Source organism: Oxyura jamaicensis, chromosome 5 (assembly GCF_011077185.1).
Source record: "Oxyura jamaicensis isolate SHBP4307 breed ruddy duck chromosome 5, BPBGC_Ojam_1.0, whole genome shotgun sequence".
Lineage (NCBI taxonomy): Eukaryota > Metazoa > Chordata > Aves > Anseriformes > Anatidae > Oxyura > Oxyura jamaicensis.
In genome coordinates, this window is record NC_048897.1 from 29432295 (window position 1) to 29503575 (window position 71281).

Sequence of the window (71281 nt, forward strand, 5' to 3'; positions counted from 1 at the left end):
ACACCTCATGGCATACCATGAGGGTTTGGAGAGCCAAACTTCACCTTTCCAATTATATTGCAAAAGATCATGGCCTCACAGATAATGACGTATTTACTCCTGGTAAGAAGGCAAAAGAAAATCCTTCCTTTTCTTGGCATGAATTTGATATACAAAGTCAGAAACACCTTCAGTCATGTTTCACTTCTCATTCTCTTCCTTTTCAGTGAGATTTCAGATTTCATTTAAGGTGTCTGATATTCCCTGTGTGTTCAGTTCCCCGGAAAAAGCCTCTCCCGAGAGGTAGGTCAAGGATGAGTTCCCTACCAGTCACCAGTTTGCACCATCATAAATTCTAGGAGAAGTGGATGGTTATGAAGTCTCCTGAAGTCTTTTTTTTTTTCCTGAGTCTAAGGGTTGTGGGATGGGGGATGTCCTGGCCAAAGAGGAGTGCTGGCACTGTGGGGCTCCTCAGTGGCTGGTCCTGCACCTACCACAGCTGAGCAGTCCCACTAGTTGTCTGGGGATACTCCTTGGAGCTGTGTGCAACCCTGTTCCAAGGGGTCCATGAGGAGGGGCTGGCACAGGATTCAACATGGAGGAGGGCCTCCTTTCCATGGAAAGGATACTGGTCTTGAGAGCAAGAAGAAATTCAAGAGATCCTGGCCCTACTCTTTTGTTACCAGGAGTTCCCCGGTTACCTAAAAGCGTCCTTTTATTAATTTATTTATAGCAACAAATTTCTGTGGTATAAATAATTAACAACAGAGAAAGATCACAGGCAAGAGTGTTTTTTTGTTTTTTTTTTTTTTTTTTTTTTTTTTTTTTTTGTTTTTGTTTTTTTTTTTTTTCCTGTCTCTCTTCTTTCATTTTTCCTATTGGCTTTCCTTGTAGTAACCTCTTTTCTATCCCAAAACATGCATGATTTGGGATCCCAAGGGGTCTTTAACACCATTGCCAGGACAGAGCTTCTGGCATCTGCAGCAGCTGTCATTTCAGGGACTCTGCTCCTCTCCTTGCTATGGCAAGAGAGAATCCAGACCTGGGCATCATGAATTTTCCTTAGGAAAAAGCCCTATGAATGGCTTTTTTGAAGCAAAGGGAGACAGCTACATGGGGGCTCCTCCCACTTTTGCTGTCATTGCTTACCCCTAGGACAGTGGGACTTTTAGCAAAGTGGAGATGCTAAAATCCAGCTTTAAATGCAAAAGAAAGGCAGATAGTGACCATTCCCAGTCCCAGTAACCAGCCTGTGCCTTGCCTCTAATCATAGACTTTACTAATCATAGACTTATTTCACTAATCGTAGAATATCTCGAGCTGGAAGGGACCCATGTGGATCATCAAGTCCAACTCTGCAGAGACAAATAATAGAAGAGACAGCAAAAGTCCCACATGCACCACTTTTCCCCATTATTTAACAAGAGAGGGGTGAAATGATTCATCCATCTATATTTTTGTTTCATTAATTCATAATATACAGGATAAAATGCTACCATGTCATATCATCTTCTATAACTCAAACACCATTAATCAGGGACACAACATTAAATGACCCCAATTAAATTGTGCTATTATGGATTTGTTAGATGTGCTGGGAACTAAACTTGAACAGTACCATCCCTTGTCTCTCCAGGCTGGTTTGTACAGCTGTTTGGCAAAGTACAATAGTGTAGACAACCTCGCAAAGATTTCCAGGACTTTCCACGGAAAGGATTACCTCTATACTGGGCATCACAGCAGTAATCCTACCCACGTGAAACGGGTTTCTGGTCCACAAATTGGAAATAAAACAAAAATTCTCTCAGGAATAATAAATTCCATTAGAGGAAAAACATAATAATATCAGTTTTGTGTGGATATAAAATGTTAATACATTTCAAATACATCTCTAAGATGAATCTTTCAAACATATACATTTGACAGATTCAGTTAAACCATTTTTTTTCTTTTGCTTTTCTACCTCTAGCATCAGTAAATACAGCCACAGTATTTATTATTTCAGGGTTATGCTTGTATCCATTCAAATTAAGTTATATTTTGTAAATATTATGTCTATGGTAATGTTTTTTGTTGTTGGTGGGAGAGCTAATAAAACTTGGCAGCAGGCAGCGCTCAGCATCTGTGAGTTATTGCCTGTCAGAGTCTCCACATCCTATATTCTTTTCTCTTGTCTTGGGCCTGCCCTGACAGAATTTTTGGTTTAAGTAAATTATTGGAACTGGATGAAAAAATAGAAATGACTCTGAAAAATGGTAAACAAAGCTCTTTGTTTTTATTATACTTCTATTGTTTTACATCTACTTTTGATTTTGTTAACTTTATTTTATTTTATTTTATTTTATTAAGTTGAAATCCATCTCAGGTTACAATGAGCTTTGTTGGATTTCTTGTTTGTTTGTTTATTTTGGGAAGGTTAACTAACTTTTTTTTTTTGCAGTACTGTAGAAGAAACTTTCATTTATAAATATTTGCATGAGAAATAGAAATATGCTTAGTTACAGAAATGTTCTTCTATTTTATTCAGACCAGTCATAAGCCTTTTGATAAAATAAAGTACCCAAACTGTTTCAATAAGCTTCTAAACAAATGTCATAGGCTCACATACAAGTATTATGAGGAGCACTATATAAAGTATAACATTTCCTGAGGCAGGCAGGCACTGGTTTCTGCATTGACCCTTTTCTGTCCAGGATTGAGAAGTATATGTGTTTATTCCGAAGTAGTTTTTGATCACAAATAAGCATCTAAATACCTTTAAAATCTCATCTTTAAACCCCAAAGCCATTCAAATCTTTTTCAAAGTTTAACCCTACAGGTTGATTTATGAATTTCACCCCAACCCCATCTTTCACCCCATTCACAGTGGGGTGAAATTTATCTCCATACCTGCTGATATAAACATTTGTTTAATATTTGTAGTACACATATCTGTAAAAAGCCAACTCTGGACTTGGACTTTGGCTTTGGAAATGGCTGCTTTTCTCTACTGATTATTTTATTTGTTTTACTGATGCAAAAATCAGGTAGGACAATCTCTCTGATAAATACAAACCACTAAGGAACAAAATACACAGAACTAAGAACCTTCTATACTTCTCTGCTGGAGTTAAAAACAAAACAAAACAAAACAAAAGCCACCAAGTTCTGATCAGTTAACTACAGTCCTTTTTCTATATGTTCAAAATACTGTCTTGCAAATTTACATTAATATTAGCTAAAGGACACATAAATAGAAATACTGTCATACAGCTTTCTTTATGAAAAGAAGCATTAATTTAAGGATCTGGATTCTCTAAATGAGTATCAGACTTAAAGCATACTAACATACTGTATATAACGTGGGAATATGGCTCAGATACGTTTTTTTTTTTTTTTCTTTTTTTTTTTTTCTTCTTCTTCTGAAGTTATGCCATTTCTAAGATCTTTGAAAAATGTATTGAGATACAAGATGTGCAACTATTTCCAGATTTCTTTTCAGTGCAACAGCCTTGAGTAATACTTTATGATCCAAGGTGAATGACCATGAATGCAGCAATTCTAAGAAATTTTCTCTAGCACTAGTATAACCTTGGCTTGCAGGGTAAGAAGATATATTCACAGTTACCAGGAAACAACCAAGGGGAAAACATTTGTTTCAGTGTTACAGTGGTAGATCTGGATTTGAGTTTACAGGTGGAGACGGAAATGCATTGCAGAAATGACCCAGGGAGAGGAGACATTTCTGAGCTTTGAGCACCCTCTTCTGGAGTAACATGCACCTAAGAAGTGGCCAATTCATTTTTCTCAGCCTACGAAGAGAAAAGAGGAAACATCCCTTCTTGGCTGTCAGGGAAAACTGTAAACCTAAATTGAAACAACAGGTACAGGCAGGGAATTTGAAAAATCAAGAAGTAAAATACAGGCATTTTACCTTCAGGAAGTAGCAGAAACCAGCAAACAAACAAACAAACAAAAAATAGGTATCCAGAAATGAATTTATACTAGCCCAAATTCTGTCTCTGTTTAGAACTGAATGATGTCACAAATTTGAAATGGATTTGGAACTGTCATTAAAACTGAGGCTGCAGAAGTTACCTGTGAAGAGCAGAGACCCTGTAGTAATAATGTGATACAAATTGTGTTTAGGAAGGTACCGTCCTATCATTTGCTCCTAAAAGAAGGAATGATTCAAAAGGTGGTGTTTACAGCTATGAAGGTAGTGGCTGAATCAGAGTGAAAACCAGCACAAAGATCTGGGGGAGGATTTGTATTCTTCTATAGAAATTGCCTCTTCTCCATATGTTCAAGAAGTATTCCTCCTAAAAGCCTTTTTCCTTTGTCTGTGGTTCAACACAGCCAAATTTTACAGTACAGTATCAGGCGCCAGCAGTGTGCTCAGGTGGCCAAGAGGGCCAACATCATCCTGGCTTGTATGAGTACTAGTGTGACCAGCAGGGCAAGGGAAGTGATTGTTCCTCTGTACTCAGCTCTGGTGAGTCCACACCTCGAACAAGTCTTATGAGGCGCTACTGATGGAGCTCAGGTTGTTTAGCTTGGAGAAAAGAAGGCTCAGAGGAGGCCTCATTGCACTTTACAATGACCTTGTAAAGTAGGGTACAGGAGGCTATAGCAAGCTGGGCATTGGGCTCTCCCAAGCACCAAGTGATAAGACAAAGAGAAATAGTCTCAAATTGCACCAGGGGAGGTTTAGTTTGGTTATTAGGAGAAATTTCTTTACTGAGAGGGTTGTGCAGCATTGGAATAGGCTTCCCAGGGAAGTGATTGAGTCACCATCCCTGAAGGTCTTCAAGAAATGTCTAGATGTAGAACTTAGTGACATGGTTTAGTGGTGGTCTTGTCAGTGCCGGGTTAAGGGTTGGACTAGATGTTCTTAGAGGTCTTTTCTAACCTGTATGATTCTATGATTCAAATATTTCCTTCACAACCACTTGATATGAACGACCACCACAACAAAACCACTTTGATTAAACTCAAACTTGGAGGACTGTCCTCCATGACAGCACTGTTGTAAAAAGTCATATTTTTTTACTTGTATAATTTTCAATTTACTTTATAAGAAATATTTTTAGTTATCACAATTACAATAAGAGCAGGCAGCTAATCTACATTACTCATTGGGTAATACTCATTCATGTGTAAGGTATTTTTTTTAGCTGCCTCATATATATATATATATTTTCCAAATATAAAACACAGAAGGGAGCAATACAGGAGTACACTTTGGGCCCTGTTCCCTGAAACTACTGGCTTTTATTATGATCTCAGCTGTCACTTAAAGGGAGGTAAACATTTAGCCCTAATTCATTTTTGTGTCTTTTTAGTTATTTTTAGTACCTAAAGAAGGCCTACAAGAAAGCAGGAGAGGGACTCGGGGGCTTTGGGCAACCTGGTCTACTGGAAGATGACCATTCCCCTTGCCAGAGGGGTTGGAACTGGATGGTCTTTAAGGTCCCTTCCAACCCAAGCCTTTCTATGATTCTACGATTTCGGTTAGTCTGCAGGAACACAAGAACAGCTTGAAACTATTGTGGGGAGCTGTAAAGCACTTCAGCCACCTTATTACATGGCTAACTCTTAGGACATGCCTATGCCATGTAAATAAGGGCTGACCAGGAAAACATGATCTCTCACTGCGTATTACTCTCCGGCACTGGAAGCAGGATATCAATATTATTGCAGTATTATTGCAGCCCATTGGGTTAATTGTTTCTACGTTGCAATGCTTTAGGAGAGAAGGTAATTAAAGGGCTGAACATCACATTAACACAGCAATGCTGCTTCTACAGCCTGAGCAAGTACAGTCTTTTGTTCTGACAGGAGATGTTATGTGGAGCCAGCCTGGGAAGATCAAAACCCTGCATTGTGTTTGTCAGGGACACCACAAAAGGAAGTGTTTTTTTTGTGACAACAAAGCCCATCGAACGGCTGGCTGCATGCTGAAAGGAATTATTTTCCATTTTTATGATAGAGAATTGAGCAAATTCAGTAGAGGCAGCCAGGTCAGCGACAGATCTGAGCAAAGGAAGTTCCAGGAATACGCGGGAGCTGGAAAAGGAGAGCGCAGGACTGCTCCCTGTGGTTGCAGTTGCCTTTTAGGTGAGATTAATTGTGAAGCTTTCAATTACAGGATTCATCAGCCATTTCTCTCCTGGGAGTCTTGCAAACTACAACTCCCATGAGGCACCGGGGCGGCAAGACCAGCTCAGGGCCTTAACCAATCAGGCGGGGCGCGGCGAGCGGGGCGGCCAATGGGCGAGGAGGCCGGCGGCGGTTGGGGGTTTGAATTTGAAGGGGGCCGGGGCCGGTGTGGACGTTACGGTGTGGTGCTTGAGGTGCGTCGCCATCGTCCCTCAGGTCTCGGCCGCTGCCGTGAGGGAACCTCCGTCGCGGCTCCTCGGGGGGCTGCCCCAGCCGGAGGTCGCTGCCGCAGGGAGGGTGGTGATGTTGGGAGGGTGAGGGGAGTATGGGGCGGAATGGGGGCGGGGGCGGAAGCACCTTGATCTCAGTGTTTTTCCCTCTGAGATCACCTGGCTGGGGTCCTTGATTGTAAAGGAGGGCTTAGCTCTAGTTTCGTGTGATCCCTGTGACGGGGAATGAAGTTCATAATGTCTAAAGTGTGAGGTCTGTGCGATGTGTGTAAGGCTATGCCGAGTGTGTGCTGGATAGGCTGATGAAAGCCAGATCTGTCAGGTTTCAGGGTACTATACTACCTAATGTATCAATTTTTTTATTGTTTTTGCGCTTAATGCAGAACTTAAAGGAGAGGCTGTCATGTCGCAAGACTGCAACGATGAGTGGGAGTTGAGCAAAGAGAATGTGCAGCCCCTCAAGCAGGGCCGGGTCATGTCCACCTTGCAGGAAGCACTGGCTCAGCAGGAGGCTTCCACTCACACTGCTGTTCAGCTCAAAAAACAGTGAGCAAGATTTTAGACACTTTGTTTTCCCTTACCTTTCTGCCTTCTTGTCAACTTTTCTACACCTTCTTTATGTGTACCAGTGTTTAAAAAGTATAGAAAAACAGAAGCTCAGAGAGAGATCTGTGCTAGTGCTGTGCTACGGGTACTTAGGGCTTAGGTACTTGTGGGTGCTGCACAGCACAGATGGTTATTTTTAGGTTTGCAATGAAGTATTGTACTGGTTTCAGCTAGGACAGAGTTAGTTTTCCTCCTAGTAGCTGGTAGGGTGCTATGTTTTGGTTTTAGGATGAGAAGAATCTTGATAACACACTGATGTTTTAGTTGTTGCAGAGCAGTGCTTACACTAATCCAAGGACTCTTCAGCTCCTCGCTCTGTCCTGCCAGCGGGCAGGCTGGGGGTGCAGCAAGAGCTGGGAGGAGACAGACCCAGGACAGCTGACCCAGACTGGCCAAGGGGTGTTCTATACCATCTGACCTTATGCTAAACAATATATGGGGGGGGCTGGCCAGTGGGGGGGGGCCGGGGGGTAGGGGGTTCAGGGATAGGCTGGGCATTGGTCAGTGGGTGGTGAGAAATTGCGTTGTGCATGACTTATGCATCAGTACCCTGAACAAGGGACTGCCTGGGGAGTTCTATAGGGCAAACTGAGAGCCACTAAGCACAAGCCATTGTTTTTATCTGACTCACGCTGCTAAGTGGCTTTCTTTCTTGACTTTTCTTTTGCTGCCTGAGCAAAGCCATTGTGTTGTAGGAATTGAATGATGCCTGGGATTTGAAGAACAAGGCAAGGTAGTGACTGTCAGTGTAGCCATTTAGATGTCTTCACTGTGCTCTGTGGTGTGGTTCTGTAGTTGTCTGATCATCATCACTTTCCATTGTCTTCTGTAATCCAACCCAAATAATATACTTCAATAATATATTTAGGTAAAGGATGATTCATGCAAAAATTAGATTTTTAATATTTCTAATAAGAGATCAAGTGTTGTATTGGTCTCTCACATGGGAGACCATTTGGGCTTTGGGGTAGTAGTTGTTCTTGGAAGTATACTTCAAAAAGGTTGTTTCAATGTATTTCTGTTCTTTTTAAATAAATGTTTCCTTATGCATTAATTCTGAAGAAGAGTGCAAAAGGGATGTTTATTTTAGCTTATCCTGGTCTCAGTAAAAGATCAAGTCTTAATATATGCAAAATACCTTTCTTCGTTTACACTTGGAAAAAAAAAGGTATGAGTGAGAGCGAAGGCCTTAGTTTACAGAGTAGAAAACATGCAATTTATTGGATGGATTTTATATTTATTTATTTATTATTATTTTTCTAGAGAATTTGAATCAGAGATCCGTTTTTATTCTGGTGACGATCCTTTGGATGTCTGGGACCGGTAAGCTTCTTTCTGCTACAGAAGAAATAATGAAATTGTTAGATCTTTGTCACTGAAATGTTACATACTCTTGTAAAAGCTTAGAGAAATATTATTATAATCTAATAATAAATTAATTTAAAGAGAAACTCCATAATAATTTTTATTAATGATCTGTAGCTTCTGTTTCAATACTATGCTTAATGTTTATTCTAACTTTTGTTGTGTTTATTGAAACGGAAGCTGTGTATGTTATGCAGAACTGAATTCCTATGAATATATTCCATTTTTAGGTACATCAGGTGGACAGAGCAAACCTTCCCCCAGGGTGGAAAGGAGAGTAATCTCTCAGCAATATTAGAAAGGGCAGTGAGAGCGCTCAATGAAGAGAAGAGATACTACAAAGATGCCCGCTATCTTAATCTCTGGCTCAAGTTTGTAAGTGTCCTTAGAAAATCCATTGGACGTTAGTTTTTCTTGTATTTGTCCTGTCATTTGCAGTGTTAACTTGATTTCTCTTTGTAACTGAGTCAAAAAGCATGTTGTACAACAAGTGCAATATTAGAAGTTTTCTCTGAAAACGTATTGCTTATTCTGGAATTCCATTTCACACTCTGAATAGGAACTTCAGATGTTTTTCAAGATCATTCAGTTTGGACAGTGGTGTATTCAATATGTCTTGTTTTGGAAAAGCTAGTTTGAATGAGTGGAGCTTGATTCTTTATGTATATTGGGAGAACATAAAAATGATGTAAAGATACATTTTAGGTGTAGTATCTGTCCTATCAGTCATTAGGTTGTAAGTGTCTTGTATCCATATCCTATGCTTAAAAAAACCTTGAAAATGTTCTGGTCTTGGCTTGTCTCTGCTTTGCTATAACTCTTGTTGTTGCTGTTCTTGTCGTCTTAATGGGACTTCCTCCAAATCTAGCTTCCTCAGCTGATTTACGAGTCCCTGGACCAATAACAAATTTTCCTTTATGTAAAGATGAAGTAAAATATTCTCAGGAGTATTAAATGACATATTTCAGTCAATGAATTAGCCAAAAAACTTGAATTTGAGACTCTAAACATGTAAGCTAGACTTATGGGGCTGCTAATATTGACAAATAAATACAAGGAGCCAGAGGTATTCCTCCTCCTCCTATTGAGTTTCTTTCCTTTTTTGTGCACCATGACATGATACCATCATATATCCTGGCCTAACAGCTGCTTCTGTAGGACTTTTATCGAAATAAATACGGTGTTGGGATATTACAAAAAGCAGACATTGACTTGGAATCCTTTGTAATTACTTAAATACTTTGTTTCAGGGAAACTGTTGTAACGAGCCCTTGGATCTATACAGTTACCTGCATAGCCAGGAAATTGGTACAACGTTAGCACTGTTCTACATCACGTGGGCAGAAGAACTCGAAGCTAGAGGAAGCTTTAAAAAAGCTGATTTAATATTTCAGGAAGGCCTTAACCGCAAGGCTGAGCCTTTGGACAAACTCCAGTCCCATCACAGGTAAGTTTCTAGCTAAGAGAAGAGCTTAGAGTTTTATGGGCTTTAGTGACTTTTTGCCGACTTCTCCGATATTTTTCTCAGGCAGTTTCAGACCCGTGTTTCTCGGCAGACACTACTGGGGCTTGAGGAATCTACAGATGAAAAAGACACCAGTCTTCTGGGAACTGAAGAACCTCAGAGAAGCTCGCTGGCAGATCTAAAAGGCAGGGGGAAGAAAAAAGTGAGAGCTCCAATTAGTCGTGTAGGAGATGCACTTAAAGGTACATTCAGTTGCTAAAGTCACATACGAATGGAAAATTTATACCCTCGCAATGTGGAATTTGCATTTGAGTACAGTAGGCTAAAGGTTAATTTGCATAAATCTCTTACAGCCACAAACCAAAACAGAAGTCTCCAGACTCTAAGTTCTCAGCAGCTTTCAAAGAATCCAGGTTTTGCTGTGTTTGATGAAAATGCAGCTTTGGATTCTGGACCTGAAATTCCTGTACTTATGCCACAGTCATGGGCAGCACCTCCAGTTCCGAGGGCCAAGGAGAATGAACAAAGTGCAGGACCTTGGACTTCTGGAAGGGTAAGGAGTCAAAGTAGACTGGCAAAAAAAAAAAAAAGAGGAAGCTGGATGTAAGCTGGTATCTTCTGATAACTGAGACAAAGGTCATGTTCTCTCTCACTTTCCTGGGATTTGTTTCTATAGGTAGCAACCAAACTTTCTAGTTTGTTCCTGAAGACTCTCTGTCACTGTGTAACCTAGTCAGGTTTAACAAGCTGATCTTGATAAAATAATTTCTAAAAACTTTATTTCCTAAGCCAAACTTATAATTCTTGCTAACCAGAAAAATAGGTAGTTTTCCTGCCCTCCAAAGACATTGCCAGGCTAAGAATATGAGGTAAAACTACATTCTGCAAAAAAAGGGAGAGAAGCCAGACACTATTTTTTTCTATAGAAAATTTAACTTTTACTCACTTGACATCATAGAATGGTTTGGACTGGAAGGGACCTTAAAGGCCATCTGGTTCCTGCCTCCCTGCCATGGGCAGGGCCACTTTCTGCTAGACCAGGTTGCCCAGAGCCCCATCCCAGCTGATATTGAAGACCACTAGGAATGGGGCATCCACAAATTCTGTCCATTCTCTGCCCAGCTTCTATTTGTGCTCGGGATTGCCCTGGCCCAGGAGCAGGACCTTGCAGTTGGCCTTGTTGAACCTCACAAAGTCTGCACAGGCTCACCTCTCAGGCCTGTCTGGGTGCCTCTAGAGGAGACCATAAAACACCTACCCAAATATCATATGATACATACATGAAGGAAGAACTCATTGCCTGGCATATGAAAATAAGGCATGTACAGCATTCTGCAAGTCTGTTTGGAGTGTTAGTGATGAAAACAGAAGAGTCAAGATCAAAGGAACTGGAGAACTGTACCAATTAAATATTAATCTTAACAATATAAAGAAGCTTGCCAGTAGATGAAAAAGGGGATGACAGAAGGCTTGTTCCAATAGTGTAAACTAATTGGAAACCGGTTTGAAATATCCCTACCATGTAACACTTTCTTGGGAATCTAGGGGAATTTCAAGTAGGTAGATGATATCAGACTTGATGCCATCTTTATTCTCTTCAAATAACTTGCTCCAAAAGCAGCTAAGGGATTTCTGTGTTGTAGGAATGGTCCCTGAGAAGAAAATGGAGAAGTCTGGAGGTTTTTGGGCAGCAGAAACAATGCTACCTGACTGAGACAGTCTTGGCTGAAAAATGTCTATAGCATTTCTGGAAAACAAACAAGGAGAAAATGGAATAATACCCTGCTAGACCAATGTTCCCTCAGAATAATAAAGAACATAGATACTGATGAGGACATGCAAGAGTCATGTCTTGTTTTTTTAGGTGCCAGTGCCCAACTGACTGGTCTGTAACTACCTGCTTATCAGAAGGGAGGTAGTCTTTTATATGTCTTGGGAAAAGTATCAAGTTTAATTCTTAGTAATGAAACCACCAAATATCCTGCACTGGGGGAAAAAGGAGATTCAGTTATCGGCAGAAAAGAGAAGCTAACAATGAATCTTTAGGCTGCTAACATTGACTCTTCTTTTTCAGCGTCCTCGCAGCAGTGCAAATTCTGGCATAGAAATGTCCTGTCCGCTGCCCAGTTTCACCCCATACGTGGAAGAATCAGCTCAGCAGCAAGTCATGTGAGTCTTCAGTTTGAAATGAGAACTGCATTTGAAATTATCAAAGCTGCTTTGTAATATTCTGACTTAGCCAGGTAATTGAGCTTCTAGATCTAAGAAAATTTAAAAATCTGTCAGTCTGGAAGCTCTTAGTATTTCAGCTTGATGGCAGAGGCTTCAGTGGAGGATGCAAAAGGGTATGGGAAATATTTGGCTGTGTTCATTTTGAGGGAGCCTGTATCACACTTGTACATGTTAAATAGTTTAATGGCTTGACTAAGCATATAGAAACAAAACCACAGTTACCTCTCTTAGGATGCTGCTTGCTATGAAAGCAGCCCCAAATTGACACAGGCTTACTGCTGTTTTCCTCTATCTTCCTCTGTGCTCAATCTATCTAGAGTTTTATACTGAAACAAGCTGTCAGTTTCCATGACAACAGTGTTGCATAGGTTATGGAGGAGTATGCAGTTTTGCCTGAAATAACCTTCCTGCTTGTACAGCACTCACTGTTTTGCTACAGCAGAGGAAAATGTAGTATTTTGCAAAGCTGTTTAACTTTCTTTTTCTGCTGGCTGATGATGGCCACAGAAAGCACAGTTTCTCCCTAAGAGAAGGGTGGAGAAAAGAATGTTTGATATGGCTGCTTCCTTGGTTTTGAATTATGTGTAATCAAAGAATGCTGAAAAGTGTTTGGCAGTGTAGATCTTTCCAATGGGTTTTGTATGTTGCATGTGGACTACAAAGTAGCTCTGGCCAAGGGCATACCATGATTTAAGAATGCTAAATAAATAAAAACTGTTTTAGCTATAAGGCTTTCTCCTGGAAATCAGTGGTGGCATAAAATTAGATTTGACATGCTGCTCTCTTGGCTTCTTTCACTGCACAGACATATTAACTTTTGTAACAGGGAGCTTTTTTCTGTCACTTAATATGCAGAATATTTTCCTTGAGCAAACTACCTGCTTATTGTGTCTTAAATCTTTTTTTATCCCCTGAATCTAAAATGCCAAACACAATCTAGCCCAAGACCTTTCATTTTTAAGTCCTTCTGTTTCTCTTTGTTTTGTTTTTTTGTCAGGTAAACTCTATTTTGTAGGTTGAATGGGGACTTGTCATCTGTATGGTCATGCAGACTGATGGAACTAAAGTAAAAAACAAATCACACTTCAGAATGCACAACAATTAGAGTATCATAAGACCTTTATTTGCTCTTGACTGTGTCTTATTAACACTTTTTTCTGACTTGATATTCTGACTTGACATTCTTCCCTTTTATGTACTATTTATGTACTCCACTTTCTTGTGTCTGTCAACACAACAGAATGTCTGTGGACTTTATTCTGCAGCTGGTTTCTCAAATTTCCTGTTTTCATGCTTATCTCTTTACAGTGTTTTGGTGAAGCACATGTAATCCAAGTAATAATTGCTTGTGTTTTTAGGACTCCCTGCAAGATTGAACCCAGCATAAACAGTGTTTTAAGTGCTCGCAAGCCTCAGAAGGAGGAGGATCCACTACGGCGGGTGCAAAATCATCATCTGGATACTCAAGAAAAAAAGGAGACGGTGATGTACTGTAAAGAGAAAGTTTATGCAGGAGTGGAAGAGTTCTCATTGGAAGAGATTCGTGCTGAAGTCTACAGAAAGAAAGCAAAAAAGAAAGCTGAAGGTACGTTCCAGAATGGGATGACAAGTCTTTCTGAGATAGAATCATAAAACTGGACTTCCTGTCAGTATAAATAAGTCTCTATTATTGCAGCTGCTTTTTTCTACTGGATTGATTATTTAACTGGTCTGAAGTATAGAGAAAGCAATATAGATAAAAGCTTATTGTGTAACTAAGGAAATGGGGAAAGACCACCAGAGGTTTTAGCCCCTTGAAAAAGAATTCAGGCTTGATCATGTGTGAAATACATATTGTGCCATGTAAGCTTTTTGTCCTTAGAGGAGTTGCAGGCCATAATGCAGAAGAAGGAAGAAATACAAAGGAAAATCGAGGTGCTGGAGAAGAAATTAAAGGAGAAAGAAGATGACAAGCAGCAGCAACAATCATGTGAACAGGTATTGTCCTCCTTGTTTACCTGAACTCCTACAAATAGCTACTATTTACAAGTACCAGAGGAACAATATCTTATGTTTGGCTTCATTTTTTTTTGAAAGGATACTACAGTCTGCTGTATCATGTATGTTAAGTGTCACCCAGTAAAAGGAAGTTCAGAAATATTTCTTAAATGTCCTTCCAGTATAAGGGTATAATCAAAGACTTCAAGTCTTGTGGTCTAACTTAATTTTACAAGTATTGCTGCTATGTAAAATCTGACAAGATGCCTTATGTTCAGGTATAAGCTTTCTTCTTTCCTTTTTTATAGAGTAAAGTTATACTAAATACTTGAGATTGAATTGCTCTTTCAGGCTATTTACATGAGGTTTCCTTTTATATAGGGAAGTTGTAGTGCAAAAGAAAACAGAAGAAACTGGAACTAGGGAAAGGAGTGAAAAGGTGGCAAAGTGTTGTGTTAAAACCCTGTAGGCAGCACAGCCACTTTCTCGCTCCCCACAGTGGGATTGGAGAAAAAATCACAAGGTTAAAATTGGGGAAAACTTGTGGGTTGAGATATAAACAACTTAGTAGGCAAAAGCAAAATAAGGAGTTCACTACTTCCCACCAGAAGATGGGAAGTATTACCTAATTTCACAGGTCCAAAACATAACACCACAAATCTGCTATGACTAAAATTAACTCTATCCCAGCTAGAATCAGTACACAAGCCATATCTAAGATTTGTCTCCAAGTCTTACAGATAGTATGCTCTATCACGTATTAGATTTTTTTTATATGCAGAGCAGTCTTGATCGAAGTATCTTTGAAGCAAATATAGTTTGTTCTCTTGGTAGTGTTTAATTAGAGTTGTGTTTTTGTTTTTAAGCAAAAAAAAATATATCACCCAACCTGTTCTTATGGTTGCACAAGTACTTAAACCCCAATTTTCCTACAGGTTGTAGGTAACAAGTAAAACCTAATTACTTTAATGCTTTTCCTTTTCTCTGCTATATCCATTGGACTAATAGAGTATTTTTATTTTCTCTTACTCACTGCCCCCAATGCCCCCAGTATCCCCAGTCCTCATTTCCAGAGCAAAGATTTAGGGATAATTTTTTTAAATGATGAAATACACTGTTTACATCAAATTCAGAGCACTTTGCAACTTTTTAACAACATATCTTTAATAGTTGCAATGTATTTAAAAGTTCCTATGAAAATTACATGGTTGCAAAGAGTAAAATCTATACACTTTAGCTGGACTAAGCATAAGAATGGACTCTCTCAGGGTTCTCATGACCCGCATGGGATTATCATACTGTTCCTGGAATCTTCTTGTATGGTTTGTGATTCTATTCCTGTAGAACCAAAATTTGTCTTTGTTCCTACAGCCAACAGAGATAACAAAGCCTTTTCCATCTCTGGAACAACAAGAACTTACTTTTTCGAGTGCAACAGAACTTGGGGTGAAAGAGCCTCATGTGGAAAGGTAATAAAGGATTTTCTTTTCCAGCAATGAGAACCTGTGGGTACAATTACTTAAACAGCATTCCACATTACTTAGGTTTTCACAGAAAGAATGGAGGTAACCCTAGGCATCAGTCTAACCAGAATCTGAACAGAAATCACATGAAGATAAATTTCTGTTTGAGAATAATAATCTTAATTTTTTTATGGATAGCATAGGTCAACTTGGCTTGACCTTTTTATGAAGTTTATTTTATACACTCACAAAATATAAGTATAAGCTTGTATCTTGTTTACAGTGAATACCAGCCCTCAGAAGATATTAAGCTGCACAAACCATCTTGTTCCGAAGGTAAGGATTTAAATTTTTTAGTGGTAATAAGAAGGCTGCATTGATGGAAAGTGTTCTCTTACATGAATAGCAATAGCCTATATGGGTTAGAGGAAAGAAAATGAGAAATTGTGGTAGTGTCCAGCATGTTTAAGTATATTAAACAAAAGACTGAGCACCTGAGTTTCTGAGAACTTTCATCATTTCAAGAGTCTTTCAGGAAGAAGATATTTTTTCTCTTTTAACAGCGGAAGACTTTCTTCTGCTTTTATACTCTTTTGCAGATTCTAGTAAGACTGCCGACATAAAACTCATGTTAAGTTTGATAATGTCTTAAGTAATTTCCTTTTTTCCTCTGAGGATTTGGTAGAAGGATATGATTATAAATTACATACTAAGTTTTGTTGGTATGGATATCGCAGAAGGAAACTTAAATGTAATTGACTACTGTTGCTTAGCAGAGGTTATCCAGTCTCTTGATGTATGCCCAGATACACAAAGAGGAAGTGTGTTTTTGGACTCTGAGGATGAACAGGAGGAGCAGAGGGGTAAGGCCAGCCTTGGGAAAAGAGGAAAATTTGAAGGTGTGTTCTAGAAAACAAGTTGGCTAATGTGGTAAAAGTGTGGTTGTTTAACATGACAAAACCAAGTTTGTTTTCTAAAGTTTCTTTAATTGTCAGCCCTAACTTCCTGTCAGGACTAGTATTTTTAAGTATTAAATGTTGTAAGTAGCATTGATATGTTGCAGGAAAAACTGTTGATATAATAGAGCCTCTTGTTTTTTCTCTCTAGATATGGTTTTCCTTCCATCAGTGGTTCCGTCTGTGCCTTTCACCATATTTGATGAATCATCTACTTCAACAAACCAGAATATAAGGTAGAATTACTCTAGATTTTAGAGGAAGAAAGGAAAACCAAAATTTCAAACTGCTTTATCAGCTGAATTAGTCTTCTCCTTGAACAGATGTGGGTTTTTATATTTGTATTTTTTTCCTTTCATTACTCTGTTTGGGATGTCCATGGTGACAAGAAATTGTGCTGTTCCTCCTAGGTTTAGAGCTATTCAGGGTGTTATGTAAGCTTTCCTTTTTCAGGAGAGCAGTATATTTTGCAGTCTGCTGGTAGTTCTGTAGTAGAAAATGGTAGATTGAAGTGTTCAGTGGATTAAACTCTTGAGAGGAAGTTGCTGAAGATTGGAAGCTACTGTAATAAATATTTAATGACATATAACTCTTATCTTAGTTGTTCTACAGATCATACAAAGAAAAGTGCCCGCCGCCCTCTCGCAGTTCGTAAACCTTCAGAATCTGCTACTGCAAAGGAAAACATACCACCAGAAGCCTGTGTAAGGAAACAGTTTAAAGGAATATCCTAGTGTTGAACTGAGTGAGATTGGCTGAACTGATGTGAGATCTAAGCTTCTGTCTGGCATGCTAATCCTTGAATTATGTGATGATTATAGAATCAGTTAATATTGCACTGGAATTAATGTTTTTATTAGGCTTTAACCTGACTAATATGGAGATAATGGTAAAGAGTCTTCCGCATTGTAAGTAATGGATTAGTGGTCAGGATTCTTCACTCCAAAATTTGAAAAAGCTTGTGTGATTGAGCGCAACTCTTAAACACTGCATCCTGTTCCATCCACTTTCTTGCCACACATTCAAGCAAACATCTCAGCTCCTGTTACCTAACGAGCCACGTATCAGACTCCTAAATCTCTGCACTGGCTTCCTAAGCTGTCTTGATCTGATGTCTCTGTATGGGAGTCTTGCAGATACTTGTAAAGCTTTCAGTAGAGGTGTTAGCTGTTGTCTCAAAGGATTCAGTTACTGCATGCTGCAGTAGACCTTTAGGCTGGTGCTTTAAAGAGTTAGAGGACTTTATTCTGAGCTGAGAAGGATTTTTTTTGTACAGCTACAATATGAAATAGTTAGGGTTAAATAATTCATGGTAAGCATTGTACTGAGTTTGGTTCCAGAGTCAGTCTGGATATCTGCAGGGTGCAGCTTTTACTTCAGTGCCTAACACTTCTGTCACCTATATGACTCCTTTAAATCTCTGCACGCATTTCCTAAGCTGTCTTGTTCTCTGTGTAGGAGTCCTGACTAATCAACACTTGAATAATGCAATTATAACTGAACTGAGAGAGGTTCTTCTAGGGCATTAGATACCAAGTAGTCTTTGGCAATGCCTGACAGCTCTGCAACACTCTAGAATGTAAACAATGATAGGCTCTTCTGAGGGAAGAAAAATGCAATTATGTTATGGTTAGGGTTCAGTTTCTCAATTGGAATGAGTGATGTAAGTGGAGTATACAAAGACTGGATGTCAGAGCCAAGTTAGAAGGTGATGGGTTTAAAGAAATGGAAGGAAGAAGTGTTCTTCATACTGATTAGGTGATGGATACCTATGGGACTGGAATGACTAAAAGTCACATGAAGTATAACAGGGTTGAAGACAGAGAGAACATCATTACGGGAGATAGTTATTCCAGTTTAAAAACCTCAGTAACTAAATTTTATTGTTATACTTGCAGATAAACTTAAGTCATTTTCAATTATTATTTCTTTAATATGACGTAGTAATTGCTTGTATGACATGTTATACATACTTCTTGTTTGTGGAAGGAAGCTATGTTTGAAGCACATCTTGGCAGAACTTTTGAATCCCCTAACAGGAGAGAGGGGAGAGGTATGATAGCTTTTCGGTTAAAAATAAGTAGTTTGACACAATCTACAGCCTTTTCATTGTCTCTTCCTACCTGTTCCAGGATGAGCTGAATGGAATTGAGCCTTTGTCTGAAGATGCAATTGTGACAGGCTCCTACAAGAACAAAACCCTTTGTGCCAACCCAGAAGACACGTGTGACTTTGTTAGGGCTGCCCATCTTGCGTCAACTCCCTTTCACGGGGTGGTAGCTCAGAGAATCCCAGATCCTGCTTATTCACAGAGTGTTCTGAAGGAAGACTGTCCAGAATCGAAGAGTGCACCTCCAAATCAAAAAACACCAGTTTGTGAGGGGACATACAATGAAGCTCTTTGTGTAAATAAACTGAGGTAATTAACAGCACTGCATTTTAAGCCCATTTTCACGTCTCTTTGGTTGTGGTTTTACTACTGTTTCTGAAAAAAAAATAGTTTTGAAGAGATCAGAGTATAACGAATGCTTTCTCTAGCTCAGGATCCATTTTGCCTTGTGCAGGTTTAAGAAGTAATAGCAAGCTCAATCATCTCTTCATTTCTGTTGCAAGACTTAATTGGTAGAAAAAGCATGAAGTTAATTTGTAAAGAAATTCATAAGCATATTCTGACTTTGATTCTGCTTTTATTCTCTTGTCACAGATTTTTATACTTGTTTCTGTAGTCATTTCAGTATATAAAATGGATCTGATGATTATGGCTTAGACTTCTACAGAGGAGAAATGCTAGAGAGAAGGAAAAAAATGGCAAAAAACTGTTTCTTACCATTGTAAAGAAAAAAAGTAACTACTGTATAGTATTTAATTCAGAACTGAGTTTGATTTGCTAGCTGTTAGTGTGTAAACATGTGCAACAACCTAAAGGAGTGTGTTTAGTAAGTTCCCTGGGAAGACGTGTTGATTATAGTTAAGAAGGAAAATCAAGAGTGATTTTTCTTTCCCCCCACCTCTCTTCACTGCTTTAAAAGCATTGTTGGTCTGAATTTTGTTGCAGCTACCAGAATAAGGTAGTAGTAAATGTTTGGCATTCTCTTCCGCTGTAGCAGTTGTATTTAATGGAAGAGAAGTCATCTGTCGATTAAGATTCCGAGTGTAAACTCATTAAAACTAACATGAGGTTGCAACACAGTTGTCTGCTTTCCAGAAAGGATAGGAAAGGACTTTTTGTTTTTTTTAAAAAAAAGTCTAGGAGTGCACAGTATCCTTCCACTGGTCATACCCTGCATTTTCTGAACGTCTGAATAGATGATGTCTTTATTCACAGTCCAATCATGGAAGCAAGCCTGGAAGATACTCGTTCATCAGGTTCTTCTGTCTCCTCGGGATCTTCTCTTTCTTCTGTTACACAAATATCCACAATTAAATACCTGCACATCCCTGAAAAACTGGAACTTGCTCAGACTTTGCCTGCTGAAACAATTACTGATTCTGGAGGTATCAGTGAAAACATAACTGGTTAGTACTAAACTGAATTTCACTTTCAACAAATAACTCGCAGCTGCTGTTGTTACTCTGTAGTGTTTCTGTGTATCTTATGTTTTACTCTATTTTCTGTGTATTTCCCACTGCATTGTCTTGTGACTGAACTTGTAATTTTTCTGTACTATATAGCACTACCACTTAAGGTATGTAGTATAAGGTGCTTGTCAGTATCCAGAAGACAAAAATTTAATGTAATGGGTGGTTTCTTTAAGGTAATAGAGAAGTTTTTTTTAGGTATTATTGCAGAGAATATGTGGGAGTTGAGGTTAAATTCAGAAGTGAAGAATTGTCTGGATAGTAGGGAGAATACTTAAGACAGCTTTGTTTTGACTTTTTTTTATCATCACACTGTTCTCTTGATAGGCTAGTAATTGTCACATTAAAAAAGGCCAATGAATTTGATGTTTAGAGAGAATTTCATACCTGTAGTTTCAAACTTACACTCTAAATTTCCTGTGAACGTTAGCATGTCTTTGCAGTATTTTTTCCTATTGAAGAAAAAGAAAACAGATACCTTCATAGTTAATTTCTTTTTTCTAGAGAAAGACCTTTGTTTCTCTGTTACAGATCTTTGTTACAATTAATACAGGAATGGTCACCACCTTCAAAACCTAGCCAGTACAATTAAGTTTGTATTGAATGAGTTTTCAGTGTTTAACCTCTTGCCTCTTGATTTCAGTTTATGACATTTTAATCAGACTTGTGTACCTGAAAATTCTCAGTGTGTCTACTTTAGGGAACAATACATTGTTGTGTGGCTCTAGACTACATTATTTAAGAAGTCTGTTGTACCACTCATGTTTTATGATGAAGCATGATCAGAAGCTCAGGAACTGGAATCAAAGTAAAATTGGGAGAAAATTATGAGAAGAGTGCTGTAAATATAGCTGGCACTTCAACTAGATCTTATACTTTTTCATATTCGCTACTGTTTGGAGAAGGATGCAGGATCTTTCCTTATTCTTTCAGAAGAGAAAACATTTGTTCAGTTGCTCTAATGGTCCTTTTTTCTATCATTTATTGCCTCTTATTACTCTTCCTTCCTTTCTGCACATCTCCCTTGAAGTTCAGTTATCAACCTGGATGTAGTAATAAGTAATACTTAATGTTACATAGCAAGAAAAATTACTTCAGGCATCTGACAGTTTATTACTCTTAAATTTCACAGAACTATGAAATTTAGTGATATATTGGAACATCCACTGAATGGTGTCTTCTGTTATGCAGAAAAACTCCCCGGACCTACATGTAATTTTCTTGTATGTTTTCATGAGGTGAAAGCCATCAAATCCTTATTGTAGAGAGCAGTAGAGTTGGAGTCTAATTTGTTCTTCCCTAAATAAAAAACCCTGCTGTATTCAAATAAGTTAATTTCAATTAAACCCATCACTTCAAAAACCACAAGCTGATCACTTACTCCAGATACAGATTTCAAAAAAGGAAAGCTAATTCACAAAATAATGGTTTTGGATTCTGCTGTTGCTGAGCAGATAAATGTACATCATCTAATTCATAGCCTTTTCTCTTGTTAAAGGCACATCTTACAATACACTACAGTAGTGTCACAAATCTCATGATGTGAGATGCACTCGCTTTTGAAACTGCCTTATAGAGTTATGTTCACTTCATAGAACAAGAAGCTATTGGGAAGAGACTAATGGACTTGCTGAAAGGTGATGCATTGAGTCTGTATGCAGATGGAAAGCTAAATTAAAGGCTTCCAATATCTAGGTTACTTTCTTCTTGACAGATGCAATCATTTCAGAGACTCAACACCTATATTGAGCTCATCTGTCTCTATTACTTGTCTTCCTAGGTGATGTAACTCTGCTCTTGTGGAGTGCTGAACAGCATAAAAAGCTTTTAGATCCCATGCCAGAATCTTTGACTGCTTCTCCAGATTTTCATTTGGAGACTGGCTCTGTGCCTGTCATTGAGTTCAAGAAAGACATTGAGCTAGGTAGGTATTCCAGACACCCTGGGGAGTGCAAGTGATCTACTGATGTTCTAATTTGTTTGAAATATACTTTGTATTCATGCATACCAGTTTTATGTGGTGTAGAGGGGGAATAACGTGAATGGTTTTGGACGCACATTTGCTGTGACAGCTCATGAATGTAAACTTTCATAACAGGAGATGAGACTTACTCTATCAAATGGGAATATTGGACCAATGAAGAATACAAGATGTGTTTTGCTATTCTAGCTAACTTTACCCAGTTGGATGCAAAGGGATTTGTAATAAAGGTAACATAGATGATGATTTAACATTTCATAGTTCATGTATAAAGTTCCTATGAGATATAACTTACATTGTAAGTGAACTTAACCATGAATTCTGGAATTCCATGCATGAAGTTTGCTATTCCATGTCCTTATTCTAATTGCTGATATAGATTAAAATTTTGTGACTGCGGCAAATGTTCCTTGCTAAACTGGGAATTAGAAAAGATGAGAAGAATGTGAAGATGAGCAATTCTTGCTTTATACCAAAAATAAATGTTCTTATGTATTCTCTTGTAGGTGTATTTTCAGCCTGTGCCTTGGGACTTTTATATCACACTTCAATTACAGGAGCGTTTGAATACTGACTTTGACCAAAGCTTCAGTGAAAAATGCAGCTGTTTCTTCTACCAGGATGGCTGTGTGATTCTGCATAGGGATGTAAATCGCTATACGCTTGGGGTCAGTAGAGATAAACAAAGTAAAATTGCAAAAGACATGAACTCTTCCATACGTACTTAATAGTGAGTTTTGGTCATTGTTGAAGATAGCTTCACGTGTTTATTCGTGCAATCTAAATCCTCTTTTTTTGTTTTACCTACATACAAATTAAGGCCATCTGTTACAGCCTTAGTTAGAGCTGGTTTCTCATTTATAGATCATGTGCTTCTCTGAAACAAACCAATTTTTTTTTAACTTTGTTCATGAGTGATAAACACCCTGAGCCCAGAACCACAGATTATTTCACAATAAGGCTCGCATCTAAAACTCTGCGTTGTTTAACTTGGCATCTTTCAATGAGTTCTGTCTGCTATAGAAAGGTCATAGCACTCAGTAACTTGTTGAAGGATTTATGTTTAAAATAAAATCTGCTAAGCGCATTTTGGGTTGTTGCGTATAAATTAAGTAGGGTATAAATCAAATAGTCGTTTCAGTCTTAAGTTCAATTTTTCCTCCTGTTTTTGTCCATTTCTGAATAATGGTTATTTTAATTCTGACTGGATGTTTGCGGGCAAAATCTGATTACAATAAATTTAGGGTAGGACTGTATCTCTGTACAGTTAAGTGGGGGTGGAAGAAAAGGTGAGCTATAAATATTGCACTTAAACTGGCATAAAGATGCATGTTTATTCCTTGTTTTCAGGATCTTATTCATCACTGCAAGTCTATCACAAAGGAAGTTATCCTGCTGGTTGTTCATGATCTCCTGAGCATGGTTGAGAAGCTCCACAAAGCAGAAATTGTCCATGGAGATCTCAGACCAGAGGTGCTCTTTCTGGGAGACAGGTTAGTTTCTTTGTATGCATCTGAGAGGATATGTAATACTTGGTTTCAGCTATAACTTCTTGTAATTTATCCCTTTTAGATAGGGAACTAATATAATAGTTCAGGTTTCTTAGGCTGCAAAATTCCCAAAACAGTGAAAACACATAGTTTAGGAGTCAACCTTCTGCCCACGCACTCCCCTCCCAGTAATATATATTACTATCTTATATATTACTTATTATATTATTACTATCTTACATATGACTACTATATTACAATTAACTGGATACTGGTGAGTAACTTGTCTTTGCTCTTGCATGTCTGGAAAACACAACATTAGGAAACAAAGGACAGATGGGAATACCCAGGCACTTAAATGGGTTGCTTAGCTTCCGCTGTAGTCCAGCTTGTAGCTTAATGTACGCAGAGATCTAGCTTTCTGCTTTAAACTTATTCCTATATTAAGTTTAAAAAGTCACACATCCCTTGGAGTATGATCTATGAATGGAGTGTGGGAAGATAGTAACTTAGAGAATATATAATGATTCAAATATAATTACATTAGAATAAATTAACTGAAGCAGTTCTTAGTCATTGCTGATAAATTAAAAATAGCTATTGACTTTAAACTAACGTTCAACCTCCAGGCATCTAACACGGTAGTCTCTAAACTTGCTTGTGCAACCCTATCAGGGGAAAAAAAGGGGGAAAGCATTTCCAATATATGTATACTTTTTAAAGTTATTTGTATGTTAGTAGTACGTGTACATGTTCTTCACATACCCCAATGGATTGTCTTGCACGCTTTCTGGGTTGCCTGCACCCCATTTTGAAAATCACTGATCAAACAGTGGTGTGATGGACTTGGTTATCTGCTTAGGTTTATTATGATTTCTCTCTAGAAAATGCAAACCCAGTCTTAGCTGCCAAAAAGTAGGGATGACAATAGGTTTTGGTGTTATGGAAAGAAATTATTCTAGGACAGGTGTATAACATAAATGAAGTCAAAATTATGAAGTATGCTTATAGCATGCAAATATTAAGAATAGTAGTGAGAAGTGTGATCAGTTTATATTGTTGACTTGGCAGCTGTCATCTATAGAAGTGCTCACTTCTACCATTTAGGTTTGTCCTTGCTGGTGTGTAGACTAGGGAAGGTTTAATGAAGTACGATTAATTCTTAATTATTTCTTTTATTTTGATATCTTGAAAGAGAGGGAGAAGTACTAGACTTCATATTGTTTTCCTGTTCCACTAACTGTGTTTCAGATAACTGATGAATATCAAAACAATGTCTCTAACCATTTAGTGTTTCTTATTGCTATTCTGGAGATGCAGGTGTCATCTGTAAGCTTCAAGCTGCCAGCTGGTTCCCCTTTCAGGGGAAGACCTTTCAGTAGTAGTTCTTAAGCTAGCCATCAGAGGGGAGCATTGATGTAGCTAAGACTTGCTTCTTGATTTTTTTTTTTTTTTTTAAGTATGTGTTGGTCTGCTTTATGCTTCATTTGTTTTCTCTACTCAGTATCTGTGACCCATTTGGTTATGATAAGATGACAAGAGCTCTGAAGGTAGTGGATTTCTCTCACAGTGTGGATTTGAGATTGCAGTCTCAAGTAAGCTTGCCCAATAGTTTTCCAATTTATCAGACTCCTCATGGACAACAACTTCTGGCAAAAAGTTCCCTTCCTTATCAGGTAAGTCTGTTTGGCAGGATACCTTAGTTTCTGTTTCCTTTTCAAAATCTTGGTTTAAGTTATATTTTATAGAATCTATGGAAAATACTGAGAATTTCTCATCTGCTTTACATCTTTGGCATTAACTGAAGGGGTTAGCAGCATTGTTCTGGAATTGCTGGGTACCTGTGACTACTGCATTTATTTAGGAGTGTAGAGGAAGACTAGAATTCTAATTTGAAGTTGTTTTGCTTAGCATCTTCTGAAGATCCTGATGCAAAGACCGATACAGACTTAAATATGTAAAAGCACCAACATTAGAAATCTGTGGTGGACTGTAGAAATCAACAGAAATTGAACTTTCTAATGTTTCTTATGATTGCAGGCCGACTTGGTTGGCGTTGCAGATATCATCCATTTGATGCTGTTTGGTGATCACATCCAGGTCTATCAAGAGAATTCCATCTGGAAAATCAGCCAAAATGTATCAGAGTAAGTCCTTTTTCAGAGGAGGCTACTGGGAAGTAACATATTTCTTCCAATTTCTATGAGCTTTTGCTTTAGAAGTGGTGATTACTTGGATTTTCTGCTTTTTTTTTTTTGATTCCAGGATCTATTGAAGGGTTACTAAGACGCTGACACTAGGGTTCTGTTTATAACAGTTGTGGAAGCAGTATAATTTTTAATTATTTTTCCTCGTGCGTTGATAATTTAAGCTGCACAGGGAACTGCTCCTTTGGAAGCTGATGTTCTCAATTATTAATTTATAGGGTTCCCATTTAGCCACATGCTAGGGCTGGGGCTATAACACTATTCCGCCTTCATCTACGCTCTTTTCTTAAACTAAAAGCTTGTTCATTTCATTAGTCATATCCTATAGAATTTTTCTGCCTTAGCATTTCATAAAGATTTTCTAGAGCTCTGCTCATAGCAGAAGTTGCTTGACAGCTATCTGTATTCAGGGTCATGGTATATTAGCTATACTTGGTGTGTAGATGTACTTCTGTAACTATTGCTTTAAGAAAACATACTACAGATTTGGGATTTGTCCAGTTCCCTAGCAACCTGCGTTACTTATACATCTTTGTGTTCAATCATTAGAAAAAAAAATCATCTTAAGCTGGTTTATATGGAGGGGGAAAGATTCAGTCTTCCTCCTACTCTACATGTATCTGTTTTTTCCATATTGTTATAGAATGATACCAGTAGTCATTCTACAGCTACAGCAGGCTTCTGCTGGGTACTGACTATACGCTTCATATTGTACCCAGTTGCTTCTTCTTTTTTCTTAAGAGGATCAACTTACAGGACTAGGTGAAAAGAACAAAATCACCAAGAGCAATTCACCTCTCAGGAGATGATTATCAGTTATATGTAGGTTGGCAGTAAATTTGTGCTTTATATCACCTTAGTTTCAGGATTACTGGAACATTCCTTTCCTTTCAACCTCTCCCCATCAGCTAAATAACTGATGGAAACTCACTTCATCTTTCTACTGACAGATATTCTGACGCTTCATATCTTTAAGTAAATCTGACCTGTTCTGAAAAATAGGACTCCTGTACATTCATTTCTATCAGCACATAATCAATTTTTTGCAATATTTTGTTGGGATAGTGGGATACATTTCTGACAAGTGTTGCTTTTTATTTTTCTTTTTTATTCTACAAGAGTTGAAATTGAGCAACAACAGATGAAGCCAATCAAGGCCTGAACTGAGAAAGGGTGTTAGGGACCTCATCAGGATGTGGTCAGGATGTGAGAAAAATAACAGTAACTTTAGATAACTGGGCCATGAGGATGTAAGTATCAGGTATAGAAAGTCTGAGTTTGGAAGGATAGGGCTGACCATTATGGGGAATTTGGAGAGGAGGAGTCAGTTAGAAAGGTATTTGGGTCAAAGCTGGGGCCATTGGATTGAAGGAAGGGCTCTAAGTAGAGGTAGAATTCAGAGGGAGACTTGTGTAGAAGGGCACTGATTGCTGAGAGCTGTGAGGAGTTAGAGGAGACTTAAGGAAGAAGGTGAAGCCTGGCCATGTGTTTTGTATTGCTGAACCCAGGCTGTAAGAGCTTTTTTCACACTTGGATACATTGGTTTATGACTTTTCTATGGAGCTGTAAATACAAATAAAGAACTTATTTTCAGTCCTGTTTATTATTTTGCTGCTGAAAATGTGATTATGCATATCATTTATCTTCTTTACTAACTTTTTCAATATCAAAAACTACAATAAATGTGTAACTAAAACACCTATACAAATGTTATCCTCAAGCATTCTACCAACAGTGTAAATGGTGTACTTCATTATGCAGGAATTAGGAATCTGCAATTAACTTTTTTTTGCTTGGCAGAGCTCTGCATTCACACTTAAATCTTTTGGTGTGTCTCGTTCTTACTAACAGCTAATGACTCTTCCTCCAGTCAATTTGGAGCTTTCAATATGTTCTCAAGAAATCTTTGACAAACTGGTTTACTGCTGCAGGGAGCCTTCATCCACCAGAAGGGTCTGCCCAGTTAAAGTACTTCACATTTGATAAATATTACTTGATCTTGTACTCTATCCTTGCAAGTTCAGAATTGCAAGGCAGAGCACAAAAATGGCCTTGGAGACCCAGTGGCACTCAATGGCACCTTAAGAGCTGACAGAATGAATGCAAAGCACTTGAGTTGAACAGTATAGTGAAGACTTCTGGAAAGGAAAGGTAGAATGTGAATTTTGATCAAGTTTCTATTTTGATCTTTGAGCCTTACTATAAGGTTGAATGTAATCATTTTTTTTAGGTGGGGAGTTTTAGCATGTTACTGACAGAAACTGTTCAGCTCCAGAAGTATTTATTTTTTTCAGTTTTTCTATTTTCACCATGTTATTTTAGGAAACTTCATCTGTGCAGGCTGATAAGGGCTATCATACAGAAACTGTGTTTAAAATTTTAGGACTATTTTTGTCAATCATTAACTCCTTAGACATCCTTACCAATGTGTAACATCCTCTGCTATTCCCCCTTACTTGCTGTGAGGAAGGGGTCTCATGTCTTTTTTATTGGGTTCTGTATGGCTTAATTATCTTAGAAAATGTAAGAGTTATTACTGTAATAGTACAGGTCAGATTCTGAGATGAAACTGGCTGCTGCTGTTTTGTGAGTCACTTACATAAAGCAGAGGTAGATAATTTGTTCAAAAGACAGCATAACTCCTGGCTTAAAGGGGAAAAGTACTTCAGTAATCAGAAACAGCACGGTCTATGGTCTTTAGTGCAAGACTGAAGAACAAAGTATTAGCTCTGATACTAGTTTTCTTAGATTTTGAGTCACCCTTTTATTCATGTTGTGTGGGTACATCTGTGAGATGGGATTTATCACTATTAATTGTCTTTGAAATGCTTTCTGTATGAGAACTGACAGATGGAAGGTGGAGGTTAAAAAACAGAACTCCAAAGGGAGTTTAAAAACTGTCTGTAAACTACCCATTTTTTTTTTTCTTGGAACTTTCCTTTAATATTGACTAGAAAATTTAGCCTGTAAATGGGGGTTTTAAAGTTATATCCGTCCCTTATTCATGAAAGGAATCTGTCAGCCTTGTTGGTGCAAAAAATCTTTTTGCTAACTCATTTAGAAGTGCCGTGTCTCTGTGAGTGGTAATAGTGGTCAAGTACACTAGGAGAGTTAACTGTAAAAACATTGCTTTTGATAGAACTGAAACAGCATGTTTAGTTATGCAGAAGCCTACTGGAGAAAGAAAGAGGCCCATGCATAAACCTAACAACATTCCTTGTTTTCCTTTATATATGGATGAAAATGTTACTGGTCTTCCCAAGGCATTTAGTGCTGGATATAAGTGGAAATATTGACAAACATATTATGTGTGCCTACTGTTTCACTGAAAATTACTCTTTGTTTTAGGACTGTTGGTGGTGATTTCTGGCATAAGCTTTTTGAGCGATTTTTGAATGCAGATGGTAAATCCACAGTGCCTCTGCTGAGGGAGTTCAGAGAGGAAATAAGTGACAAGTTTGACAGCGGTTTCCAAAAACATCTTTATGAATTCTTAGCAGCACTGGGAGAAACCTTCGGCTTGGACAACTTTCTCTGATTTCATAGAGGACAAATCTCATGTGTATTATAGAGGGGAATTTAACTTATTTTTTTCAAATGTAAGCATGAGCAACGATCGTAGACATTTCTACGGGACTTGCTAAAGAATGTTGCATCAGTGCATAGGTATCCTAAAACTGTTAGGTGAACTAGTCTGTGTCTGAGAAGTTTGCTGGAGAAAATAAGCTGTTGTAACTGCCCACTCCCCTTTCTGTATAGCTTCTCATAAATGAATTTAATATCTAGATTACCCTCTAGTCTTTGAAGTGTCTTTGCCCTACATTTAGTTGTTCCATAGTACTGCTTTTAATTGCTGTTTCATCAATAAAGTTGTTTTTTGATAGTATCTTGGTTGTATTAAACATTATTGTCAGATGGTTTTGAAACGCTTGATTTATTATCCATACTGGAGTGCTTCTGCCTGACTGGGAATTGCCTTTGACTGCAAGATATGAAAGCACCTCATCTTGTGGCAGCTTTCATAACCACACAGGACTTCTGAGGCACTTAACACAACTTGAATGTTCCTATTTGGAATATGTTCTCATGGATGATTGTTGTAGGAAAAGTAGAAGGAGTCACAAGCAAAAAAGATGCATATTTATGTTTTTGTTTCTCTAAGCAAGGGCTAGAGTTTCTGTCTGGAACAAACACTTCAATCACTTTGAAGACTCTACTTGCTGTATGTGCTAAAGCATTTCCAGGTTTGTATGAAAGCTTTTGGAGATGTATGTCTGTTAACTTTTTACAAACTGCATTATTAAAATCAATACAAAGGCCTGTACTTACTTTATTTAAGACTGAACAGAACTTATAGGATTTCATACCAAGATGCTATGTACCTTAAGTGCAGAGAAACTTCACAGATGTGTGGTTTACTTCCTTACAGCCTCTCCCTTGTATGAAAGAAAGCAGAACACTGCATCACTACTACTCCTCCTGATTAACAGACAAGCTGGCTTAGTGTCTTTTTTATTTGGTCAGATTTTCTGGTCATGGTTCTGTTTGATTCTCACCTAATTGAACTTAACTCCATACTTTCTACGTTGTTACAAGCCACTTTATTTCCTGTTCTTTCTGTTTCTCTGTCACTAATCCTTATCCTTTGACATGTGTTCTTGCTCTTCCAGATCCCTAATGTCTTCCTCATAGTTCCTTTTATGAAGGTTATATCCTCTTGTAATTCAGGAATAAGACTACATGTGTTGATAGACAAGCTTTACTATGTCCTAGTGTAAACTGCTTATGAAGAATTTTGTCCATTAATGCCTCAGATAATGCTTCCTGTAATACAAGTTGTTAGTTAGCTAGCTACTGAGCAAGTAAATAATAAAATATAATAATCTTTTTTCTAGCTAGAGGCTGAAGCAAAGATCGCCACTAAAAGATCACCAGTAAAATGTCTGGGAGCTATGCATTGGACTAACTGCTCTCAGCTGTAAAGGGAGTTACATGCATGTCAGCACTTTTCATTTAGATGAAATTTTATTTTTTAGCTTTTTTTTCCAACTTGATTTTAAACAAGTTGTTGGTGATCTCAATCCTTGTCCTTTCATTTTTAGCCTTCTCTGTTTAGAGCCTGCAACACAGCTAGGAAAACCAAGCAGCTTATAAGAAAACGCTCATAACGCTATCTGGTCATCCCAAGGACCATAGAAGAACTTTGATAATATTTCATCTATGTCATTAATCTTATTTAGACAAAGCTTTTGATAAGTCTGCACAGAGTTTCAGTAAAGGAAGTTTGCTCCTGATGTCTTCAAAATATGTAACTGAAACTCTTTGCCTTTATTCTAAATTGAATTCTACTTTAAAGCTGAAACACCATTATTGTGTTTTCTCGACTATTGTTTTCTCTGAGCAAAAAGTGTTCTGATTCTTTTACTTCAACTAAGACTCTATCCTAGAATAGTAGTACAAGAGCATGTCTTGTTACTGTTCAGTTGGGGATTGTGGATTCAAGTCCCAGCAGCCTGTACAGCAGCTATTTTATAGCCCTGCACTACTTTCAGCATATAGGGGTATTCTGGCCTCTCCTCCCAGGTGTAGGTTTGGAGTCCATGGCAGGGGGAGCTTAGAGCTAGAGGATCTTTAAGGTGCCTTCCAACCCAAACCATTCTGTTGTTCTATATACGTTCCAGACAACACATGTGCCTCAGTGTATTGTAACCAGTGAATTATTAAAGCTAATGTTATTAGCAGTGTAATTTAGCAATGACATTACAGACTTTGAGATAAGGAAAAAAAAGAAAAATGAAGAGGAACTTTTTACCAAAAAAAAAAAAGTGCAGACATCTCTATCTCATTCTCAGTTTAACTCAGCTGGAACGCTGCAGCTCTACTGCCTGGGTTAGTCTCTGCCTCTCTTATATTGGTGCAATCAACTCACATAAAGGTCTACTTCTTTTTCCCCAGACATCCCTGTTATCTGTACAACATTTGTTTGCCAAGCAATTGGGTACAACCATGATCTATGACATTCCTTTAACTTATTTTTATTCATCTAATAAGCACTGTATTTGAATTTGTAGCTCTTCCAATTGTCATCATAGTTGTTACTAACAACCTCCCTGGGACTTCTAAGCCTGGACATCAGCTGTAATTTTGCCCTACCCTTTATTGTTGTCAGTTCTTGTCATCTTGGTGTCTTTTAAAGCTGCCTCTTTTACCTGGGTAGATGTTAGGACTATTTTGATCTCCTCGCATCTTGAGGGCAAGGCTGGTCTCTACTCTAGTTCATAACTGGCTTATTACAGTCATGGCATCTGAGGTGTCAGCATGCCTGTGTCTTACAATTCAAAATGAGATGCTTAGGGCAAACTTGTCTGAGGCTAGAGACAGACACTTACCTGGAGGGCTGGTGGAAACCAACCCAAACATTCTACCCCCAAAACACACCATTGCTTCAGACCTGGTTGGAGGGTAAATCTGAGAGGTCTTTTCCAACCTGAATGATTCTAAGATCATCTAGTCCAAATTTTAACTTGTACTGAAGTCCACCACTAACCCATGCCACTGAGTTCTAAATCTACATGTTTCTTGAAGACTTCCTGGGTGGTCACTCAACCACTTCCCTGGGCAGTCTATTCCAATATTTCTCCTAATATCCAAACTAAACCTCCCCTGGTGCATCTCAAGGCTATTTCCCTGTGTCTTAGCACTTGCTGCCTGGGAGAAGAGCCCAGTGCCCACCTTGCTATATCTTCCTTTAAGGTAATTGTAGAGAGCGAAAAGGTTACCCCTGAATTTCCTTTTCTCTAGGCTAAACAATCCCAGTTCCCTCAGCAGCTCCTCATAAGACTTGCTCTCTAGACCCTTCAACAGCTTCGTCGCCCTTCTTTGGACATGTTTAGGCACCTGCCTGTCCTTCTGGAAGTGAGGGGCCCAAAACTGAACACAGTACTTCAGGTGTGGCCTCAACAGGGCCAAGTACAGGGGGACAATCACTTCCCTCGCCCTGCTGGCCACACCAGATCTGATACAAGCCCGGATGCTGTTGGCCCTCTTGGCCACCTGAGCACACGGCTGGCTCCTGTTCAGCCACCTGCCGACCAATCCCCCCAGCTCCCTTCCCTCCGGGCAGCTTTCCAGCCACTCTGCCCCCAGCCTGCAGCCTTGCATGGGGTTGTTGTGCCCCAAGTGCAGGACGCGGCTCTTGGCCTTGTAGAACCTCGTCCAGTTGGCCTCGGCCCATCGGTCCAGGCTCTCCAGGTCCCCGCAGAGCCTTCCTGCCCTCAGGCACATCAACACTCCTGCCCACCTTGGTGTCCTCTGCCACCTTGCTGAGGGTGCACTTAATCCCCTCATGCAGATTATTGGGGAAGATATTACAGAGAACTGGACCCAGCACTGAGCCCTGGGGACACACCACTTGTGACCGGCCTCCAACTGGATTTAGCTCCATTCTTTGGTTTCTCTCTTCTGTAACTAATGTAAAAACATCAAACTTGAAGATAAAATAAAGGTTACCTTGCTTAAGTAAATGGTTCTACATTTTCATCAGAATAACATAACATTTCCTTAATTGTATAGTTGGGGGATATAACACAAAGTGTGTGATGTTCAACAATATGAATGCTAGTTGAATCAAAGTGCCTACCACATTTGAATTCAGCAAATCAGTGGTTACATTTCAGAGTTTGAAAATCTTTATTTTAAATATAGGAGAGAGAAACAATTGTAGAAGCAGGTATACTAGAAAATCAATTACTCCTAAAACCAAACAAGAAATACCTTTTTTAATAGATGAAATGTATTTTATTTTACTATCTGAAAGAAAATAATGAAAAAAAACACCTGTATGATCTCTGAGATGTTGCTATTCCTCTTTAGCCTGCTTTTCATTTGTACACAAAGTTGTTTTTGCATGTATTGTACTAACTAGAGATACAGCAAAAATCCTAGCTACTGGTTCAGTAGTAAATTTTCACTGAAATCACTAATTAGATGCAAGTATGAAGCTATACTTAGAATAATATTATAGTCCAGATGATACTTTTTCTCCTGCCTGGGTAACCTGCAGTAGGGAAGCTAATCTTCTATGCACAGCTTTATTTCTTGTTTCTAAAATGTTTCTGTACATACAAGTGTTGAATGAGAAAGGTTAGGAGAAGAGAAGTGATTTATGATTTTGGACATTGCTGGAAAGTAAATATGGATCCTCCTAAATAAAGCCTGAGAATCTTATTTGTTTTATTTCTCTTGTGACCTATATATCAGCAGCAGTACTTTAAATTTTTGATGTCTCCCTAGATTTCTGACTGGCCAGAGAATGGGAAGAGAACAGTAAACAAACCTTATCCAGATTTCTTTCTTAGTCCTTGCTAGGGTATAGGGCTACAGGGAAAGATTCTGCACCTATAGAAAAGGGCAAGGGTACAGAAGAGCTTTCTTCAGAGATTAAAAGTAACTTGACTGAAGCTCTGGGTGTCCTTGAATGTGCAATTTGCAGAACATCTCCATATGTGGTAACCTACCCAAACATCAGATATTTTCATCTGAGACTGCAGAATACTTGGTCTGCTTGTCTGTTGAGAAAATTGTATATATTGTTGTATATATTCCTACCTCTTTCTACAGTATTGATGTATCTTCTTTTTCTGCCAGAACTATTTACTGGTCTCTGTAGCTTTCCACCTAGGTGTAGGAACATCTACATTATAACCCTGGCCAAGTGGCTTTTCAGCAGTTCAAGAAACTGATTTTTTTTCCATATGCAAAAGTCATCATTCTGTTTTGAAATTCCTGGCAGGACTAGTTTGAATCTATCTTCTCATTCAAGGCCATCTATGTCCTGAAGCCTTTCTGTAATTCTTATGTTCTTTAAGAAATTCTTTCCAAACCATTTTCTACGTGTAGTCTCTTCATTATCCTACCTACCCCTAGAACTTTTAAACCAGAGTAGTTGCTTCTGCCAGGATTGTTAATTGTATGCAGCAATTAATGCCTCTTCTTCTATATTGTCGTGTATTGTTGTAAGATACTGGTAATTCGTATAATGTAGCAGTAACCAAGAAGGACTCCTGGACTGTCTTGCTGTCCAGCTAGGACTATATAGCTGCTCAACAGAAGATTCACATGGACAAAGACTTGAAGAAGTGATAGTTGTTTGTTCTTTGAAACAATTTGTTGCTATTCATAGGAAGCCCCTTCCCTCCATGTTCACATACACTTTGTGCTTTAATTCATAAATAGTAAAAGAATTATGTCCATAATGTTGTCCACTGTGTTATATTTAGTGAAAATGGGTCTAGAAATTATGGCAGAAAGTCACTGAGCCCCTCAACAGATGCTATATATAAAAAGAATCTAGGCTAATAAAATGTGCATTAGATGTGTATATATACTGTGAAATGTGTATATGCACTTGGGGTAAAAAACACAGATCTGAGTCACTAACTGCTCAGTAGGCCCTTCCAGCTCTATCTGGGTTTAAAGGAGTTGCTTCTAGCATTTGTAAGGCTCATCAAGATAATTGTCTTTACTTACAGATAATACAGGTTACCTCATCGGTATTTATGAACTGTAACGACTAGCAACGTTACATGACTTTATTGCTTCTACATGATTATGTCAGTGCAAATGATAAGAAAAAGCAGAGTTTGATAGTTAAAAGCAGAAAAGTGATTAAAAGAAGCTGTAGAAGCCAACAATAAGAATCAGAGTGCCAAACCATTAACACCAAAGCAGAACTCACTTTGAAAAATGCATCTACAAATATTTACAAAAAATGTGTTGCAAGCTCTAAAGCTAACTTGCTAAGGGTTTGCCTCTTAAAAGATTATTTTAAGGAAATGTCAGCTATAGAATTCATCACCTGCTCTCCTAAAAAGGTATTTAATTTGTATAAGATGGAAAATTTTTAAACTGAGATAGTTGATGTATATTTATTTGAACTGATAAGTAAATGTTCTATATGTCCTCATATCTGAGACTTCTCATAGCCTAGGGCCTGCGTTAAGTACAAAGGCTATGAAAATCACTCAGTTGAACTAGTCACCTGTTTGATCGATACATTATCAGAGCTGTGTGTGCTTGTGCTAGCAGAAATTACTTGACAAAAAATTTCCAGAGTGAACTAGAAACAGTAGCTTGCAATTTACCTTAATATGTGCCCCCTGTAACACTTAAATTAGGTGTGTCTATAAATTCAATTGATGAATAAGGAGAATGCATTTCATGTGGCTGGTGTGTGAGAACCCACATTTGTATTTACAGCCTTTGATATAGAATTATAACACTATTTGATATTCTTATTTATGGCCTATGTTATGTATTCATGTAACTTCAGGAATGTTTAACAAAAATTCAGCACTGTATAAAGGTAATTATGTTGGATTATATCAGTAACCTTAAATTTTCCTGGGACAATAGTTAGGTAATTCTAAACCAAGCAAAACTCTCACTACTACATTTATGACTCTTGTCAGGCTTTCATTCTGCAAAATAGTTAAGAAATTGCCAAACTTTAGACAAATACAGGATCCAAATCTTGAGGGCTACATCTCTCCTGTACAGCAACATTTGTCGCCTAGTGCTACAGACTAGCAAATCTCAGAGCTCTTCTTTCACCTGGTAGAGGGCAAGGCATAAAAAGTAGACATAAAGACCGAGATGTCCTCAGCCTCCCCTCACAGGTCCTGACTTCAGGCCCTTTTACCAGCTTTGTTGCCCTGAGGATACCATGAACAGCTGACAGGATGTGAATCTGAATGTTTGGAAGTTTTTGAACTATTTCAATAAGATGAATTTTTCCGGTTCTAATATCTTTATATTAATTTGCTAATTGGCTTCCATTGTTTTCTACGTAGTGGTTGTGTCACTATCCTCATTACATTGCAAAATAATCTTACATAATAAAATAAATTAAATCTACTCATCAACCTCATTGAAATTTTGCTGTCTGACTTGAGAAGAGACAGTGAAATCATGTTTTAAAAGAAAATTTTAAAAGGACTTAAGTGAGCCATTTGTTCTATCTGTAGTCTAAAACTGAAAAAATTATAGAAGCAAAAAATCCTAATTATTTTTTATGAAGTACACTGTTGCTTCACTTTTTGTGTCATTCTGACTGACCTACCAGATTGTGTATTCCATGCACTAATTAATTCTGCTCTGGTTCTGCAAAATCTACTATGAATCATATCCAACTGTTTTTTAGTTCATACAATTTATGAATATTTTAAAATGTAGACAAATTACACCTCCTGCATGTGCATCAGCGAATAATTCCAAGTCTTTCCTCTGTGCTGCTGCTGATTTCCCAAATAATAAATATTCCAAAGTGGCTTTGGGCTAAACTGTAACTTCTGAGGTATTGCACTCTGTGCTGTGCACTGGTGAATTCCCAGTCATGCTTCGGTGTACAAAAGCTCAGTGTTCTTATTCTAAGTGAGTTATATGACCGTGGTCTTGAGAATTGGTGGTTAGAGTCTCTCATTTAGCCTTGGGCTATGGGCACTGCAGTAACATTAATGTGCATGTGCTTAAAAAGATTGCCCTTAAAGATTGTTGAAGGAAGACTGAAGCTCCTTTTGCAGTTTCATTCTCTCAATTCTTACTATTTTACACTCACTGCCCCTCTCTGCTTGATTAATCCAACAGAATGCCATGTCTTGAAAACTCTGAAATAAGGAGGTTTCACTGTCTTCATTTTTTATATGATAGAATATTTTAAATTACTAAACTACCATGTGATCACTGAGGTCACTCAGGAAGACCTGGGAAGAACCCAGTCCCTTTTGTTGCTTCTATAACTATGTATTGTTCCCTACTTTCCTTTTTTCATAAATTCCATCCAAAGCTATTTAATTATTGATCCTGTGGCTCCTGATTGATATGGAAGTGTGGTTCACTAAGCAGGAGCAGTAACTAAATGACACAATTCCAACAAAAGACAAACATTAGTCTTCTGCTCAGTTTCTGTGCTTGAGCTTACGTTTGTTTTTCTGGTGCTTTGCATTCTTTAGATACACAGTTCTTCAGTATCTCTTGAATTGTATAGCTCCTTTCTTGAAGCTGGAATAATAATGTAGTTAAATGTAGTGTAATTCTTCAAATAATCATTCATTCGGGAATCATTTAATTGGGAAGAAAAGTGTTGAAATATTGCAGGATTTAGTGGTGGCTGGATATGACTTACTGATAATTTCCTAAATGACCAGTAAAAATAGATCCAGTAAAGGCATTTTGGACCATTCTGCCACACCACTAGATTTTCATTTACTCCCTAAAGAATCAACCTTGCTTAGTTTTTTACCTCTACCATGAACTGAACAGTCTGCAACTTATCCCTTCATTAGTCCGTTCCCATGGCTTCATAGTCCAGATCTGCTGATATAATTTCTTAAAAGATAAGTATTTGGGCGACTAAATCTAACATCCTTTAAACTGTAAGCAGACACCTATTGTTTCAGTGGCACATCAACTGTTCGTGCTGTGTGTGCAGGCAAACCATGCAAAACTTCATTCATAGAGCTTTAATAGGGTCGGCCATATTCTTGTATCTTGGAAACTATTGCTTAGATCCTGTGCAACTAAAAGCAGCAGTTTTTATATCAAGATGTAAAACATGAGTGTCAGCTGAAAGTAGTCTCGCCTAGCCTGAAACAGCAAACATTACTGACAACTGGTGTGGGCAGCTGTACAGATAGTCTCTCATTTGCTTAACATATAGCGAATGTGTAATAAGAACATTCCATTTTTATGTAATTAAAACAATTATTATTCCCCCTCATCTCCTGGGAAAGCATATTTTTCACATGCTGAGCTAGACAACAGTGGAAAAGTCACACTGATCCTGTTCCCAGTCCTTTCAACAGATAATTGCCACACAGCTGAGCATGGGAGCCATCCTCACTCCAAGATTAAGAGCATTCACTTCTGCTACACCTGATCCATGCACCAAGATCAAAATGTCTTTTGCATTTTATTTGCTCAACTTAGGATATTTTTATCAGTGAGCAGTGTACCTATATACTTTTAAACTGTCAGCAAATCACTTCATAACTTTCTCAGTTATAAGCCTAAGTTTTTGTGGACTTTCACTACATGGCATATTCTTCACTTCTGTAAACTGTCCTGTGGCTTCCACAATACTGTTTCCTGAGCTATCAATATCCTTTCCAGAAATGGATGCATAGCAAAATGGGTGGAGGGGAAAGGGCTATGTGGTTGGGAATGCACGTTCCACTGGATGAGGCTTATGAAGAAGATTTACAGTTCTTGGTAAACTGGTAAATTCACCCCAGTCTTCTCAAAACAGGAGACAGCAAATATGGAAATGGTGTTTGAGTAGTTGGACTTGCTGTAAAGGTGAGATAGGGATACCCTACGCAATTTCATTATGTTAAAAGCCAACCTGTTGGATATGGTGCTGCAGAAGCTGTGGATGTTTTGGCAAAGCCCTGTTAATACTTCTAGCACTTATGGGTCTGTTAAATTTCTGTTACTGAGACTAACGGTTCCAGACTGAAGAATTACCTTCCACTATCAGCATTGCTCCTGGCTTTGTGTGTGATACTGAACAAATTGTTTAAATCCTATGTTTCCCATTTATAAACTGGGCACCATATTTTTATGTATATTTTCATATATAAATATGTATATATATTCATAATGTTTCACTTCTGTGGAGAAGTGGTACATAAAAACAAGGTAACGCTGATGCACGAAGTTGCTGGTTTCCTAACCTGCATTTGGACTAGTACTTTCTGTTCTTTCCTATCACTGTGATGCTTTTGGGCAGTTGAAGTGTACAGTGCAACCAGTAACATTTTACCAAAATAGGTTTTGTTATTGACAATAGTTAGTACCCAGAGAGTCAGCCTGGGGAAAGCGTTGCTCTGTTTTTTTGTTTCAACTGGAGTGTAGTTGTACCAACTGTTGAGATCAAAACATTTTTTTTCTTTGATAACTAAGCTCTTTTATTGAGTGGATATTATTAAAAACTGAATTTTGGACCTTTGCCAGAGGGTTGTATGTTTGGTGTAGGAGCTATACACATGCATAGGTTTCACACTCTGGGCATCTGTGAGGTTCTCTGTCATGTTCTTAAACCACCCTTCATTCCTCCTAATTTATTCGATTTTGTTGTTGTCGTTCATGTCTAAATTTATCTCTTTTCTCTGTCTTCTGTGTTTTTGCAATTTTTATATGCACTAAATGTTTCATTATATAAGGGGCACATTAATGCACAATGGCACCCCGCATAGTTAAGGCAAAACCAACAGTCAGAGTTATTACTCAAAGTGATTATAAGCTGCATGAAGCCTTTACGTAAAATAAATAAATAAATAAAATAAAATAAAATAAAATAAAATAAAATAAATGGTATCTGTCTCCTCTCTTTTTCATTACATGCTATTGTCTTTCCTTTCAGAAGTGGCTATATTTCAGTAATGCCGCACAGATTTTCCAGGATAGAAATTACTATACAAACACAAGTGTTATATGACCTCAAAAACAACTGTGAATTGGAAGGCTAAATCCAGCTCTAATGAATGAAGTCCGAAAGCTGACAGCATTCAGCAATTTCATGAGCTCAGGATATTTTCTAACAAGAAAATTCATTTCTGAGACTTGTTGACAGGAACATCAAGAATGGAACTGCTGCCTTTGCCTCCACCCACTCCAGCAAAGAGTGGGGGGAGAAAAGCAGCTCTTTTTATAAATAGCACTGTTCCTGTCGTATTTGTAAATTCAGTGCTTTTTGTGTTAATGACATCACCCTTTTCTCCATGGCAACTCCCTACGATGTCAAAACTGCCGGGCACCATCAGAGGAACTTAAACCACCGAACGAACACATTGATTCAAGATGATTTAATTGAGAAATAGCACAGAGGGTGACAGGAGGGGGTGGGAAACATGAGCAAACAGGCTACTGTCAGCTCTGCTGCTCTGGAAAGTGTGCACCTGTAATGACTGTCCCCTAAAACTCTGCCCCATCTCCTCTTTTTGTAACTCCTTGTCAGGAGGAGGAGGTGGTGGGCAGGCAGGCAGGCAGGCAGGCATCTTATTCTTCATCTCCGGTGTGTCTAGAGAGAAGCACTACAGGTGACTAAGCAGGAGGAACATTACTGACTCACTCCTGAGTTATTTTTTCGCTCCCCTTCTCTCCCCCCTCCTATCTTTTCTGTTTGTTTTTCAGCTTTTGCCCAACAGCTTGTATTTTTCCCCAGGCCCTGATGAGAAAGAATTAGCAGCAGGCTTTCTTGTTACCTAATGTTCACAAAAAAAGTGCTTGTGGTTATCCAGGTGAGGAAATAAAAGCCAACTCAAAACAGCTAAAAAAAAAATTGTCTCTTGGATACAACATCTTTAAAAAGAGAGGAAAAAAAAAAAAAAAAAAAAAAAAAAAAGCTTTTCCTTTGTGAATGTTGTCCAGGAAATACTGAAGTAACTGACATGCCAGGAAACAGTAAATAACTGGCTTCTTTATCAGACTACCTATGGAAAATACCTAATTGCTTCACTGGCAGCCCTGCTGGTTTTGACTTGATTTCAAAACTGACTGCACTGGGGGGAAGCTATTTCACTTGCTGTCTTGATTACAGAATTAGATTCTGCTGGGTTCCACTTGGGACTCAAGTAGCAGGAACATAATGGTTACATCTGCAGAGTTTCAGTCAGTGTAAACTCTCCTTGTTCCGATCATCTTAATAAATCTGTCCTAATTTACATCCCTATGAGGTCTAAAGCCTTAGAACACTTTATCTTCCTTCTTCTGCAGGGTGCCATGAGATCTGTTGCTGAAATTTAGCCTGCAGAAGTGTCAAGATGATATTACGTTTTGTGTTTCTGAATTGCATGTCATGGATACAGGCCAGTTATGCAAGATCAGCACAACACCCACAGAGTTCCTATAGCCAGCCCAGGGACACGGGAGAGCTCACCAGATTGATAAGTAACACTTGGTTTGCCTGAGCAATGCTGTAACGCTATACTTGCCACTCACGGTTTGCAGCTTATATCTCTATAGGGCATAGGAGTCTTTAATCACCGATGCTCAAAGTGTGAGGCTTTGTTATGGCTGTTAACTCCCTCCCCGCCCTGGAGTGAAGCATAAGTCAGCAGTCCTGTGATTTCAAGGCTGAGTTGAGGGGAAATGCACGTATAGTCTTTATGCACTAGAATCTAGATTAGTATCTTGCTCTTGCCTTTTGTGTAAAATGTCACTCAACACGCAGTCCCATCCTCTTTGCTGAGATCACAGCATCAGCCCACAATAAAAAAAGGTCCCAGAAAACATTGATTCACTGCATTACAGATCTTGGTAGTGGTGTGTTTCTACAGTGAGGTCTCAGCTACCTAACTGCAAGGCTTTAATGGAATTTATCATTGTGGTCTTCTCTGTCCTCTGACTGTGAGGTTATTTTACCTTCGGTTATTCTTCCAACACCTCTGCTGACTGCCAGAAAGAGGGGGCGTCTGGCACTGATATACTCCTCCGTGCAGCCAGCGCTGGGGTAATGCTGGTGAGTAAGCAGCTGCAAGCTTGATGTGCTTGCATGTGTATGAGACTGAACCAGGATTCTTCTGAAGAAGCTTTAAGATGAAATTGCTGAGAATTTTTGCCTGAAGCAAGGGATGTTTCCCATGTTTAAGACAAGCAGCAACCTGCCGGCAGAAGGAAGAAGGGACTGAATTCACTCCAGAAGTATTTCTCAGAGATCTTTTTTCAAGGTAAGACTCCTACTGTGGGAGGTAGAAGGGGAAACAGGCTCCAGCTCTGAACACTAAAATTGATATGACTTCTAAAATATCCTTACCTTCTCAAACTGTAGAATTGAGATAAATCTCTGATGTCTCTACCAGTCCCTTTTCAGGCTGGAAATGTTAATCAGCCAATGAGAACTAATTTTTTTTTGAGGTCCAAAGCCATATGAATGGGAGGGAGGGCTTTTTTTTAACACTGCCTTTAGCTGGCCTGTATACTATTGGTGAATGAGCACCATTGTGTGTGCTTCTAAATCATGCACTTAAATACTAGAATAATGGGTGTTTTAGGAACAGGGTGAATTCAAGTAAAATTTAGTAAATAGAGGTTGGTTTACAGTTTATTAATTTTGTTTAGTGCTTTTAAATGCTGATAGAGTATTTTTTGTTCTGTAGGAAGCAAAATGAAGGTGTTTCCTGCTTTGGGATCTTGAGCTCAAAGTTTCTTAACAGGCTTGGTTTGAAGAAATACCATTGAAACAAGAGCAAGGATTTTTTTTGTTATTATTATTTTTAAAGCATCTATTTGAGTTACACCCGAACAACCAGTTTATCACTGTTGAAAACTATTTGTGGAGAGGCAGAAAGTAGTAGAGACCTCCTTGTCCCTGTTGCTGGCATCTCAATTGAAAAGCATTACTTAAGATAGGAAAAAAATACCTTGAAGATACAGAGACAGCTTTGGAAAAATAGTACCATCTAAAAAACCTTTATCATCAGTATCGCCTTCTCCCTGGCATAAGCCAAGACCTGAGACTATCCCTAACTGGGAACCCTCCAGACTAAGAATTTTGTGCTTGGGTTGTGGCGTATAAATTATAGTCCTCAATTAAAATGCAGCAAAGCACAGATTCTGTAAGGGTGCTGGAGCCACTAAGGAATGCACTTGCCGAGCCTAGAAGTGCAGACGACTGTGGGCGTGAGTCTACACTTTTTCTTTGCACACTAATTGATCTAATCATTGTGTGCAGTTCCACTTTGCTCTTGGACAAGAAATAAAATACGCTAGTAAAAGCAAAAGCATCTCATGTCCAGGGAAGTAAATGCAGTTAGTAAACTTTTGCACACAGAGCTGAGAAGGAGGAAAAATCCTCGTCAGATCTGTGAAAAGTGTAATCAAAAGGATCTCTGACTTGTTGCGTCCTCCTCCCTGCCCTGGCATGGTAAGGAACGGAGTGGTGCCTGGGGAGGGAGCTGTGCTCTGTGCAGACTGAGGAGTGGTTAGGCGAGATTGCCTGGGGAAGGGTACTTGTGCCCAGAATTCAGGTAAGGAATAATGGCCAGGAAGGCGATTGGTGCCAGCAGTCGTTGCGTAAGGTGGTGCTGTCTCCGCAGCTAGCCTTGCCAGGCGCTGGAGCAGTTAATGCAGTTGGATGCTGTTGCTGCAGTTTGATTCCACTTTGTAGGAATAGTTGAGATGAGGAAATTTCTGCCAACTTCGCAGTCAGGAGTCATCTGTTCTGCCTCTGAAACTTGGGGAGCATGAATGAATAGCTCTTAAAACATTAATCTAGGGCAGCTTCCAAGAATCATGTGTACTTGAAGTCTAGTCTACATTGTGATCTGATTCATTATCCAGGGACAGCAAAGGCTTTGGAGAGGTGTTTAGCCAGTGTGTGGACATACTGAACTGTGAACTCCCAAAGAAAACCTGCCCTGGCAACTTTCAGTGGTGCGTTCGGAGTGCATAGGTGGAGCATCAGAGGGTAGGGGAGCAAGTGCCACTGCAAGCAATGGACATGCAAGCAAGGCAACAGAGGAGCATGGACAACAAAGAGGAACAGGAGGAGCAACATGCTGTGAGCATGCAGAGCAGCAGACAGCATGGCTTCGGGGTATAGAAGATGCTACTGCTTTTGGTGGTGTCACTTGACATCAATTTAAGCCCACTGAAATTCCACATAACCAGTGTCGAGCACCATATTATCTTCCATGTGATTGTTCCTTTCTTTAGTAAAATCTCATATCTCTTTCTGAGATTATAGGATCTGGGGGGGAAAGGGCAGATTTCTGTGGGTCCTGAGAGAACTTGTGGGATGGATAACTACGAGGGAGCAAATGATACTGCTAGAGAACACAAAGCACAGCAAGATAGATACAGGTGATCCTAACTGAAGAGGAGGATTGGTATTTAATTAAAACTACTGCTAAAAACTAGGCTCTTAGTGATAAAATAAATAATAGCAGGACATGAGTAATTCCTCTCAGGGGAATGATGGAGACAAAATTAAGCTAATGTAATAATAAAAGGGGTGTGTGTGCAAATGCTCAGAAGAATAGTAACAGGATAAAGTTTTGTTTTGTTTTGTTTTCACTTCTAAGAAGTTCAAATGTGGTTCAAGTCAAAAGGGACAGAAACCTGTTAAAGAACATGCTCCTCAGGGCTCAGAGGCCATTTCAGAAGGCAGAGTTGTCTGAGTTACTGAACCCACTGTTGCCTCTGCTGCTCCACTTAGCAGTCTCAGTAGAGAGGTGGGAGACTGAGCTCATCCTCTGCTTTAACAAATGATGGCTAGTTAAGAGTGTCCTGGAGGTGCTTGCATGCACACACACACACACACACACACACACACACACACACACCTAATTCTGAAACCATCTCACAGCTCTGTCTGCCTTCCTCGAGCTGTGATGCCCATTATTCTAAGGTGATTAAACAGCATAAACTCATTAACCATTCTCAACTGTGTAATATACAGTGATGTAACTTCTTTTCCATAGGTGGTTTGCATAATACTGCGCTTCAGTTGTTCTCTTTCTGTTTCATCTTTTTCATTTCTGTGATGTCTGTCTGTTTACTAGAGAAGTTTTAAAAAATTCCAGAATATATATTTATTAGAAAAAAACAAAACAACAACAAACAAACAAACAAAAAACCTGAAAAGTTGGCCTTCTGGTAGTCTGAACAGCTGTCTTGTTTACAAAGGCTGGCATGCATTGCTGGCCACAGTCAGCTATTGGTCACATCACCTCCTAAAATGAAACTCTCTAGCACAGATTCATGTTCCTCTGGACTTGCACAAAGTCTAGTAAGAAACAACGATGCTTCAGCCAAAGACCACTGTGGAAAAAACCTGGTGATGTGTTTTTTCTCCTGCAGGTTGCTGAGGGGAAGGACTTGTGAATCTCTGAGATGCTCAGGTTGCCATTTGTGCTAGCACATTGCAGGATAAAACCACAGCCCCCCAAAACAAATTAAATTGAAGGAAAGTATAAGGTAATGGTGGTTTATGGTAGATAGGGATGGTTATTTGTAGTCTGCTCTGAAGAGTCGCTCCACAGCTAAACCACAGCTCTGAGCAGTGCTCGTCCTAGAGCTGAGGCACTGCAGTCAGCGGACATTGGCCAGTAACAGCTGTCTAGCCGACGTGATGTGGAGATGCTTAACACACCATTGTATATATATAAAAGAGATTTTATTTCTTAAAATGACGTTTACCCTTTCAAACAAGAAGGCAAACATACTCAGCAGTTTCAGCAGAGACAAGTATCTCTATGAACTGACATTAGTCAACTTGATAGCTCTGAGCTCAATTGTTTTTCCCCTAAGAATCTAGTTAAACAGGACTGTCTGTAGTATGTTGTCTTACTGATGGCCTACTGGTTTTCTCTGCAATGCACAAAGCCATGTAAGCTACTATATATATATATATATATATATTTGTCATCCTCTGCTGCCTTTTCCATTGAAAATTCAAGGAAAATTTCATAGATCTTGCTCATCTCGTCTAAGCTTGATCCTATTCTTGTTACTGTGCCCAGAAGATGGAACTAAACAGGCTGTGGAGCCTTGCTTGCCATACTGAAAGAGTATGGACCAGGCTGCTGTCCTCCTTATTGTATTGTGGGTACATTTATTTTCTCACCTGTGTCAGCCTTTGGATATTCTTTAAAGGCTGTGACTTTTCAAGGTAGAGCAGGAGCTGAGGGTTGTTAGCAGCAGAGATGAAGATCTGTGCTTAGGTAGGGAGGAGTGATAGACTTGCCTTAATCTGGACCAGGTATAGAGGGGTTAAAATGTGTAGTGGCCAGAAGGCAATGCACTGAGCTTAAAATAACCAAGATCAGGATAATTTAGCTTTAAAAACCATCTGGGGCCTGATTCAGTGCTCATTAAAATTCATAGTAGCCTTACGATTGGCTTCTGGAAGAATTAAGCAGAGTGTTACACTTTATAATGAGTGCCTTGGGCCTTGCCCAAGAAAGTACATAAATGCATACAGTAGTGTTAGAAATTGACTTCTTTTCTGTAACATCCAGCTTAGAATAAGAGTCCTTCTAGCACTTGTGGAAGTCAGTGAAAAAACTCTGTTTTCAGTTGACTTTGGATTGGAGCTGAAGAACAGATGTTACAGCTGACTGTGGAAAACAGTCTCTGGGCAAGTTGTCTTTGAGCTGTTCATGCTACAGTAAGCTGCCCAGTGTGGGTATAAACATAATTAATTAGCAGAAATCAGAACTGCTGAGTATGTAGTGAAAGTTGTGGAAAATCAGATTGCAAACCTAGATGCTCCTGTTAGCAACTGCCACTGAGGAAACCTCCTGATTTCTAATGCTTCATTATAAAATATGTGCAGCTGGGGGCTAAGAGACAAGAAAATATTAATTCTGCTGCTTGTTTCCAAACCACGAACTTGCAGACGTTCTTCAGGCTTTTGTGTTCTCTTCCAAGTTCTAAATATGTTCTCTCTAAGCTTCTGCAAAATAGCAGCCTGAGTGACGTAACGCTGAGCCAATATCTTATTTAAAGAACATTGCCATTTATGTCTGTGTCATTTAAAAGCACGTTTTTAAAAGTCTCTTAGAACTTAGGGTCACTTGCCAGCTGCTCACCTACATTATCTGGCTACTTCTAACTTGTGGTTTGTGATCCCCTTCATAATGGGTCGTGGCTGTTCTTGGACCAAGCTCGTTATTTGTTGAAAGAAGGAAATTAAAGAATTTTCCAGATAACTACCCAACTATTTCTGCAGAGAATCTTTGCTTAAGCATTTCACTGCTAGCCAGACTTTTGATTTCAATGAAAGTTCTGCAGAACAAAACAGAATGTTCATTAGAAATCTTAGCAAGTGTTTGATTTTAAAGAAAAATAGTTCATTTAGTTCATTTTAGTTCATTAGTTCATTTTTTTTTAATGAACTAAGTTGATACTTTTTAAATTTGAACACCTTTCTCTGAATTAATTTATTTATAGAATTTATTTGGTGCTCCAGAGAGCACACAAACAAGAAATATGTGTGTGTATGTGTGTGTGTGTGTATATATATATATAGGTATTAGTCATTTTTGAAGTAAGTAGAAGTTTAACAAATGTTTTCCACTTATTTTTGTGATGCCATCTTCAGAGCCTCAAGATCTGCAGAACAGATGTGCCATTTTATCTGCTCTTAAATGGTTATGTCTAATGTTGCTCCTTTCTTAATTACTATTAACTATATATATATATATGTATACAGATATATAAATAATATATATATACATATATATATATATATTAGTGGATTAGTTTCTGGAGTTATCCTGAAGAGGATTCTGGTCCAGCTACACTGCTATGGTTTCATTCTTTGCAGTGGCCAGCAGGACGTAGACTTGTTCCAAAGGAAGCACGTTTGTTATGATTGTAGCCAAATACCAGCAGGTCCATGTGGGCTGTACCAGCAGGTACATGTGGTCCATGTAGGCTGTATAAGCGTGTTTAATTTGGACTCCATTTATCATGTGGTATGGTTTTGGTATGAAAGTGTTCTTACAATACCAGAAACAGACATTTGGCATGTTCAGTCCTTTATAAGCTGCATTACCTGTGTGCACATTTTAGTTTCTTATTGTGGAATCTGCGAGCATTATTAGTTTCATAAATGTTTTAGGTAGTTTTATTTTTTATTTTTATTTTTAAATGGAGAATGGTGGTTGGAAGCTTCATTATGCGCCCACCGCATGTGTTCTGATGAAACACTGCCCCAGAGAAACCAGCACCTCATTCTGTCTTAGACTAGTGTTCATACTATTATAGATCCCAGCTTTGATGAAAACTGGGAAAGAGAGCTGAGGATAAAGAAAGTAAAAGGTTTCTCTAACTACTAGCAGGAAAGACCAAAAAGCATTCTTAGTAGTAATTGACTTTTTCTCTTTTCTTTGTTGTAGCAGTTACTATGCAAGACGAGGATATCACAGCTCACATTTTTCTACACTATACAAATAAATTTCTAAGTGGCAATTATGACCAATTAATCCTTTGCAAACCATCCTGCGGACTCCAGTGCATTGACAGCTCATGTAGATAAAGCAAACTGAGGGTAGAGTATTATGACATGCTTGTTTCAGTGGCAGAACAAGAAGGCCCAGTTCCAGCATTGCAGGTTGCTGGCTTCTGAGTTGTGGTGGCATGACTGTATGGCTGAGCTTTATGCCAGGCCACTGAAACAATCTGAGGTTAAAAATAAATTATATATTAATTAAAAAATTAAATAAGCAGGTTTAACCCTTTGCCTACACCCTCGTCTCATTAAAACATTTTTTTTTAATTATTATTTGATGCAAGTATTGTATTGATCAGCTCTGTGGTACGGTCTGCAAGCAGATGTAGAGTTGCACCTGCACAAGGAGGAACTGCAGTGCAAAACTGCGAATGAGTGGCATGCAGTGGTGCCAACCAGCCAGAGGAAAGCAATTGTTAGTCCAGCCTCAGCAATTGGGAGGGGTTGAGCTAAGGTGTGGAAACTCATCCCCATGGCAGCAGCCAACCCTTCCCTTTTTCTTTTCGTCATATTCCCCTCAAACAGCTGCTCTCTGCCTTTACCATTTTACCCCAAAATAAGCTACCACACACCACCGTAGTACAAAGCACCCTCCTGCATTTGCTGTAGGGTGGCTGCTGCTGGGACGATGACCACGATGCCTGCCTGCTTCCCAGCACAGGATTAACAGGGCTGCTCTGAGAGGCTGCACGCATTCAGCTGCTTAAGGCTGCGTTGTCTGCAAGGGCAGTTGTTGTTCCCTGCCTCCACATGGCAACAAGCGGGACGAGAACCTGCTGTGCTGCAGGGAGCCATGTGGCTGGATTTTGACAAGCACAAACTGCAGCCCTCAAATTATTCCAGGCTCTTGAGAGTTGGGTTTGAATGTACCCAGAGGTAGGGAGTGACTAATAACAGCAAATGGTGTTAGACTTTTGCTACCATTATTTTAGCCACTAGGAATTCTCTGAATTCTGGTTAATACTTTTGCAATAGCTGACTGACCTAGTTATTCTGAGCAGAAGCTGTCGTATGTATTCCTCTTATGTCAGTCAGGGATTTCAATCTGCATTTCTATAGCATCTTTAAGGATCGCAGCATGCTTGAAAAAACAACAGATTAAGCTGCCTCTGTTCTGGGGGAGTTAAGCATTGTCACAGTCCTTTTACTGGTGTGCAGAAAGACTTTCCCAAGGTGACCTGGCGAACCTGTGAGAAGGTAGGCTACGCTGACTTTGTGCTGTGATGCTGCCATTGCAGCACTGGTCATCCTGACTTTTGTGGGAAGCAGCAGATACACCTCTTGTAGAGTGGCACAGACTTGTCTGGTGGAGCATGATGTTACTTCTTTTATAATCTAATATGTCTGTTAATTTTTGCAAGTAAAAGATGTGGAAGAAGTGTGAGGTGGCTGTGATCCAAGCTGTATTGACATTACCTGCAGGGAATGTCTACCAAGCCACAGGAATTTTACCAGTAGCAAAATAACCTGTGGTGTGTTCAGGTGATCCTCTCAAGCTTTGGTTTCAACTTCTCATCAGAGTGGTAGTTAAAATTTAAAGTCTGTTGTTTTCCTACCCTCTTTAAGATTAATTTGCTTTCTTGCCTACGTTCTTGGCTCTCGCTGCTCCAGACGTTCTCAGTCCAGGTTGCAGATCTCCATGCTGCTTCCTTGCCAGCTGTGCTCTACTCCATCATTGGAGTTGCCAGGTCCTGGCGAGACTGTGAGTCTGCCCTGGTGCTGGTGAGAGCCTGGAACAGCATGAATTTTCTTCTTTCATGTGACCCAGTGTGCGCTGTATTTAGTGTTACGGACTCTCGGTCCCACAATGATCTGCCAGATTTGAGCATGCAGACACGTCCTATAACAGCATGCAGTCCTCTAGACGAGGTGGTAAACTTTAACCAACCAGTTCTTAAGTTCTGGTGTGTTTTGTTTTCATTTTGAATTGGGGCAAAAAGATGGAAACTGGATTAGGCTGTCAATCCTTGGGGACACTTAGAAGCCCACTGAATAGGCTTATGCAGTGGGAGTGCAGATAAGGCCTTGTCCTGCTGGGATCTCCGGGATGCTACCTTTATAAATGTCAGCAGTGCGTGGAAAGTAGGAGATAGCCCTAATATGTAAGCAAGCAATCCAGATAGTGCTGTCTTAAGATTCTCTGCCCACCTCTGAATGCAATAGCCTTGGGGAAAAGTAGCACAACTGTAAGCACTTATTTAAAGTGAAACTGCCTCTGGATTGCTACCTTCTCATCTCCAGGCCTGCTAATCTCATGTGTTGATTATGAGACTTGCCGATTTGATTCCTATCTTGTGCTTCCTCCCACCAGCTGATGCTTCGTGAGTTTGCAACACACCCTTTCTCATGGTGACCCCTTTGTCCCTGCTGTTAGCACCGTTTTGCACTTCCATGTTAGTTCACTCTGGATTTCAAGAGCCGTGAAAGAGAAGAGACCACAGCTCCTGACGGAAGTGCATTTATGCCTCCAAGCAAATCCCAGAGTTTAGAGGAGCCCTGCTAGAAGATCCAGCTCCAAATCACAGCCTTGCTCCATGGATGGGATAGCCTCAGTTTTTCCTGGGATTTCTTGACTGCATCAAAGTTACTGTACCTTGGCATTAGGCTTTGTTTGGAAGCTTGGTTGAAACAGGATATTGTTTTTTATTAATATTTGTTTATTATTATTATTATTTATTATTTTTTTTCCCCATAGCTTGCTTAGTTCCCCAAAAGCACAAAACAGGTGGCCAAATACACTTGTCCTGGCTGAAGTAGAAGGAAGCCCTTGAATATGGCACAGTTGGCCATGGTGCCTCTAACCTTTTTTTTAAAGGTTAGAAGTGTCCTGCCTTGCATGTTGCCGTAGTAAAATGTTGAAAAGTTTGTTTCTCCCACAAAAATCTGCTCCAGTCGAGATGAAGTGGGCTTAAATAAATCTGTTGTCGCGGCAGTGCAGGAAGTGAGGTACCAGCGCTCTCCTGGTGCTGTGACGTGGATGGGCAGGATGAGGAAGAGAAGAGAGAGATCAGCAGTTTTTATCAGAAATTTGTTATGCTTTGCGGGGGGAAGGTGGCATGGCGTATGGAATGGCCATTTTGCTGTGTAGATGAACGAGATAAGCTGCCTGCGATGCAAGCGTTTAGTCAATGTACCCTGCAGCACTTCTTGCTCGCAGGTTATGGCTGCCGTAGATAAGACAGGTTCTCAATGAGAAGCATGGAGTACAGCAGCTGTAGGAGGAGTGGGGTGTGTGTGCATGTGTTTATAGAAATGTGTGAGCATAATTATTTATATTGTCTTGTGCAATTCTCTAGGTAAGAAGGGAGCAGTGGGCAGGGAAGGAGCAGAGAAATGTTTAATAAAGGGACAAATGCTAAAGGGGAAAATTAGAGATGCATCACTTTTACTGGTAATTTTTTCTTCAAAGTGTGTAGGACTACTGGGACCAAACTTGTGAACAGAAAGACTGGAAAGCGTCCTAATTTTTCATTAAGACTGTGGGCAGCAGAGGTTCACACTAACTCAAAGCTGCTTTGCTTCCATCTAAGCTTGTGTCTTGACAAGTAAAATCAGGCTCTTCCATTTATAAAGAACTTGCATCTTGTTCTAGAAGACTGTCTTAGCATGTAAATGCATAAAATATAATACTTATGCAAATCTGAAGCCAGTTCCAAGCCTGAGTGACTCCTTGTAGAATATAAATGACATTTCTTTGTGACGCTCCCAAAGCTATCGTTGTGTAGATGACTGACTCCTCACCGATTGGCACATCACCAAAGCACAGATATAGCAGATGACAATGATGGTTAGCAGTCATCATGCTTCCTCCACACCTAGAAGGATTAATGCTCTGTTTCCTTATTTCTGATCCTCCACAGTAGTTTTTCTGCCTTGCAAGTTCCAGTCTTTAGGAGAAAGAATGCTGTCCCTCTCTCTTGATCTTGATTGTAGTATATTTCCTATTAACGTGAACTTTTTTTTTTTTTTTTTGATTGCATCAGTGTATGGGGCTTGCCCTGTAGGAGGAGGCAAACTAATCCCCAGACAGAAAGGAACCTGGCTAACTTCACTTCTTATACCCTAGGGATGCTGCTGTGAGGTAACAGGCAGGAAATCTTGGTCTCTTTGGCAGGCTCTGGCAGGCAAGGACCTGCTGTGTAACGTATAAGCTGTGACTGCACTCTCAGGAAGCAGCCTTCCACAATTTAGCTAGCAGATCTGTAAATGAGGATTACGAACCTCAGACCATCAGCTAAAATGCCAGGGTTTCCTTGACATTTTCCATTGGAACCCCAGTTCTGTTCTTTCTCCATAACGCTACCTTAGATCTTGGGCATTCCCACTAAATCTGTGACTCTGGGTGCTGTACGGCACCACCACCTCCCAGCCAGGCAGGATGAACTGGTAGGAAGGAAAATGGGAATGGGGAAATGTGCTGAGCTGGCCCGTTTCTACTGCACGAGCCCACTCCCAGCAGAAATGATGACAGCCTAATGGTTATTAGTAATATGACATTTATTCATTTTAAGGGCAATTTAACAGAATTAAGGTGGAAAAAAAAGTGGGGGGGGGGGTATTTTTTTGTGGGGGTGGGAGTGGGGGAGGAATAGTGCGGGGGGAGGATTTTTAAGGCTGACTTTTATCTCTGCTCTTTGGATCTAAATATAATGCACCTTGGGGTTAAGCCAGCACTGTTTATTGTTCGTGGTTGGGAGAGGCCAAGAATCCCCTTTATTTGCAGCGGAGAAAGAGCAGTCGCAGGGTTTGCTGCGGTGAACTCTGACCTGTCCCCTGACGATAACGAGCCCTTCCACCTGCGCACACCCGCTACTGCTGAGCGGTGGTGGAGCCGGCGTCCTACCGAACGCAGGTCGCTTGTGGAAATGTCTATTTCCAGGAGTCAGTAAACCCTGAGGCACGGCACAGCCAGCGCAACAGGATTACAGGGGTGATACTAGACTTCAGACCTCGCAGCACTGAGTCATGGCAAGCGACAGGGGAGAAGTAAAAGCGCCAGGTCATGTGCTGCACATCTGCAATGCAAATAAATTGGTGGATTCTTCTATAGCCAGCCCTATAGCAAACAATCAAAGCTTTCCTGCCAGGAACGACAAGGAATTGGTGGCAGGTCCTGAAATCTGCAGCCAGGCGACACAGGCGGAGATGTTGGGATTCGTTAGAAGCCGCAGCAGCTCTAGGCCCTGAGGCTGTGGAGCGGAGAGAGAGGAGCTAACAAGCAAGTGGGAGCTTTAATAGGTCAGCAGTGAAGCAGGGGGGGTTAGGAAAGGGTGGAGGGGAGTGGGAGATGATCTTCCCGAGGTTCTTGCCTGTGACCTAGCAAGCCTCAGTGCCTAGGTGTGACTGAGCTCTTTCTCTCTGTCTTCCCCCCGTAGGGACCAAAAGGAGGAGACAGTGAGAAGGCAAGATGGTCCCACGAGCCTCTGCTGTCGGTGTGTGTTATTTTCCTTTGGAACATGAATCTGAGGCTTCTCCGCGCTGACTGCGTCTGTGCTCCATCTACTACCACACCCTGAAATCAAACTCAGCAGCTTAGGTGAACCAGGCACTGTACAAACATGTCAGACTTGCCTCCACCCCTTTTGCTTCTCCCGCTTTCTCCTGCCATCTTTCTCTCCCAAGTTTATCGGCGTGTCAGCGGATCCCGGTGGCAGAGCATTTCCACCTCACCTCTGGTTACAGAGCAATGAAGAGCCAGGGGTAAGCTCCCTCCTGCAGGTTTGGGGTTCAACATTGGCTTGCTTGCTTGCTTTAAAGCAGTAGCAACACTGTCCTAATCGCTGCAGTTTCATGCGATTTTTGTTTCCTCTGTTTACAGAGGACTAGGTTTGTCAGTTTAAACTAACATCTCTGTTCCCCAGTGGCTGTGCTGCTACAGCTTAACCCCTTCCCTTCAGAGCTCAGCCTCGCCACTGCCAGGAACTAGCGTAACGATCACACGTGTGTTGGCAATGCCAGCCCTGGGCAAAGTGAGAGGCGAACCGTTCAGGGTGGTCATACAATTTTTTCTCTCGAGGGATGGTTCTGGAAGGGAAGAAAAACCAGGAGCTGGATTCCTTTGGGAAGGAGTTTACTTCATCTTTACTCCTATAGCCCAGCAACACCGTCCTCCAATCGGCTTTGCTGCATGGCAGTGGGAGAGTTTCCCTGCAGACCCTTCTTTCTCCTCTCACTTGGAATTGTCCTCTACCAGCATTGTTGCAGCAGGACTGCCAGTAAGATCTTGTGTTTTTTGCCTTCCAGTGTCTTTTAGATGGGCCAATGTATGGGTCTCTGGGGTCTGGTAGTGTAACCTATGGAGAGTGAAGATGATGGGGAATGTGGAGAGGAAAATGCATTGTTGAATATTGCTGGGTGATGATCTTAAGGCACTGGGGTGACGAAGGGGTTAAAAGTACTCTGGGTGATGCTTGGGAAAGCAGACAGCACGTCAGGAACATGCATGCTTATTGCCTTTATGCGAGACATAGCAATATCTCCTCCTAAGACCTGTATCTGTGAGGACCCTTACCATACCTTTGAAGAAGTCTAATCGACTCACCAGTTACAACCCCTCGTGTCTGTATTCCTGACCTTCTGGCTGCTGTGCTAGCCAAGGGCTTTTCAGCACACCTACTGAAACACTGTGTTGTAGTACTCGCGTGTGGGGGGGTGTGTATGTGTGGGTGTATGTGTATCTTGGCTATCTGAAAGCTGGCTGATTTCCTCCAGTTTACATTACTATAAGTTTTACTATATAACTGTATAGTTACTATCCTATTGGGCATTTGTACTTGATTATTTTTGCCAAGTGGTAGCCAACATATACAGACAAGTATTTCATCTCACAGCTACAGAAGTAGTCTTGTCCATTAATGTTTGCTGATACATGTATTTTCTTCTTTGCCAGGACATTAATGCCTTAATGTATTTGGGGACACAGCACTGAAAAAAAAAAAAAAAAAAAAAAAAAAAAAACCACCAAAAAACAAAACACAAACCCAAACCAAAAACAAACAAACAAACAAAAACAGAAGAGACGTTTGTGGCTGGTGAGTGAGAGTTCTCAGGTGGTGCTGGGGAATGCACATATAGTAAGAGGTGTTTGCTGAAAATTACGTGTTTGGGTAAAATCCGAGGAGCTATGCCCCTCCAGAGCTGCTGGGGAAAGGAACACTGCTGGCTCTCTCTCAATTCCCATCCCTTTGAACAGTCTCATTCTTGATGGCATGACGAAGCTGTATAATGATGTTCATATTCTACAACTGCCCTGGTATGTACATCCTGTGTGCTAAGTGTGAGCAAAGGATTATATATCCAGTAACAAAGACAGCTGATCAAATAAGGGAAAGAGCTATCAACAAATAGTTGGCTGGATTAGTAACTGTGCTTCACGGTGGACAGTCTGCTCCCTGTGCAGGGGTTATTTCTGTCTAGATGGGTGCCAGTATGGCTGTAGGTATACATATATACCTGGAAATATACCTGGAAAAAACATCCTGGGTCCTATTGATAAGGTGCGCAAAAATGAAACACAAATTCTTGTTTGGTCACAAAATTATTTTCATTCACAAGGAGAAGCACATACCAGGAAGTTTGACTTTCCTGTCTCTTGTCTCTGATTTTGGGGGGGGGGGGGGAGGGAAGAACACTTTTTAACCTACTTCTCTGATGTTCTCAGGGAAATTCACAAGCAGAAAAAAAAGCTAAAATATTTTGTGCAAACTGCTTAAAACAGCATGGACTAGCCAACTCCACCTGCAGCTAAAAACTCAGCCAGGTTCCAAGTTCCGCATTGCTATCACGTTCTCTTGAGGTACTGATCGAGGTACTGTGGTGAAGTCTCATCTCATTAAGAGCTGCCGATCAGTTCTGCACATATAGGACATCAGCTCTGAAGTCAGCAAGAGCAGCAGAAGGCTAGCCAATATGTTGTCCTGCTCAGCACTGATAGCTGGAGAAATGCAGCAAACTTTCAGATCTTGCTACAGGAGGCTCTGGGTTAGGGGATCAGCTTTCTTGCCTCTTTGCCTTCCAAGGTATAGACTCAGTGCAACAGAGTAAAGAATGAGGACGTGGCTAATTTAGGCCTTGTTTCTAAGGAATTTCTCAGTATGGTTTCTAAAAGTTGCAGGAGAATTACTGTATAGCTGGAGGACTAATGCACTGGGATCTCATGTTAGTTTGGGACTAATCAGGTAATGTGAATGTAGGGTGATGACAGACTTAAAGTTGGAATCTATTTCCCTCAGAAAAATCTCAGGAAATTACATTTACCCTAGGGCAGAGCCATTTTAATTTATAGTGTTAGTAATTAGATTACTTTGTAATTTATTGATGAACAGAGTGTAGTTGTAGACAATAATTATTTATATTTACTTGCATTATGAGTGCACCTTAGGTTTTAACATATGGAATGCTGTGACCATTCATACTCATAGCATGTTTTTTTTTTTTTTTTTTTTTCTCCTTTCTGCACTAAGCAGAATATCTGATATTCCCTGGGAGAAGTCTTGTCTGTTATGATTTTAAATTTCCATATCAGTTGGTCTTGGTTAGTGGCGGTAATGAGCAGCAAGGTGCTGAGAGACAGCCAAGCTGTGGGGTTTAAGCTGGCCTCTTCCCTCCATGTTTTGGGGCCCACTGCCTGGGCTGCAGCTTTCTCATCTGTTATCTCAAGGGGATAACACTAATTGCTGTCAACAGACTGCAACTTAATATATATGCATCCCACTTTAGGAGAGCATAGTGATCATAACTAGGGAGTAAGATTGTTTAGTGTTATTTGGAAGGAAGTTTAACTTTTATATCATGGTGCCAGCGGGTTGTCTGGGGATCACTGTGGTGACTCTGCCAGCCCTCTGCCATGCTGCTGGAGTGAGGAGCATGATCCGGGATGTCCTGCAAGGAGAGACGTGCTTGCGAGCAATCAGCCATGCCCAGCGAGTGTTCGACTCATGCTTGGCTCCTGATTTCAGTACGGTAAAGTCTGTATCGTGTGTTTGCAGCACACAGCTATGGCCTCCTTCCTGCAACCCAACGTGTCGGAGGCACCTGGATCTGTGACCCATGACATGGTACGGAGGAGCACAGCGAGGTTACAGTGCTCAGACAGAACTGCAGGACGTTGTGTCCTGCACCCAGTGTTTTGAAGTGATATGCTTGAAGTAGCCTGTTCCCCAGATGCAGCCTAGTGCCTTGGCTCCCTCCTTTGCCATGTGACCCAGCATGCCAGATGGGGCCCCTTTCACTTGTCCCAACATAACCTTCTGAGAGATGAGATGTTGTTATTCATGTGAATTTTTGCAGACAGAGCCTAAAACGTTCTTATTCTAATCTTGGTAGTATCTTTATGCTGACTTTGAGTGGATCTAGCACACAAGACAGTGGAGACTGAAGCCCCATATCCAAGCTTGAAGCTCTTTGGTGTTCTGGATTAACAGATAACTGCAGCCACTTCCTTTTAACCATGCATGCATCCTTTGTGGCACAGTAGTATCTGCAAAACCATTTGAAACAATGCAGTGACTCTCTGGACATGGAACAGTGGTGTGTGCATGTGTCAAAGAGGTGCAGTGCTCTATGGCTTTGTACATCCAGAAGAGGACACAGCTACATCAGCTATTTGAAAGGTAGGGAAAGAGTTCATCGATGTCATAGTGGCATATGTCTCAGCCTTATGACCTGCAGCACACATCTCACTGGCTTGGGTAAAGAGGCTGAGATGAGCTACATCCTTCTTTTGGTGCTGCGGTGGTATTTGTTAGCTGTAACCCTCTTACAAACCAAATACAAATGGGAAAAGGCTAATCTTCTAATGAAGGCATTGGATTGCAATTGAGGTTTGGGTGTGATTTCTGTCTGTGCTTCTGTTTTTTGTCACGGTGTCTAGACCTACCTGCTGGCATCAAGATCAAACACGTGGTCAGAACACGTCTTAGCTCCCAATGGTGCTGTGCACCCATATTTTCTCTCCATGGAAGCCAGGGTGTGTTGGACCTCGATCTGGCCTTGATATATAGTTAAAAAGCAGCCAGGAGACATACCTGGAATCTCTTTTAGGTTTGCTAACCTAGACATAGCCGGGAAGAAATTGGGCTAGTCAGTTTTTTTCTGTCTCATCTGCAAATGAAGATAATAATTCCTTTTCCTTACCTTTTGTCTCTATAGATGAAAACCCTGGAGGGTGGGGACTGTCTTCAGAGCCTGGTACAATGGGACAGTGACTTTAGCTGGGACTCCTAGGAGACTGTAAATAATGGAAAGCTTTATTATTTGTCAGGGGAAAAAGTCCATTAGCATTTGGGACATGCCTGTACGGGTTTCAGAAAGTTCAAGAGGTCTTTCCTTTGCAAGTGCTTTTATATGTCCCAGAACAAAATTGGTGTAGTATAGCTAAAACACACCTCGAAATATGTCACTGAGCAGCATCCAAAACAAGCTTAGCATATAGGCGTTCACTGTATTTCAGGTTTTAGTCCTAATTTATGAGCAAGGAAATGGAGCAGGGGAGAAAGAGGCAGCACCATAGGCTGTAGACCCTGTTCAGTGGAGGCAGTGCAAAAAATGTTAAGCTGTTGTGTTTTTTCTCTTTTGTCAAAAATAAACCCAACAATATAATAAATACATCACTCCCTAAGCTTTTTTTTCTAATGTCATATTAATCTGTGTGCTCATGCGTGTGTTTGTGCAGGATTTAGAGCATTTCACTGGTTTGCTGTGCTGCTAGTTCACACCAACACAAAGCTTTGCTACTGGGGGCTGTGGAGGGGAGAGAAGGGAGTTGAAGGAAAGGACTTGAAGCGATGGCACACCAGACAAGCATCCATTCTTCCTTTAGGGAGGCAGAGTTACCTAAAACTGCATTTCTAAAACTACTATCACAGATGAATGTGGCAGAGGTCATTGAGACAAAGCTCTGTGCTCTGAGATCTCATTTGAGATTTCAGCCCAATTTACCTGTTCTTTCCCCCTTTCACTCACCCTTTGTCATTCTTTGCTGCGTGAAGTCCCACTTAGATTTTTAAGCTCCTTAGGGAAGGAACCTGTCATTTTTCTTTGTCTGCAAAATGCTATGAACATCTTCTTTGGCTTTGTGTAAATAATGATCATGTCAGAAACCTTAGGAGGGTAAACAAGGATTTCAGAAGGTATGGAATGCAGTGAAATACCATGTGTGCATATTCACATGCACATATACATGAATATATGCCTACAACAAGCTAAATAGGCCATTATTAATGTATTATTTGAAATGTATGACATGACAGTGACCTGTATAGCAAAGTACGGAATTATGCTTTTCCTTTTAATTGGTGAGTTCTCTGCAATCTTCTTTATGTTGTGACTCCAAGCCCAGTCTACATACTGCAGTTCCTCAGGTCCTGAGTTCTTTTTTCTTCCCCCCTGCTTTCTTCAGCCCAGGGACCCAGCATTATCTCTTGTCCAGGGAGGGAGGAATGTGGCAAGCTGCGTCCAGATCTGTGATACCAGTGGAATAAGCACTGGGTGAGTGAGTTCAGTTGCTGCAGCAGGAGGGGGAGGGAAAGCTTATTTTTAACTGGAAACTATACAAGTGAGCCTGAAGTAGCTCTCTGCTGTTTTTGCTATCATCAAGTGTATGTGTGAGTGAATGAGTGTATGTAGATAGTTAAGTACAGTGCCTATATACTAATGGAGCATATAATCAAATGTGCATAGGGTGGAGGCAAGTCAGATTAAATAACAGTGCGTGTGAGCTTCTTTGTCTGAGTGTTTGAACTCTTGTGTTGTAACGAGCAATTCCTGATAACATTTATCTACTTCTTTTTTTTTTTTTTCAGTGCAGTCGATTCTTTTCCGTGCCCTGCTCCTTGGGTTGCCTGTCTCCCAGTCATTGCTCTTTCCTTTCCTAACTCTGATTCCCCTTTCTCCCTTCCATCCCTAATCTTCCCACCCCTTCCTCTCATCTGAGCCTGACCCTTCTTTCTTCTTGCCCCTCCTTCCCAGCCGATCCCTCCCCCTGCTCTGGATCTGCTGGCTGTGGGATTTTTTCTCATGCTCACTGGCAGATGTGACAGCTTTTGGAACTGTATCATCTAGGAACAGCTATATCTGGAGTTGAAAAATCTAACGTGGTTTCCCAGGCAGCAGGAATGGATCGCTGAGAGAATTTCAATCTCCGACTGCTTTTGTCTTGTGGTAGTGACTTTTATTATTTATGTTTGTGACATTTCTTACAGTACAGTTGTCAGCAGTGAATGAAAGACTAAAGTCTAGTAGATTATTATAATATCAGTGTCACAGTATTTGTATTATTATATTAAAGGGATGCTGTCTACGTTTAACTACAGGTTTGTCTTGATTTACAAAATCTTATATGCATAAAATATTCTTATGAATTTGTTACTGAATTAGAAAAGGCCTGTTTTATGTTTTTTATTTAAACATTCGCTAGCTGGGTATTGGAAATAAAAATAAATAGCTCTTGCATGAAAACCACAAAGTGAAAGGAGACTGGTTAAATACAGACCTTCTCAATGAGATGCAAAACCTACATAGATTATTACAATCCTCTGGATTTCAAATAACTATTTTTAGTGTATGAATTTCATTTGATCTTAATGCAGTGTACCTTTAAACCACCTGTCTGATATGGCAATGTCTTTATAATCAAAGATTGATACTGATCATATAAAGCAAATGTCATTGGATACCCAGGAGTATATTATATTTGGACTTGATTGCATCTTGTTGTTTTTAAGATGTCTATTATAAGCCAATAAGGTAGATGCAGGCTGCCAGTTAGTCACCCTAAAATTGACCGTGAACTTAGTAGATGCTGCTTTCTGGGTTTAGTAAGTATGCTTTTGTATATGGGAACAAAGTGTATTCCAGGTGTTGATTGACAGGTACAGTGATTTAATGTAAATCCACAAATGTGGTGTTTGTGCTTAAGGAAACTGATACTCTGGCGTAGTGCTGCTGTTCTACTTGGGGCCAAAATATCACCTAGGCTTTAAAAACAAGTATTCTGAACCTTGTAGTTCAGCTAGAATAATAATTCTTCAGGTTCAGAAAACATTTGATAGTACAAGTGCTAATGGCTGTGGCATTCTTAAAACCACATTTTACAGGACCCCTAGCCACCTGAAGCCATTAAAGAGCAAACTTAAAAGACAGTGTGTGCTATGCCCTGAATATCTTCTCATTACTGGGATGAGATGAGGAATGAAGCTGCGAGAGTTGGAGCAGGAGAAAGAAAGATAGTGGTTAAAGCAGTAACATCACTGTGTCTGGAAATGCCCCCATTCTGGTGGATCAAGTAGCTGTTATGACTGACGTGTAGGCAGCAATTCAGAACTTAAGTACTGGCTATAATACTACAGATATACTTCCTGCTGTTGTCGGGGGCTGTGAAAGCTCCTCCGTAGCACCAGCTGTTGGTTTGAATAGTACTAACACCATGAGCTGTTATAATATCTTTCCAGGGCTGTCTGCACCTTAAAGAATTGCCCTTTGACTTTAGTCTTGGTAATTAGTTAATATGCAGCACCTAGGGGGCACTGGAGGTGAATCACTGCGTTTGAACAGCTGGCAATACCTGGAGCATGGCCTCTCTTCCCATAAGCTCCCCTTAAAGATGTACTTGGGTTTCCATTGGAACACATTCTGAACATTATTCTGGCTGCAAAACCTCTCCTAGGCAGAGCAGTTGCTTCCACTCTCTTTTGTAAGTTTTTTTAGTTGCCTAGGATTTTCTTTCTGGGAGGCATCTTTAGTAGGCTTCTGGATTGCAATGGGCATTGTCAGTGTGTGAAATCTGTATTTCACCACGGATGGATTGCACGACTGGGGGCTTAGATGGTGTAAAAGCTCTTCTGCGGCACATAAATGGTTCCCATTCCAGTGACTGCAGGATCATGGTAACCATGTCAAGCTAGTGTGTACGCATTTTCAGGATCTCAGAAAAGCACAAGGAAGCAATGTCATTGCTCACCTGGTGACTGCACTTTGCTCTCTCATCAAGTTTTAAGTAAAACAACTCAGAAAATGTTTGACTTGTTTTTCGCTGTGGGGAAAAAAGCCTGTGGTGCATTGATTGTTGAGGCTAGTGACTCCTAGAAGTGTGTGTATGTCTGCAGCACAGTGTTATCTTTGTATGTGTTCATTGCCTCTGACCCTTGCAAATATTTATGCAGCACAAATAGTTGGAAGCTGAGGTCCTGTACAGGAGAAGATGATCGTTATAAAGTTGAAGATCAAATGTCAGAAATCTTCTGATGTCAAGGAAGTGGTAGTCTTCATCACTTCAAGCTACGTTAGTGAGAGTCAAATGCTAATATTAATACAAGATTAAACTTGGAGATCAGTTGTTCAAGCCTAGTAGTATCTAGAATGTACGTTTTCTCTTAGAGTAGTGCTTCTACTACTACTATATGCTTGATAGACTGCAATAATCCATAGAATAAGAAGTCATGGACTAGAATTGTGTTGTGTGGTCAGTCTGTTTCCCATATTAAAAAACAGCAGTTTACTACCTTGGTTTAAATTGAATCAATGAATGGCTAGGGGAAATGTTACCGATACAACATTATTAATTTAGAGTTGTGGGAACCACTTAATTAGAACAGTTGACTTCCTTCTAATGATTTTGACTGTTTTTTTCAACTATAACTCTGTAGGTTTGTTTATTTCCACATTTGGGTTCATTTCTTAGAGAACTACAACACTATAGCAGTTATCTAGAACATATTCTAAGAATCTGGACACTGAATTTCAGTAAATGTAATGAAGCTTCATGTAAATTTGGTATACAAGAGTGTTGTCTTCAGAGTGACAGAAATAAGGACTGGGAAAAAGGAATTCTTGTATCAGAACCCAAGAAAAAGTGAACCTTAAGTGAAAGTTAGGAATAGGATTGTGTTTCGTTATTCTGAGTAATCCCACAGAAGGGGTTAAATTCAGATAGCCTTGGGACTATGAACTCTGTTCAAAGCAAGACTAGAGTTTCACACAATTTATTTCTAACAGTGTCTTAAGTCCCCTTCTAGAAGCTTTCTGACCCAAAAGGTCTGAGTACAGATGGGTAAGCAGAAAATTGTCAGTAGAAGAGGGAAGAACATGTACTTTTTTTTTTTTTTTGAGAGGGGGGATTTTCTGCTAGTGGATATAAATTATCTAAACTAAACCTGCGCAGCTTATGCCCAAACTAGAAAGCTTTAGCATTAAAGTACCTAAAGTGTGTTGGCAGTCTGCTTTGTCTAATCTCTTATGGATCTCCTTATTCAGTCCATCCTGATGCTGAGCTCTGGAGCACACCTGGTCCAATGCATCCATAGAACTGTCATTTGCCCACTAAACATATTTCCACAACAGTGGAAAGTTACAGAAACATTCTAATTATTACTTTAGAGTCATCAAACCATTTCATAGAATCATAGTGTAACTCAGGGGAGAAGCCACTTCAAGAGATTTGTAGTCCAACCTCCTGCTCAAAGCAGGGTCAACTCTGAGATCAGACCAGGTTGCTCAGGGTTTTGTCCAGTCTGTTCTTGAAAACCTCCAAGGATGGAGACTGCTCAGCCTGTCTGGGCAACCTGCTCCAGTGCTGGACTCTGCTGATCATGAAAAAGTTTTTCCATCTACCCAGCTGGGACCTTTCTTGTTTCAGTTTATGACTCATCTCTCAGACTCCCACCATGCACCTCTGTAGAAAGCCTGGCTCTCCGTAGAAAGCCTCCCTACTTCTGAGCTGTTTCTTCCTGGAAAGGGTAACATCCCCCCCACCTCATCTCTTCCTTGTCTGTCTTATCTGAAGAAGTTGTGCCCATCCCTTGCAGTTCTCCAGCTGTTCAGGCTGTCCCACTGTGTCTTATTCTACCCATGCTGGAGTTAACTGACCACATGCAGAGTGCTGATTCTTTATTTTCCTTCATATGTTCCCAATTCAGAACAGTGTAAAACTTCTGACTTTTGGTTTATCTACATCTCTTTTTTGGATGTAATTTCAGGTTTTGAACATCTCCTGTGTCTGAATATATTTAAGTGTTAGCTGATTTTGGCTTGCTGTAATTGTAAGGACTATTACAGAAATTGTATCTCTCAGCCCTCAAGGGAAAGGAGTCTTAATTGTTTTCATTTTACCTTCTTCAGCTACTTGCTGGCAGAATTTTGTGTCCCAGCTACCTCTTCCTTTCTCTCGCAGAAGCCCTTGCTTCTGTGCTAGAAAAAAGAAGATTCAAAATCTGTCTTAGGCAGCTCTTCCTTTGATAACAACTCTGTTGCCTTTAAATGTGACTCAAACATGCATTACTTACTTGTAGTAGTCTTAAATAACCAGTGAGAGGACGACCCAGGCCCTGTTTGTAAGCACCCTTAATTCCAGGTTTGCAGCACATCAATGTTGTCTTAACTGGCTAGACTCTAAAGCCAAACCTTTCACTTAAGTACAAACCTGTAAAATATAAATGTGTATCTATTATAAGTATTTTAATTTTTTATGATAGGCAAAATGAATTTGTAGAAATAAAGAGGAGTTCAGCTATGGATATAACAGGTATCCCTTTTTTCCCCTCTGAAACAGAACCACTGTTTCACAGTGGACAGAGCACTGAAAAGGTCACCAGCAGTCCTAGTTCAGCTATTGACCTGGTAGGCGTTCTTGCACTGGCCATTGCTCTTTTATTGCTTCTGCTTCCTCATCTGTAAAAAGCAGGTGATCTTGTCAGCTCCACTGTTGTCCAAGTGCTTGTCACTGGAGAATGTTTTTAATACAATATAATTAACTGATATAATCAATATGTGATGTTACTGATTGGGCAGATCACATCTAGACATGCAAGAGCACTGACTACATTGCCGTCTCCGATTCAGGCACCATGTTCCGCAAGAAGAAGAAGAAACGCCCTGAGATATCAGCTCCGCAGAACTTTGAGCACCGTGTCCACACTTCATTTGACCCAAAGGAGGGCAAATTTGTGGGCCTACCACCTCAATGGCAGAACATTCTAGACACGTTGAGGCGCCCCAAGCCAGTGGTAGACCCTTCAAGGATCACCCGGATGCAACTCCAGCCTATGAAGGTAAGAAAGGAAGACTACTCTTTCCTCTTCCCTGGGCTATGAGGGAGGCCCAAGCTGAGGTAATATCTCCAGAACCCTATATATATTCAAGAAGGGCTAAGGGTGGGGTCTGTAATGAGTTCAGTGGACGGCAGTGGTCTGGGCTTTGATAACACGGCCTTTTTTTTTTTTTTTTTTTTTTTGAGGAGATAGTAACTTCATCAGAAATAAGGACCTCAGTATCCTTCTCTGCAGTAGTGTCACTGTTCAAATAACCAGCTGGCTGCCTGTCACTGAAACAGGGACCTGTGAAAGCTCACATGGTAGCTGACGGGGACTCGGATATATTCAGCTGTTGTACAGGGAAGTGGAGAGGAGAGTTCGTAGAAAGACCTGTTTTAGCAAGTTTGTCATTCTCGTGGGCGAGCAAATTTGGCTGGTAATTAAGTTGACAGGGAAGCCTGAGTGGGAGAGAGCTGGGTAGCACTAGCTTGCAGTTCGCGGATGTTTCAGTGAATGAGAGAGAACGGGGAGCAGGACTATACTTGGGTTTAGGCTAAAAGGCTTTATAAACCAGCAGTTAACAGAAAGTGTGGCATAGTAAACAGGATAATTTCCTTAAAGCAAGTCCTTCAGTAAGGAGAAAGAGGTTACTGATCCTTGCAGATGGGTGAATTTAGATGGTTGTCTTGCTTGGGTGGCGGTTCATAATGGTCATCTGGAGAATGCGTGCTCATAAATGTCTGCAGGGACCTGGTGTGTGAAGAGAGGCAGATTCACAATGGCCTCTTGGAAGAGGGAATGAAAGATGGTGACAGAATTATTGTGTTTAAAGTCTTGCTAGCCTGTGGGAACTTTTTGTTCTTGGTTAGAAGAATGTTACAAGAGCCTAAAAAGTGAAAAGTATGTTGTAAAATAGAGATATTACTACTTGGATTTCGGGAGGGATTGAAAAGAAAATAGCTGTCTGTCTGATCAATATATTTAGCCTTTTGTGTATAGATGCCTAAAATACGGACTAAATGGGACTATATGTTAGTATAATACAAATAGTAATGCAAAACCAAACCCATGATTTAAATGGCACATGAGGATCTTCCAGCAGAATGCTGATTTATAAGGCAAAATCTTGTTCAGGCAGAACAGGTAAAAGAAAAAGGGTATTGTCTTTGTTTTATGGTGTCCTGAATCTGCTTTGAGGTTCAAAATGTAGTAGGAGACAGAACCGCAATCCAGAGAAGATAGAAAACGTGTAATAAGAGACCAACTTGTTGAGATCAGGAGCTCTCTGATGAGCTTAAACTGCAGGAGGATTGCTCAGAAAAGTGGAAACTAGGTCAATTTATAATGGGCAAATAAAAAAGAAATTTATGTAGGGACAAAACTGGAAGGCCAAGGTACAAAGAGAGATGTTATTCTCAGAGAATATGAAGAGCACTAAGGAAACATCACAAGTACACTAAGGAGGAGGAGAAGGGGGATGAAGAAAAGAATTAGTTCACTGCTCATTGTGGAAGAAAGTTAATAACCGATGACACTAAGAACTCTTAAATGTTTAATGTTTTTCTTCAGGAAAAGGTTAGCTGTGATCAGTTGGCTAACAACGCGAGCACAAAAGGATAGGAACTCAGGCTAAAATAAGGGAAGAACACATGCGACTTTTTAGATAAGTTAGACATTTTCAAGTCAGCTGGGCCTAATAAAATTAAAGGAATTACAGATCAGTCAGAATAATTTCAATTCCCGGAAAGAAACTGGAACAAATAGGCAAGTAACCTATTTGCAACCACTTCCTAGAAGATAACAGGGAAGTAGCTAGTAGCCTGCATGGATTTATCAAGAACAAGCCAATCATGGCAAGCAACCCAATTTCCTTCAATGACAAGGTAACAGGTTTTGGGTCAGGGAGTTTTATGGCTCTCTTCTACAACTTGAGTTAGGCTCTTGACATTGTTACTTATGACATTCCCAGAGCAAACTTAAGTTTTTCTTAAGTATTTAGGAAAAGTCTACTCAAGGAATAGTTTGAGGCATCACTGTCAACTACGGAAATGTCCACAAAGAGTGGAGAAACTGGAGTTTTTCCTCTGAGTCTGATACTGGTCAGTACTTTCATCTATGACTGTTTATATCTATAGATGGCCAAAGCAAGAAGAAGTTGCAAAACTTTTAAGAGAACAAGGTTAGAATGCCTAATAGTCTTTAAAAACTGCAAAAGACTCTTAAATGAATACTTTTTTTTTTTTTTTTTTTTTTTTTCCCCAGTAAGTCCAGGTACAAATACTCTTTTAGATTGCATTGTATAGTTGATTATTCCTATTAAACTTCGCCTGAACAAATTCCTGTTCAATGATACCAGTCAATGGTAAGACTTTTTTTTCTAAGTGCTAATTGGCCCTGTTAAGCTGAGCTCTTATACGTAAGGTTTTAGATTCAGCTTTCATAGTGTGTATGGTTTTTGTTGTTGTTTGTTTGTTTGTTTGTTTTGACATGTACTGTACTGTGTGTTGCTTGTAAAAGGTTGCTTTTCTTTTTAAAACTGTAATTTCTAGATCTTGGTCAGTAAGATGTGATGTCTGTAAGAGCATTCCATATAGGTTTGCCTCAAATTTAGATGCTTATTCATTAATCTGATGCAGTCTTTAAATATGGCTGCTAAGTACAGCTAATTCCTATCTTCACTGTATGCAGGGGATAGGACTGACTTCATGGGTTGGAAGTACAACAGGAGTGACTTAGTCTAATTTTGACATGTTTTTATCTAAAATATAAGGTGAACAATTTAATGGATTTTCTGAAGAGGTGACAGCATCTCTTCTTGGAGACTTCTTATTTTGTGAACATGCTGGACAGAAGTCCTTTCTGGAATGATTTTTGTCCCTCTACTTTGGACTACTTGGCATCTTGAGATTTCTTTTAACTTTATTGTGAGCTATTCTTTTTCCAAGTTTGTAGAAACATTGAGCACATCAGTGAGATGTGGAGGAGGGCCTCTTTCTCTCCCATCTTCCCTGTGCAAGCACGTGCAAGGGTGTGGAGGCATCCTGCTGAGGGCCGTGTTACTTAGGGACATGAACATTCCATCTGTCCTTGCTCATACTCATTTATGATCTTGTGCTCTTAACTGAGTGCATTACTGAAGTAACCTGATATGTCTTAATTCTCTAAAGGATGAATTAGAGTGGAGAGAAGACTCTTCCCCCCCAATGACAAGTTTAAACGACTGGATTTCTTTATTTCTGGCATTTTTTTTCCTACTTTTGTGCAAAAATGATGGAACTAGGTTGAGGAGTTAGTGCCTTCAGCATCTTATTTACTTGACAGCAGCTTGGGCTGCAGAGGAAGGTGCATGTGTATGGTGAGTGAGATATATTGCTACAATAGGACTGAAGAGCCGAATTTTCAGCTGCAGGTGATGTTGTGTGTGCAGTGTTATGAGCTGAATTATCCCTTCTTCACCTTGTTTGACAAAATTGTTCCCTTTGCCTTTTGTTCCCAGACACTGAGCAAGCCAGGTGCATTTCATGCACTGTGGTGGCATTCTGTTGAAATTACTGGAGCTGCTGCTTTGTACCAGCTAAATATTAGGCTTGGTGTAATTAATTCAGCATCTTTAGAAGATCCCCAGAGTTCAGTTAGCAAACAGGAGATTGCCATCACTCCAGGGAAGGATTTTCCTCAGGCAGAGATTCGTGAAAGTGCAGGAGTGATTCTATGCTGTGAATTTCTGTGAAGAAATGAAACATTTTGGTTTCCAGCACTAAAAAAGCTTCTGTAAGCATTTCAGTTCTAGAATAAACAAGGTAGAGCACTATGTAATATAATGACAGCTTCAAGTGTCCTACTTTTGTAGTGCTGTTGCTTGTTTGGATGGAAGCCTTGTTCTCCATCACTTGCTTACAAGGCATTTGTGAGCTGGTGTGACCCTTTGTTCATCATTTTTAATTATAATAGCTTGGCAGAACAGAGGAGAAATACAGCGTTGGAACAGTGTGGTCTTCAGTGGTCAAGATTAAGATGCATTAGCAAAAATAGTAGACAACCAGACTAAGGGATGCTGATTACAATGGTACTGAGAGTGGTACAGGGGAGTGATGAACCTTATCCTGGAATGGCAAGGTGATCTTTGCAGATAGAGCTTGCGGCATGCTGTAACTTCTTTGGAGAAGTATTAGTTCTCAGGAGCTTGTTGAGCCTAAGTTAGTGATATAGTGTGGCACAGGAGGGAGTGCTAAATACACCCAGTTTTGCTCTAAGGTTGTCCTTTAGGATGCAAGTGCAGCAGCAGGATTCACTGTTCTGACTGAAAGCACTGCTGCCTCTGTTAAATAAGCATGTCACCCAATGATTCATTTTTTTTTTTTTTTCCCCTCAGTAAAGGAAAATTATTTTTTTTTGTCCTTTTATTATTATTATTTTTTAACTAACTTTACTTAATTCCCTAGGTCTGCTTTGGCTAGACATACAAAATCTAAACTTTGGCAAGATTAACTAAACCTCAAATTGTAAATCTCTAACTTTTTCCCCTGTTCTCTATGTGTCACAGACAGTGGTGAGAGGCAGCACCGTGGAAGTGGAAGGCTATATCTCTGGGATACTCAACGATATCCAGAAGCTTTCTGCCATCAGTTCCAACACTCTGAGGGGAAGGAGCCCCACCAGCAGGAGGAGAGCTCAGTCCCTTGGGCTCCTGGGGGAAGACAGACCCCCAGATATGTATCTTCAGAGCCCTGAAGCAGACTGGGCAGACAGATACGGAAACTACCTCAATTGCAATGGTGGGACCAAGGTGACTCGGAGGCAGACTATGTGGCCTGATTACAAACCCAGACTGGATGGACAGTCTCATCCCAACGGTATGGTTACAAAAGCCCAGTCCCTTGGGCCTTCGGAGTTCCAGGGTGCCGATGGCAGCTGCCTCCAGCGTGCCTCTGGTCTGCAGCACATGCCTGCTCTGCCGGGGGAGAGCGACAAGATGGGAAAAAAGAGCTCAGAAGAGTGCTGGCCTCAACCTTGTCTAGTACGACAAGCAAACTCCAGGCCCTCAGGAGAGGGCAGCCCTAGCTCCAAATCAAGGGAGAACAGCTTGAAGAGGAGGCTGTTACGCACCGTGTTCCCCTCCTCCAGCAGCTCAAACAAGTCAGGCCCTTCCCTGCACATAAAGGTACAGTTATTCCTTATTTTTTAAGTGAATGCAGTGTTGACTTCAGAGTTCCAGAGGTTACTTAAACAGCAGAACAAATTTAATTGCAAACAATGCACAACCAACTGTTACTCTTGTGATTAATGCTGGAATCAGAACAGTCCTGGCCAGAGGAAACATGCACTCCTAGGCTTCACAGCATATACTGCTAGGCATAGCTCAAAACAGCAGCACTATCTCCATCAGAAAGCCTTGTTAGTGGAGCTGTATGTGCAGGGGTGTCAGGTGGAAAGGAGATAGTGGACTTACTAATTTTTGCTCCTTTTCATTCATAAAGTCATAAATTAAATACCCTTACACTAACATAAATGTGCTTTGGCTATTTGGGGAATTTCCATAATTTACGTTAGGAATGTATTGTTTTGCCTGTGC

General features: G+C 40.0%; 2 protein-coding genes across 13 annotated transcripts in view; both read left to right on the forward strand.

Annotated features, from left to right (window-relative positions):
* The first annotated feature begins 6182 nt into the window (after positions 1–6182).
* Positions 6183–30072, forward strand: BUB1B (BUB1 mitotic checkpoint serine/threonine kinase B). 4 transcript variants are annotated; one of them, XM_035328631.1, is made up of 24 exons: positions 6183–6314; positions 6734–6896; positions 8220–8279; positions 8552–8696; positions 9572–9768; positions 9850–10028; positions 10140–10339; positions 11861–11955; positions 13377–13603; positions 13880–13995; positions 15367–15464; positions 15742–15794; positions 16232–16357; positions 16566–16650; positions 17016–17118; positions 18547–18833; positions 19740–19930; positions 21774–21917; positions 22092–22204; positions 22481–22642; positions 23325–23467; positions 24969–25143; positions 25508–25611; positions 29020–30072. In XM_035328631.1, the coding sequence occupies exons 2-24, from the start codon at positions 6754–6756 to the stop codon at positions 29207–29209; spliced, it is 3336 nt and encodes a 1111-aa protein (XP_035184522.1). In that variant the 5' UTR covers positions 6183–6314; positions 6734–6753; the 3' UTR covers positions 29210–30072. The 4 variants fall into 4 exon arrangements, with proteins under 4 accessions (XP_035184522.1, XP_035184523.1, XP_035184521.1 ...); XM_035328632.1 differs by lacking the exon at positions 6183–6314 and adding an exon at positions 6315–6399; XM_035328630.1 differs by lacking the exon at positions 6183–6314 and having other exon boundaries at positions 17019–17118.
* An 11801-nt stretch (positions 30073–41873) lies between these two features.
* Positions 41874–71281, forward strand: part of PAK6 (p21 (RAC1) activated kinase 6) — a 41235-nt gene continuing 11827 nt past the window's right edge. The window contains exons 1-6 of one of the 9 annotated variants that reach the window (XM_035327693.1): positions 41874–42395; positions 54061–54385; positions 58010–58296; positions 60653–60844; positions 65519–65727; positions 70253–70870. In XM_035327693.1, the coding sequence (XP_035183584.1) occupies positions 65524–65727; positions 70253–70870 (822 nt within the window). In that variant the 5' untranslated portion in view covers positions 41874–42395; positions 54061–54385; positions 58010–58296; positions 60653–60844; positions 65519–65523. Of the gene's footprint in view, positions 42396–49016; positions 49140–54060; positions 54386–54701; positions 54901–55574; positions 55717–58009; positions 58297–60652; positions 60845–60875; positions 60997–65518; positions 65728–70252; positions 70871–71281 lie in introns of those variants that run through there. The other 8 variants (XM_035327691.1, XM_035327692.1, XM_035327687.1 and 5 more) reach the window with 8 other exon arrangements.

Bases quoted from the DNA above. Each gene is read 5' to 3' on its own strand.
- BUB1B (XM_035328631.1), top strand. From the start codon at position 6,754: ATGTCGCAAGACTGCAACGATGAGTGGGAGTTGAGCAAAGAGAATGTG. The intron at 11,956-13,376 runs GTGAGTCTTCAG...TTGTGTTTTTAG, and splicing joins TCAGCTCAGCAGCAAGTCAT to GACTCCCTGCAAGATTGAAC. The intron at 16,651-17,015 runs GTAGAATTACTC...CTCTTATCTTAG, and splicing joins TCAACAAACCAGAATATAAG to TTGTTCTACAGATCATACAA.